Below are 72,089 nucleotides of genomic sequence, written 5' to 3'. Positions count from 1 at the left end.
TGACAGTTTAGGATATTGCTACTTTGTCTCCTTTTGAAATTTTCTGTGTGAAGTCTTTGATAAACCTTGTATCTTGTCTTACCTAACCGTCTACCTCCAATTAATAAATGTTATTGTGTATTTTCTTGGCATTTTCAATTATATGGAAATACTTGGTGTTTCTGTCCGCTTCTTTCGACCATATGGTTCTTCATATTTGTCTCCAAGCAATTTCTTTTTTTTTGATTAGATTCTCATATTCCATTAGTACCTCACCTTTCCTTTTGGATTTTTCTTCTGATAAAGGACTGGTTGTAACCACAGAATCAAATCTGCCAACTTCTCTATCAATTTCCTTCTTTGATAGCCTATTCTTGAACTTCTCAATTCCATTCCTTAAATTTATTCGTAAGGCTTTCATTTTGCAATCCAATACATAGTCAGGTCTCCCCCCAAAATGTAATTTGGTCCACTAGTCGTTTATTCTAACGGTGAGCCCCTCAATATCTAGACACTTCAAACTTGAAATACCTTTTATTTTTGTTCCAGGTCCCACTTTGTAGGGCTAACGGTACATGATCTGAAATAATCCTTTGAAGTGGGATTATTTTCAAGTAGTTGAAGCTTTGATCCCATTCTTTTGTCTATTCAGGAAGCTACTTCATCTGTTCCTTTGTACCTGATGAATGTTGCATTTTCCATGTGAAGATCAATTAGCCCCATATTTTCAATAAAGACTGAAAATTTCCTCATCCCTATTGTTCTTTTAACACAACTCCTTTTTCTAAGACAAACCTACTAACATGAAAATCACCACAAACAATCCAAGGCACTTGAAACAAACCTTTGACATTACAAATCTCTTCCCATACTGATCTTCTTTCAATGTTGCAGTTTGGTGCGTACACCCCAATCATATTACAAGAGAATCTTAGGGAGTTAATCTTCAAACTTCCAAGTTAGGTTATATGAAGTAATCTCGAGAACTTCTCCTTTCAATATTTTTCCATCCCACATCATCAATATACCCTTTCTTGTTCCACCGGCCTCCAAGTACTCATATTTGATCCATCTAATTCCCTAAATTTTGTTTACCAACTTTGTTATGTCCCCCTCCAACTTTGTTTTTTCGAAACAATAATTGTTTGCTTTCCAATCAAACACAATACTTTTAACAAGTCTCCTTTTATATCTAATATTCAACCCCCTCACATTCCATGAAATTAGATTGAATTGCATCAAGAACTAGTCTGGTTGTCTTTCCCATTGGCCATGTTTCCACCGCTTTAAAATTTTGCAACAAAGGCTACCAAATTTGTGAGTTCCCAGGCATCTTTGATTCTTGATTTCCTTAATATCGCATCATGCATCAGACTACTTTTCTTCTACTATCTTAATTCCATATCTCTTCGTGAACTTGAAAGTTTGGCCCCAAGAATTTCCCTAATTTCACCATGTTTTGTTTAACCCATAGTGAAGTCTCCTTCTCATGGTCTTGTATCATTAGCTATGTTTGAATGCAAAGAGGCTCGACATCCTCCTCTTCCCAATTTCCTATTTCTTCTATAGAATTTTTGACGATTAAATCGGTAGTCCCTTCTGTAATTTTGTTACCTTTTCTCGCTGAATGGTTAAGATGTTATGACCCCTTTGATAGCTGTGAAGTTTCCCCTTCAGTTTCCATTGTTGTTCTCATTACCTTATCCTTTGTTCTCATCTCTGCTATCTGTGTATCCAATGGGCAGTTTTCTCATGTTGGTGCTAAGAGAGACTTCATAGAAGTCATCTTTTGAAATGGACCCAAATTCATTTAAATTGTTGTAAATGTAGTGCGCTGCTGGGTCCGATACAATTAATTATTTATTTGCTGGGTCAAGAGTGAACTTTTTCTTGGACCTTTTCTCATCAAAACCCTGCACATGTTGTTCACATGGCTTTGACTCTTCTTTATCTCTTGCTGGCAACTCCAAACAACCCACATGCACTCTCTCAACAAAATCCCTAAAAGCATGGGATATTGGTACTTTATTATAGAGAAAACTCTTCTTGTCCGTTGGGTAATAGGATTTGCTGGACAATTCCATCCATCATCTTCCCCGGCTCTACCTCCGACGGACTTCAAAAAAAATTTTAATCAGGGTTTTGACCCCGACCAGATCAAGATGTAAAAATTGAACCCATTGTGTGAAATTTCTACTTCTTTAGGGATACTCTTCCCTTCATGCACGATCAGAATTTGGGACCACTTCATCTTGTTCCTGAGCTATGTTTCTTCCTCTCTAGCAAACCATCCCCCCCCTCCAATTTCCTAGAATACGTTGTGTGACCACAATTGTAGTGGTATCCCAAAAACTTTAATCCATGTTTCCTTTGGACTTCTAGAGATAGATGTACACCCCTCTTTAGAGATCCACCATTTGAGATTGAGATTTTTCTTCTTGCCAGTACCATTGATGTTTTACGATCTGGTCCGCCATGATTTTGGGGAATTCAAAAAGAAATATTCTATTGTTCGTCTCGTAGATATTTACCCCAAAGGTGTTTTTCCAGGTTGTTGAGGACCATCTCCTTATCTCAGTCAATGTAGGTCCCTCCTTGCTTTCATCTTCCAAGCCCCCAACAAGACATCTGTTTAGCATTCATATTTCTTCAACTTTTGGGTTAACAAAAATTTCTTTAACTACCTTAGCAAAAGGGTAGTTGACATCAGATAACCTGTGTCGCTTGCCACTTCCTATAAGTAATAGGCCTCAATAGTATTAAACAACTCAATCATGGAAGAAGATCTTTGACATATTCTTTTTTTCAGGGATAACCTACGCATAATAAAATCTCCACAAATTGCTCAAGGCCCCTCCTGTAATCCTCTGACCAATACTAATTCGTTCTGCACCTCCCTCCTTTTGACCTTACAATTTGTTGCAGAGACCCTGAGATGTTGCAATTGAAATTTTGATGTAAAGCCTCAAAACTGAATGTTAGATTATAAGCGCCAACTTGTAGTATCTCTCCCTTCCACACCCTACTATCCCGTAACATAATGATTCTCTCTATAGTTCCTTTTGCCTCAAGTCATGGAAATTTGTTCGATCTTCCTCCCCATATTTGTTTAATGTTGTCTTGTAAACCCCCTATGTAATTTTGTCTCATGTAGGCATATAATATCAGCCTTCCATTGGTCTATGTTGTTTCTCACCAGCCTTCTTTTCCTCACTATCATTAAATCCCCTTCCCTTTTAAATGAGAAAGAACTTTTATTGGACCAATTAATTTTTATATAACGTTTGAATAACAACTAGTATTTGATTTAACATTTTTAAAGTAATTTAAAGTGTATTTTTCTCAAATACTAGTGTGGAACTCTTCAACAATATTAAAACAATGTCGAAGATAACACATCAAATGTTTAAATTTAATTGTTAACGAATTCAAAAACTTTTGATTGTTAATTAGTGATATACTCTTTCTACTTCAATTTATTTGTCTAGTTTTGTGAACTTTAAAAATCTAAAAATAAAACATTTGAAGTTTGTAGGACTGTAATAAAAATATTTTTAGCGGCAATAAATATGTACATTTACAAGGAGTGTTAATGGTTTTACCAACATTAATTGTCATTAGATCCAATGTAGCTATAGACTTTATAAACATTACATAGAGTGCTACATGCCTCTAGATAGACATATTTAGCGATAATTAATCTATTGTCGTTAACTAATTGTTGCTAAAGATCTTTTTTGGTATAGTTTGGTCATAAACTTAATATATGTAGGAATGTACTAAATGTTCTTTAATCTTGTGGTCTTATACATGTCACACGAAAAGTTAGAATTACTGAAGTTCAAATAAAGAAAGGCATTCCCTATTAAACATACTGAAAATAAAAGTAAGACAAACAAATAGAAACAGATAGAGTAATATCAATTGATAATCACTAACCTAAATAAAAACTCCTACAAGCATTCTATATAAATATGTGAACAAAACACATTCTTAATATATAAATACAAAATTTAGCATCCAACCTTTGTAAAGACAATTTGAGATGCTGATACTTACAGAAAAATAGAGTGCTTTGGAAACCAAATTGAAAGAGACCGGAATCCCATGAGGTCTCATGAACTACTACTAAAAATCAAATGTTTTCTCCAACAGGCGAAGTGATGACCTATTCTAGAGGAGAAAGGTTAATAAAATTTCTTCAATGATTTTATTATGTTCGAAATGATACAAAATATGATGTGATATTTTTTTGATTTCACAGTTTTAAGGGTATCATGATCGTAATCAACCAGCCTGATGAACTGAATCCTCGGTATGTTTATTTTAATATGTAAAATTCCTGAATTAGACTTTGCTAATTTCATTCAACTGACTAACTCAAATGTTTTATTTTATTGTTGAAGATACACTCCAAATCTAAATGAAGAGGTTCTAAATTTTACACATCTTTTACTGATCTATGGAGTATCATCCGTCCTTAACATGAAACTTTTATATTGCAGCATTTGATGCAAAGTCGCTATGTATGACAATTTACTTTTCTTGAGTTCATTTCTTTTGAATTATTTTGTTGTTGTGTGGTACTTTTCTATGTAATTGAATAATTCTTGTTATTTTTGTTGGATATTTTTACGATACTGATGATTGGACAACGTGCTTTAGTGTTGAGGTAAGGTTTCTAGTGTTTATTGTGTATACTTAAACTCGTAATTATAAGACTATATTTATTATTACTAAAACATGTAACTTGATATGTTTTTAATGTATATTTCATAAAAGTCTCATAAGCAGATGCTTAATTATCTCCAAAAAACACTAATTGAAGAACAGGATAAAAGAAGGTTGAAGATTTCTTCATTGGTGTAAGCCACCTAGTCTCATTGTTGACAACAAACCTCCTCATGATTCAAAGTGGTTTCCTCAAATTTATGATTGGATCTACACTGGTATGTATCTTTCTGAATTTGAATATGTTTTTTCAGTTGTTTGGTTGATTGTGTTGAGTTGTGAAATTGTATTAGTTGTATGTATGTGATGTTACTAAAAGATGTTATATAGAATTTGGATTTAGTTGATAAGCTAAGGTAGCCAATTTGGTCAAGCTTTTAAAATCGATCATTTTGTAAAGTGTTACCTCAAAGAAGTACTTTTGGTGAGATATGGAAGCTAAGTTCCTGCTCACAGCTCATGTAATAAGCTACCATCCAAGTAATTAGAAATGTAGACCAATTAGTTTATAACCGAGTTTTACCCACGTGTAAAAGAGTGGGTGCACGTGTACCCGTTAACACATGCATATACTTAATTAAGGATCATATATTTATATTTGCACTATTAAACACATAAGTTGAGTTGATGCATTAGTCCAACCATGTTCATTGCACTTCTTTGCATTTCACAAGCAGAATGTGCCGAGTTCGATTTCGGTTGTTGCATTTTCTCTTTTTTTTTTGTCATTTGCGCTTCTTTGCATTTCACAAGCACAATGTGCTGAGTTCGATTCCGGTTGTTGCATTGTCTTTTTTTTGTCATTTCTTTTAAAAAAGACTTACTAAAAAACCTCAAGCGAGATTTGAACTAGCAACCTCAAAGTGTACACTGAGGTCAAGACAATACACCAGAAGGTGAATTGTGTTAGCTTCTAAAAAAATGACTTATGCTACTTTCAATAAGCACTTACTTTCTCCTAAAAGATTGACAAAATATAGTAATTGATTCTCTAAATATACATTTATGATATGAATGTATGATACTTTTTAAACGAATGAGTGAAATAAGAGAAAATTGGGGCACTTGGATGAAAGGACATAAAAGTTACTTTACTTAATGTGTTGGCAAGGGTATTTAGTTGATAAGAATTTATAGTCGGTTTGGTCAAGTTTTAAAATCTATTCATTTTGGAAACAAGCTTTCAGAAAGTGCTTTTGGTCAGATGGCAGAAGTAAAGTTCCCTCTAACGACCCATGTGAGGAGTTCTGCCAAGTAAAAATTTTTGAACAATTAGTTCATAAGGACTAATTGTATAGCAATTCATCAACAAAATTTGCTTCTCAGATTGGGTAAAAAAAGTTAACCTATAGCTGCAGAAGTAGGAATAATGGCATTGGAAATGACATTGTTGTTGTAAAGTACCAATTGTATTTGTACAATAAATTTAAAAAGCACTTTTCAATAGCTATTTTGTTTTAGTGAGTGCGCACCTACGGATAGAGATTGTGTGTTTCCTTTGTCATAAAAAAAATAATAACTATTTTGTTTGACCAAGCTCTTCAAAAGAGCTTCGACGTGTATTTATCTTATAAGTGTTTTTGAATAACTACCTCTAGGAAAAAATTGCTCTTTTTAGCTTTCGGAAAACAACTTATGTTATGCGCCATAAGCACTTATTTTCTTCCAAAGCTTCCCTACAATAAGAACTTCCTTGATTCTGTCCAATCTTTTATGACCCGTACTGGAATGGGAAATAAAGACATCATGTAAGTAGGCATAGCATCTAGGACTAAGTTAATTAGACTAACACTTCCTCCAAGAGACAAGTATTGCCTCTTCCATCTAGCCATTTTCTTTTGACACTTTTATATTACACTACTCCATATCTATTTAGACATTGATATAGGACCCAACAACATCCCAAGGTATGTAGTTGGGAGAACCCCAACTTGTCCACCTAGGATTATGTTTAGTGCCTCCATGTTATGTACTTCATCAATGGGATAGAGTAAAAACTTTCTCCAATTAATATGCAACTCAAATTCCTTCAAAAATGACCAATATTACTGTTACATATCTGAGTTGTTCTTTTTCTGCCCCACAAATTATAAGTGTGTCATCTGCATATTGCAAATGATTCAACTCTAAACTTTCCCTTTCATCGTTGGCACATCAAAACCTCTCAACCAGTAATTTATGATAGCTCTCTTGAGAATGTTGTTAAGTCCCTCCATCACTAGCAAAAACAAGAAATGGGATAGAGGATCCCCTTGCCTGAGGCCCCTGTTTCCTAGGGTTAGTAATTCAAAAACACTTATAAGATGAATATACATAGAAGCATATTTGAAGAGCTTGGTCAGACAAAGTAGCTATTTTTTTTATGACAAAGAGAACATGCAGCCGCTACCCTTCGGGTGCACACAAAGTAAAACAAATTAACTACTGAAAAGTGCTTTTTAAATTTATTGATCAAATACAATTGGTACTTTGCAAAAATAATATCATTTCCTATGCCATTATTCTTACTTCTGCACCTTACATTTTTTTACCCAATTTGAGCAACATCTGTTGATGAATAGTTATACAATTAGTCCTTATAAACTAATTGTTCAACATTTTTTATATTGTGTAGCTTGTTACATGTGTCATGAGAAGGAACTTAATTTCTGTCTTCTAACCAAAAGCACTTTCTAAAAACTTGTTTCCTAAATAAACAACTTTTAAACCTCGACCAAACTGACTACAAATGCTTATCAAACTTAATACCTTTGCCAACACATTAATTAAAGTAACTTTTACGTCCTTTCATCCAAGTAACACAATTTTCTCTTATTTCACTCCGTTTAAAAAGTATCATTTATTGATATCATAAATGTATTGTTAGAGAATTAATTACTGTATTTGGTTAAACTTTTGCGAGAAAGTGAGTGCTTATGGAGATTAGCATGTCTTTTTTTTAGAAGTTAACATAGTTCACCTTATGGTGGATGGTCTTCACCTTAGTGTACACATCGAGGTTTCTAGTTCAAATCTCGCTTGAGGTTTTTAATAAGTCTTTTTTGAAAAAAAAAAGAACAAAAAAAAAGAGAAAATGCAGCAGCCAGAATCGAACTCAGCAAACTGTGTTTGCGAGTTGTGAAGAAGCGCAATGAACATTGTTGGACCAATGCATCAACTCAGGTTATGTGATTAAGAGTGCACATTTAATTATGTGATCCTTAATTAAGTATATACTTGTGTTAACGGGTACACGTGCACCCACTCTTTAACACGTGGGTAAACCTTGGTTATAAACTAATTGGACTGCATTTCTAATTACTTGGCGGGTATCTTATTACATGAGCCGTGAGCAGGAACTTAGCTTCCTTTTGTCACCAAAAATACTTTTTTGAGGTAACACATTACTAATTGAACTGATTTTAAAAGTTTTACCAAATTGCTTAGTGAAGCTTATCAACTAAATCCAACTCCTACATCACCTCTATCAGAATCTATCAGTAAGTTCACATGCATACAACTAATGCAATTTTATAATTTAGCATAATCAATCAAAGAATTGAAAAAACAGATTCAAATTCATATAGATACATACGAGTGAATATCCAGCGGCCAATTCGAGGAAACCACATTGAATCATGAGGATTTTTGTTGTCAACGAGGAGACGAGGCTGCTTACACCTATTCTAGAAACATCTTAATGCATCATTCTTCTTACCGCAACTACTACACTCCCAATCTCCTGCTCGTCCCATTCCTCTCTCTTTGTGTATATTATATTCTTCGTATATTTGACGAGAGAGAGGGAGAATCTCACCGGCGAGTTTCAGCTCTTACAGTATAACAAAGATGGATTTACTGCCGTATTTTTTTTTGCTATTGATGGGATAGGGATTGGGGAATATCACGTGACTCAAGCCTTTGAAAAAATTACAATCTTACCTATAATAACAGAAGAACTTACTTACGTCTCTTAGATCAATCTGATCTGTATATATTTTAGAAAAAAAGGATCGAAACATAAGTCAACAATTAGAAGTATTACATTGTGATTGGTCAATGTTCCAAAAGTACTTCTAAGTATATAACCCTTATTTTTTAAGCCTCTAAAAGGATTAAGGAGTTAAAGGATGGCAATATATTGCACGGGGCGGAGCAATTTACGGCTAATGAAGTATTGATGGGAGCGAATCAATCTCTAAGAGGGTGCGGAAAATTATACAAATATGAGTCTCCTTCCATATTTGTTAATATGGTACTACAATCTACATTTAAGAAACTCTAGTAGATAACTAGCTTTAAAATACTTAACATTTAAATATATATCTACTTGAGATGTGTACCGACGCAAAATGAGTCGTGAGTGGCACCCACACTTAACCTCAAAGTGGGTGAATCAAGGAATCCAAACCCCAATTTATGCCAATAATGCAACTACGAATTAAAAAATAATGCGGAAGCTCCAAAACTTATTAACATAAGTTTTCCAAAACCTGAAAGTCATCAAATCAAGGACATCTAATCTCCATATGCTAAGTCTAAGAATATCAAATAGACCAAAATAAAAGAATAAAACGGCATGGTTCCGAAAATATAGGACATAATGTCATGATTGAGAGAATCCAACACGAGCTTGAATGAATAGCTTACCCTAGAACCTAATATGCTAGAGACTGGCTAGCACTGGGGACAATTCAATGTCATTGGTGCACTCTCTTCATGCCATAAAAAGAATATAAAGAAAAAGACAAGTAGGACTCTTTATGGGGCAACATGTATTGAGTAGCTATCATCTCACAACCCAAAATAGTAACTAATTTATAATGAATAATAGTTTGAACTCAACTATAGCACTTAACAGGTGATAAGCAACAAACAACATGAAGTAGTGTCAACAATACTAAAGTAAATAGGTAATAAGTCAACAATATTAAGATCATCCATGAAGACTCATGCCTCCAACCAAATCATTTGGGGAATTGAGTTCTTTGAGATTGAGTACATCTTGTTACTTCAATCTGTTTTTCCTTTGATATTATCATGTTGGAACGTGACACACTGATCCAACTATACCATGTCAAAACGTGACACCTCGATTCATGAATAACGTGTCGGAACGTGACACTCCGATCCAAAAATATCATGTTTGAATGTGACAGTCCAATCCAGTTATATTGGGTCAGAACGTGACCCCGATCCAATTATTCTATTAATTTATCATTTATTATAACCACTTCCAATTTATTGATAATATTTCAGCAAACCTTCTTTATTCAAGGTATCACTTTGATAAAGAAGGTTGAAGAATATAAATTCCACGGTCTCAAGATTTGAGACCAATCACAAACCACACAACCAAACCACACAACCACACAATCAAGTACATAGCAAACTTCACAATATCATTCAATCCATATCAATCACTATTAAAGATTTACTATCATATAGCATAACCAATAACCTACCTCTACCAAAGAACCGAAGTCAAGAAACTACTTCTCCAATGCTTTTCCTTTATCCTCAACGCCTCGAAACATTTAATTATTATTAAGTAATTATTATCCAGAAAAACTATTCCTCAAATCCGTAAGGGATCACACATCACTACAATTATTGGACTACACAATTTAATTAAGGAAATCATTTTTCCTTCAACCCATAGTACTGTTAACATAACCCAAATAAGTAGATGATTAAATTATAATAGTTTAAACCCATTTGATTTTCAACTCACATTTTATAATATGTTATGACGTGTCTTAGAAACTAAAATTTTGACAGATATGATTCATATATGTATAGATATATCTCTCGACCAACCAACATTAATCGCTCTAACTATTAATAAAACTTGATTCAAACTTCAAGAAGAAATATAAGTGAATTCAATTATAAGCCAAATTTACTTTTGTTAAAAACCAAAATCATTTCCTGAATTGGAAATTTTCCATTGCCGCTTGTGCTTAACCGTTGAGCCCCCCCTTTTTATTAATCACTCAATTATTAGTAAACCCTAATTATTTAAATACCAATTATAAAAGAGGTAAAAATGACCCCTTTACTTATTTTAATTTTACCTGCTTTATCCACCAACTAAATTAATATTAAAGTTACCCCACTAATTTCATAATTGCAGTTAGAAATAGTCCCAAAATATCCATTTAGAACCAATCGAATGAATGTTATGAAATAAAAGCCACTAGTAATCTAAATGACCAAATGTGTCATTATATTAGATATTTATTTACTCACCGTTTGTCCTCGAACGTTTAAAAAAGGCGAGAATAAGAAAGGACAGATGTCTCAATTATTATTAAAAAATATTAGTACCCACTGTCTCATCTCAAAAGTATCAAACCAACCAACTTGAGATCTACACCTCCCCTCATACCATGTCTCTAATGGGGCTATCACACTAATCTAATGATAATTTTTATTGTATGTAAGCTCAATTGGAAAAAAAACTATACCAAGTGGACTTTTCAACTGACAGGTTCATCCACTAGACCTTGACACATCCATCAAGATAAATATTTTCTAACATAACCATGATAAATTTCTTAATCAATATTGGTACAACCAACAGTGAACCTCCACCAACCACCACATTATCGTAATCATTAACTATCACAGACCTTATCAAGATTACATCCCCACAACATAATATTTCCTCAAACTTAGGCTATAAAAATATGATCTTCAAACATAAGAAGAATCAAACTCAACTGTTCGAAGATGGAAATGATCAAGTAACCACCAATAAGTGATACATTCAATCATACAAAAGCTCGAACAACATTATCAAAATTCGAGATTAGTAGCTATTATAGACAAACCTTAAGAATAACAAAATTAGACCAATGGTCCTTACATTATATCACGTAGCCAAAACATGATACCAATGATGTTATAAAACTTAAGTCTATTGAACAAGTGTATGTTTTTCATGGTAGCTCTCTTACAAATTCTCGTAAGAAAAGTTGTACGTGCAGAATCAAAAATTTACATCAACTATCCCAACCAACACAAAATTATTCACAACCGAAATGAAAAATTGTAACCAAGGATGCCACATTACTAGGAGGACAATCATAGAATCGATACACCCGATCCATAATCAGCCATAGAAGTGAAAACACACAGACGTAAAAAGGGAATCATGCTCTAAACCATGACCAAAACTAATTAGTTGGTCACATTAGAATTTGAATAACCAAGGTCAAATAATTCTAGGTACTCCTTCCATATTGCCCATATCAAACATTTCCATTCATTAGACTCTTTTTCTTTGATTTTGTAGCTACCCAAAATCACCAATTTAGTCACTATAATAATTTCACACATACTTAGTTTATCAAACCCCCACATCCACCAAAGCCAACACTATTAACACCAACAAAATATCATAGCCATACTGATCATGTATCTTACTCCCAACCATCATTTGTACTAAAGTATTCTCATCAATACATGTTCAAACCATGGCTATCTTTATTTATATTGAAGAATTTCATTACAAATATGAATCCCAGACAGGACTAATATAATGAAATTCAAATTTTGTAGTACCTTCCATCGAGATAAAACTATTAAATAACACCCAAGTCAATTTCACATGACATTCCTATACCATGCTTAAGTTGTCATTCTAAACCATCATATACCGCATGCCAACACTTAGGAAAATTCTTGATCACTCAAATTATTGTGTATACTATAAGATCATAATCTCTATTCACCAAGTAACACATCATAACCTTCTATGTAGTCAGATCAATAGAATAGTATTAATTCAACTCTAAATTTTTAGTAACCACGTAGAATTATCTCTCACATCGTGCATCATTCTTAACTCATCTATCTTTATTTAAACAATCTAAACCCATTAAAAATTCTAAATTGTCCATAGCTCACTTTTTGTCACCCAAATCAAAACTCAATCTTTATAAAAGTCAATTATAAGTTCCTAGTAAGTCTGTACAGAACTAGGTCACATCTCATAGTCATATCAAAACTAATAGAATATAAAAACATAAAAATATAATCAATAAAAACTTCAAATTTACCCCAAGGATTCATACGAGAGGTCTTCTTCCTTCACTTTTTTCAAATTCTTCTCATCGGGCAACATTCTAAATAGCTCAACCCTTCAACATATTAGATTCCCGCTCCTTTTTGCAGACACTCTTATCAATATTATTCTTTGGTAAAAAAATATCTTGACATTTTTACCTTAGAATTTAAATCAAAACATTAAAGGAAGCCCTTTAACATTGACATGTAACTAATTTTTTTACTGAAATTATGCACAATCCTTCCAAATGTTCCATACTAAACGTGATCTATCATTTCTTACTTTAACAATCCATACCGATATAAACATCCCATATAATGAAAAATTTAAATTGTAAATCTATAAATCAATCCACTTTTCTATCAACATAGGTCATACCTTGATGTTTTTTATGAAGTTATGTATCTTAACTTATCATCAATCACCTCTTCGTCAATCTTATAATATCCTTCCATAGAAATCTAAATATAGTCAATAACAAAATAAAAACCACAAGACAAATTATCACCACACTCGAGTTGAATGTATGCCCATTCCTTTCTTATGTCATAATCTATTATTTTTTGATAAACCTGTGACACTATTACCATAGCCCTCGTAAAATATATGACACCATACTTCTTTGAAATCAATTCTGAAACTACCGAAGATACCTCTTTAGACCTTGAAATAGAAGAAATATTATTGCCGTCACCTCTATTTGAGGGCTACACTCATAACACTTATTTTATTTTAATTATGACTCTAGTTCCTTTAAATTCTACTCGAGCGGTTCCCCCAACGTCTCCTAACCCTTGCCATATAACAACATTACTCACAAGAAATGTAGAAAATCACAACCTTAGACACTTGTTAGTCTTTATTATCTTACAAAATTTAGTTAACCAACACCTTTTTATTATATTGTTTCTTCCAAATCACAAACTCTCATAACTCATTTTACCATCATGATCAATTAGCCCTTTTCATCATCATGAAGTGAACCTTTTCCTCAACATGACACCTTAAACTCAGGTATAACAATCAAATATACTCATTGGGACTTTTTTTCTCTATAAGTTTGTCATTCTAGTATCAATATACCCGTTGAAGCTTAAGATAAAATTATCAGCCTTCACTTAAAATCCTAAAGATTAACTTTAAAACCTAAATTCACTAAGATTTATCCCTACTAAAATCATTCTTGAAAACAATGCTTAACCCAAGCGTACGTAGTAATAAACTAGCTGATTTCACAAATATGAAAGCAACACCCGAATCTTATTATCTAAGCATGACATACCCCTAATAAGTATTTAAGTAGTTATATTTCACACTAGACAATTGATATATTTGTTTCCACATAACACTAGTACTGTACAGAGAAAGGTCATTCAATCCATCCCTAGACCAAATTATACTTATAAAGAAGATCATACCAGATAGCCCACACATTTTTACCTATTGAATATCTGCAAAGCATTACACAATATGTTCTGTTTTTGGTCTAAACAAGTTTCATTCTTTCGTAGATTAGGTCGATAATAAATGTAATACACTTCACATATCTAATCAAGTGACCATTGGTACAATTGTAGTAGTCTTATCATGATTCTCTTTATTAAAAAATCAATCGATGAAATAATTTTAAATATTGTTACCTCAATTGACACAACCTAATTTCATCATTCATTAAACAGTCCATACACGTGAAAATTTTTACTAAGTATATTTTTCAAAGTAATGGTGTTTCTACTCTAGTACTAATCATATGCGAAATAGAGTAAAGAAGTCAAAATATTAATTTGTATCACATAGATACACATTAAATTCAAGTAGTAGCATGAAAGAAAGAAGGATTGAAGTTTTTCCAAAGTCTTATAGCCTCTCGAAGAAACGTAAAGGCGTCCCTATACAGTTCCGTAAGACTCTATAGACCTATCCTTGTATGATGGGATAATTGAACCTAACGCTCTGATACCAAGTTTTTCACGATCCAAAACGAGTCATGAGGGGCACCCACACTTAACAACCCAAATGAGCAAACAAAGGAACAAACCCCAATGTATGCCAACAAATCAATTACGAAAAAAAAAATAATGCGGAAACTCCAAAACTTATTAAAGTATAATTTCCCAAAACCATAAAATCATCACATCAAGGAAATCTAATCTCCATATACTAACTCTAAGAATATCAAATACGCAAAAATAAAATAATAAAACGACATGTGTCCGAAAACATAGGACATCATGTAATGATCGAGAGAATCCAACACAAGCTTGAACGAATAGCTCACCCTGGAACCTGATATGCTAGAGACTGGCAAGAGCTGAGGGAAATTCAAAGTCATTGGTTTACATGTTGCACTCCATAAAAGGAAAACAAAGTAAAACACAAGTAAGACTCATCACGTCAACATGTACTAATTAGGTACCAATCGGTGAACCCAAAATTGAAACTAATATGCAATGAATAATAGTATGAACTCAACTATAGCACTTAATAGGTGATAAGAAATAAACAACATGAACAGTGTCAACAACACTAAAGTAAGTATGTAATAAGTTAACAATATCAAGATCATTCATGAGGACTCATGCCTCCAACCCAACCTTTTAGGTAATTGAGTTCTTTCAGATTGAGTACATTCCGTTATTTCAATATGTTTTTCCTTTAATATTATTGTGTCAGAACATGACACTCCAATCCAATCATACCGTGTCAGAACGTGACACCACAATCTAACAATATCGTGTCAGACGTGACACTCTGATCCAAAAATATCATGTTCAAATGTGACACTCTGATCCAATTATACTGTGTCAGAACGTGACACTCTGATCCAATTATACTATTAATTTATCATTTACATTCTGATCTAATTATACTATTAATTTTTCATTTATAATCACCACTTTCAATTCGTTGATAATATTTTATCAAACCTTCTTTATTCAAGGTATCACTTTGATAAAGAGAGTTCAAGAATATAAATTCCTGGGTCTCATACCAATCACAAACCACAACCAAGACACATAACCACACAATAAAGTACATAGAAAACTTTAAAATATCATTCAATATATATCAATCACTATAAAGGGTTTAATATCAAATAGCATAACCAATAACCTATCTCCAGCGAAAAATTGAAGTACATCAACTACTTTTCCAATGTTTTTCCTATATCCTCAATGCCTCTGAACATTTAATTATTATAAAGTCATTATTATCCAAGAAAACTATTTCTCAAATCCGTAAGGGATCACACATCACTACAATTATTGGAACTGCACAATTCAAGGAAATCATTGTTCTTTTAACCCATAGTACTGTTAGCATAACCCAAATAAGTTTATAATTAAATTATAGTAATTTAAACTAAATTGCTTTCCAACTCACATTCAATAATAGTTATTATGTTGCTTATTAACTAAAAGTTTGACAGATATAAGTCATATGTGTAGTGATATATATATCTACCAACCAATCACATTTATCACTCTAACAATTAATAACAATTAATTCAAACTCCAAGAAGAAATATAAGAGTATTCAATTTTGTGCCAAATTTTCTTTTTTAAAAAACCAAAATTATTACCTAAATCGGCCAGTCTCCATTGTCGATTGTTCCTAACCTTTGATCCCCCCTCCCCATTATTTTAAATTAATCACTTAATTATTAGTAAACCCTAATCATTTAAATACCAATTCTAAAAGAGGTAAAAATGAACCCCTACTAATTTTAATTTCTCCTCCTTTATCCACAAACTAAATTAATCATAAAATTACCCTATTAGTGTCATTATTGTAGTCACAAATAGTCCCAAAATATCCATTTAGAATCAATGAGAAAGTATTTTATGATGTAAAAAGCTCTAGTACTATGAATGACCAAATGGGTCATTACAAGATGTCTCATGCAGAAGTACTATATTCACCAATAAAAGAAATTATTAAAAATCATGTAATATAAATTAAAGAGAGTTGAAACAAAATGAACCATCACTACAAGCGAAAGACTAACTTGAGCATATATAAACATCAAATTGAAAGAAATGTTTAAAATTGATTTACTGGATCTTAAACAATCTTCTGGCCCAACGTGTGTTGACAATTTTTTATTGATACTGCCACGTAGGCCAAAATTGGGTAGAAAAGTATTTATAACATAAATTCGGAAGGTAATAGGACTTTATTATAGTATAAGTGTGTCTCTGAGATTTTTGACATAGGTTGGAGTTACTTATGCATTTTCCCAATATAGTTAGTATGAAACATAAGCTTAAATAAAATATCTGAAAACTGAAAGACTCTCCAAAACTGTCTATTTTAGAAAGGATGTCAGGAAAAGACTTACGACACCTCTAAATGACTAAATAAAAAGTTATTGTGAAGTCCTCTTGAAAACAAGGTGGCTCACCAAAGCCAATCGGAGAGTAGAGTGATCTCAACGAAGTGTCAGTTTATAATCCTGAACACTTATATTTTAATTGTAAAAGGATGCAACTCAAATAACATCAGTACATTGAATGTATGAGTGTGTAATATAGTTGGATAACAAAAAAACGAATGAGGGACTGCAATAGATAACAATGTACTCAAGTTGAATGTAAAGAAATAAAACAGTTAAATAATTTAAATCTTAACAAAATACTTTCTCATCTTTGAACTCAAAATAATAAGTGATATATAATAATACGATTTAACTATAATGAAAGATTCTTTAACCAACAATCACCACAATGAGCTACGTGATGATACAACGCCTTGCCCACACTAACGAAATTATCCTATACGTTGTTGGGATATATATTACCTCAACTAAGTGGATCAACTAAACTATGCTTAAAAAGTAATAAGGAATCATATAAAAGTATGATCATTTTGTCACGACCTAGGTCGTCATTTGTTTGAACCCACAATGACTCTATGGGGGAAGAAACCTAATTAAGTAACTTAAACAAAAAAAAACAAAACATTTGAAGTATGGAAGCATGTTTAAATGATTGTATAACATGAAGTTTCCATAAAATCCGAATCTTAAAGGAATATCTCATAATAAATATTACGAAAATTCAACCACTAACCTGAAGGTCAATGTATCAGAATTCTGCTAACGACAAGTTTGAGACTGAGGGTTGTAACCTCGACACTAATACAAATATGTATAACTCTAAAGTATGAGTCCTAAAGTAATGAAAAAAACAATAGAGGACCTAAGGAAGCCTAGAAAAATCGGATCACCCTTGAATCCGGCATCGTTCAGTTATCTCCTAGACAAGGTATGTCAATAGTCGCTTGAAGATGCCCTGTACTCAACAAAAAAAAGCAGGTGCAATATCAGTACACAATCACAATGTACTGGTCGGATCATGTGGCCACTTTTGTAAGCACAATATACATATATAATTACAACATAGTCAATACACATAATTGAAATGCACAATTAAGTCATCATTTTAGAGAAACATAGGATCTATAATATCAATGAAAGATAGATATAAACATAACAATCACAAGTGGTTATTTTAATAAAATCCATATCAGAACTTTTAGTGTGTCGACACGTGATACCGAGTTCAATATATGTGTCAAAACGTGACATTGATTTAATGCATATGTCGTAACGTGACACCGGATTCAATCATCACAACCACAATAACAAACACAATATAATGCATAGTACATATATCCTCATATGGTAAAGTAGAAGGTTCATTGCATTTAGTAGTTCACACATAATCATTTTATTAGGTTCGATTCACATTTCACTGTTCACATACATGCATTCATAAAATGAAGAAATCAACCAGCGTATATCACACAAATAGAAAATTAAACCTTCACCTACCTCAAAATCAAGCTACAATCCTCTGAAGACACTTGAGTCATTCTTTTTTTTGGTCTAAATTAGTTATATAATGCATGGATTAATAAATAAGGATTAACTTATTTGGATAATAACTAAAATTATCAATCCGAGGCTAAACCCGGGTCCTAATGTTCAATTAGGGTTTTTGCACCATAAATTTCCAACCAAAACCCTTCCCCAATGATAATTACAATATTCTATGTTCTAATTAAAAACATGAATTAAGTGAGTAACCATCTTATCTTTAGCACTAGAAATCGTGGAAAACTGTCAAGAGTCACCTTGGGTCATCTCCTACCTCTCAAGAATGAAGTTTTGCAAAAAAAACACCTTTTTAGTTTTTCCCAACTTAAGTTCAAGATTGTCCCGCCACAATGTTATCTAACCCACCACACAGGCCCCGCCCCCACGGCTTGCACGGAGACAAGCTCAGAGTTTGAGTTTCAAGCTCTCATTTCACAACACACGTTCAACCCTTAACATTTAGAAACTAACTTTTCACTCCAAAATCAGTTTCGAGAGTTCTACTCGTCCAAATTCGATTTTGTAAAGTCGTACATGCTACCAAATGTCTTGGCTATCCACTCATATGATAAAATTCATAATTACAACCCCCCCATGCATTAAAAGATTTATCTCAACCTCCCATGACTGAAATTTCGTCCATGATTAGCCTAGGCTAGAATTTGCAAATTACTACAAAAATATTTTCGGCCCAAAATTCTTCCCCATCGGCTTTTCCATAATGATAAAAATAGGTAGTTACACCTTTACCCGTTTTGGTATACATAGTTTATGGGGCGTGAGTTGCCTAAACTCCTCTTTATCAGTGTTTTATATTACTCCCAATAATATATATATACTCATGCTCATATATTTAAAAACATAAATCTTCACGTGGTTTGTAATAATTACTCAAAATATCCTTTTAAAAGAGGTATCTGCTCTTGAAATGTCTTTTAAACTAATAACTAATTTAGAAATCTCAATTTCTGTTTTATCACTGTTAAAATTGATACCTCTGGATCACATAGTCCTAGTACACTCTTACTCAACTCATACTTGAAAATACTTTCACAAAACATATCAAAATCATATTATACTATGATCATAGATGACTCAGGAATTTATATTGCATAAATACTGATGATATATCTTGATACCATATTAATATACATTGATGACATACTCGATTGTCACGCTAATCATGTTTTAGAAAATAGTATTCTTAAAACTCATTTTTACTTCTTGAAAAAACTCAATTTAAACTGAATTATTTGTTTTAAAAAGTTTCTCAACATTTATAACTCAAAATAAGGTTCATGGTATGATATGAACATGTACAAATAAACTCAAGGATCTTAATAACAATATAGAGACTAAATAATTAGGAATGTTACTTTTAAAGTACCATGAACTAAAGAACTCAAATAAACTTATAGAAAAAATACTCACATCTAGGGGTAGAATTATAGATTTCCCTTTTACTGATTTGAAAGAAGATGTGGGACGTGAGGAAGAAATAGTCCAACACTATGATAGCCTTACTTACCTAATAGAACAAGGTTTTTAAAGAATATCTGGGAAGAACTTTATTAGAGGCCTTGAAACTATAACACGAAGGAGAGAAATCAAGAAAATATTTCTTTAAACTTCTTGAATTAGTTTCTTCAAATTCTATGGGCAAGAATTATGGTTTTCATTATTGTTCACAATTTTATGGAGGAATTTGAGTTGGAAAGAATGATTCTTGGAGAAGGACTTACCTTGAAGAAAAATCTTGAAAATGATCTGAAAAAGATTGAAAGATCTTGAATGGAGTTTTCTAATTTATTGTTTCCTTAGAGTTTTGCCCTAGGTTTTGAGATATAATAGAATAATAAATTTAAAGATGATTATTTGAATGGTGTGGGTCTTTAAATAGTCAAGAAATTCTTTTGGGATTCTTGAAAGTAAAAAGATAGAAAAGACCCTTTTCAATGTCTTCTCATCGACTAATTTGTCATTACACCGTATCAGTTGCAAAAATGATCATTAGATTTTACTTTGAAATGAAATTGACAAAAAATTAATGGCGTCGAAAAGAAGATACAAATACCTCTAATTTTATAGTTTATGGGTTACATAACTCCTTATATTCTAAGAGTTATGGTCGTTTGAAGTTAACCCAAGAAAAATCATACATCAAAACTTAAAAGAACTTAGGAATGATTTGAATGGACTGTCTACTAAAATCCTAAGGGGACGTTTGGTACAGAATGCTAAGGGGTCGTTTGGTACAAATATTAATAAAGTAGGGATTAGTAATGCAAGGATTAGTAGTGCATGAATTAGTAATTTAATACTTATTTTTATTATGTGTTTGGTTCATTGATTCCTACTTCATCTCGTGTTGGATTCAAATTCTATAAAAAAATCTTCTTTTAAATTATACTATTGAATTATTTTTTAAGTGGGCAAGGTATATAATTACCGGATAATATATACTTTTCTATGACCTTCTAACTAGCTATGAGAAATTTTTTTAGTTGTCATGTGTGCTTCACTTTTACTTGAATTATTTGAGGGGAAATAATTGTCATCTTCATAACGGTCAACAATCGTAAAATTGAATACAATTAATTAGAACCCCCCCTCCCATACACACAGAGTTAAGATCACAAACATCATATACAAATACACAACTCATATTTGAAATTTCTATTGGATTTTTTTATTAACAAACAACTCTCTCTATATAATTTGTAAGCTAATATGTGGCGATAGAAATTAATATTTTCCTATCGCTTGAGACTTCTCTTGTTGTTATTCAAATAAATTTAGTTTGCATAAAACTATAAATATATATTATATAATCAAGAAAATAAATAAATAAATAATTGAAGTGATTTGAGGGATATTATTGTCTTTACATAGACTTATACCATGTTATTATATCCTATGTATTACTAATACCTCAAAATGGAAGGTATTAGTAATAAATCATAATACCATGTAGGAGGTATAACTAATCCATGGATTAGTTATACATCGACCCAAGTTCCTACCAAACATAATATTAAATAATACATTACAAAATACATGAGCTTTTCTTATAATGTAGCATACATACTGACCTCTAAGCATATTTGAATTTATAAAAACTGAATAAAATTAGATTTGTCCCCAAAATATTACTAAAATTCTATTTAATCTGATTGAATAAGGAAAAATACCAAAATACACTTCATATTTTTCGGTAATTTTTCTTATTTAAAAATGCGACATCAAATGGGCATATCTCCCTCATACAATCTCAAAAATTAGAAAAGTCAACGGAGCTGGAAAGAGGATTCCAAGACCTTTCATTTGATACCTTATAGGTCTACCTAAATCATCATGTTCTAAAAGTTATGGTTGTTCAAGTTGACCAAAAACATAGAAGAACCTAGGAATGACTCCTCAAGTCCTCAAGAAATTTTACTCTCAACAAAGAAGGGTTCGACTCTTACCTCAAAAAATTTCTGGGGGGTTAGAAGGACAGAGTGAATTTATACGGGGTAGGGTCGATTGAGAATAGACAAAAATGTTATATGGGGTGAGATAGGGTGGATTATGAATTTTGCTTATTCGAGTTAACCCACCCTGCACATTGTCATCCCTAGAGGAGTTGTCAAAATGGAAAATGACTAGCAAATTACATTCTCTTCTTTCCTATCAACTCAAAGAACTAAGAACATTAAAAAAAAAGCATTTAAGCTACTCTCGTTTAAATTTATTTGTCTTATTTTAATTTTTAGTCTATTTAAAATAGATAAATCTTTTCTTTATTGAAGACTCTTTAATTTGAACTTTTGACGTGATGTATTTAAGACCACAAGATGGAAGAATATATTAGTATATTCTAAATATATTTAGTTTAAGACCACAAATTTCAAAAGTCTTCTTTATTTTTTTAAAGTTAGATCAAATCAGAATAAGATATACAAACAAATTAAAACAAAAGGAGTATTTCACTAATTAACAATTAGAAAAATTCAAGTTGATTAACAATTAAATTGCTTCAATAATATATTTACTATTGTTGAAGAGTCTCACATTAGTATTTGAAAAATATACATTTTAAATTACTTTAAAAAAGGTTTTGTCAAATATTAATTTTTGATATTCAAAAGTGTTTCTAAATTTATTGTTAAAATACAAATTATGTATCAAAAAAATATATTTTTCAACAAAATACTTTTCAACTAAACTAATTTAAAATAAGTATTTTTTAAAAGTGTATCCAAATAGCTATAAATTGGCTTTTAGTAATAGCAATTATATATCTCCTTGTTAATTTACTATAATATTGCGCATTTCTTAACTTGTCACATTATGCACTCAAGGGTGTGACATAATGGTCAATGAAGTGGTTGATAGTCCTGAAGTCTCAGATTCAATTTCAGCGGAGCCAAAAAGTTCGAAGGGCATGTTTGGAAGGACAAACCTAGTAACTCGATTTGGTGTAATTATGTGGAATTACATTCTCTATCTTATTTTGTTGGAAAAGTAATTACTTGGTTCGCAGGTAATTGGTGTAATTGACAAAAGGTATCACACTCTCCAATTCATAGCCAAAGGTTGTGAATTGCATATAATTACATGGTTTAATTACAAGCTAATTTCCTTTTCTTTTTTTTGGAATTTCTATTTTTATTTTTGTTTTATTTTTTTACTTCTATTATTTAAAGTTTTTTTTTAAAATTTCATTATTCTAAAAATTTCTAAAAGTTTATTTTCTTCTCGTTCTCAACCTTACTTCATGTGATTCTATGCATTTTTTTTCTTCGTATTATCTATCTTTTATGCCATGATTATTTCTCATTAGCACAATTCTAATAGTATTCTAATTTTTAAATTAAAATAGAATTTATTGTTAAGTAGAATTGAAACCATATTTATGTATCCTATGTTGAAATTAGGGATAAGAACATTATGTAAGATTTTTTTATTTGAATTTATAACTTATATTATATTTTAAGTTTTATTTAATACGTTTTAGTAATATTAATGTCACATTGCAATTTAATTTTTAAATTTAATATAATATTATGATTGCAGTTGTGCATCCAAACTGAATATGTGTAATTACACTGCGGCATCCAAACATGACATGTGTATTTACATCGTGGCAACAAAACAGACCACTGTAATTACTAGACTGTGCAATTACTTTGCTGGTAATTACCAAATTCCAATTACCAAAGGGCATTCCAAACAGACCCTATATAACACTTCAGAAGTTCCATGACATAGAGTAAAGTTTAGCCCATTTCATAATGATTTAAATGATCTTTCCAGACTATAATAACGTATTAAACTCAATTAGAAATTGTTAGAGCCATAACGACAAAGAAAGACCTTGACGTCTGGAAACTACCTAATTTGAACTAGTAGATGTCCCCATGTTTGGTGAAGGTTTGGGAGTGTCAAATAAAGTCCAAAACTTATAAAAAGACTTGAAAAAGGTAATATGTAGGTCAAATGGTTCAAAAATCTGGTAACGACTCCCCGAGGACTGCCTGAAGGGTCCTTGAGGATGACCCGAACATGGGCAAGCAGGCTGCCAAAGCAGCCAGCGCGCATCCATCACGTGGATGCCATAAAATTTCCTTGGGGCACGGGGCCTCCACGAGACTTACTGTCTCAACATATATTTCAAAAAACAAATATGAAATTGACTCTGCTTCGCGCAACCACTTCCAGAGTCGTCCGCGTCATTTTTAATTCAATTTAACTACACAAAAGACCCGTTTACTTGAGGGGTCTTTTGGCTATTTTAGGGGACGAGCTTATAATAATTTTAGGTAAGTGCAGTTCAATTCAGAATAAACAAATCCCTCTCAAATCTCTCAAAAACTCTTTTTTCAACCTCCATTGAAGCACAAGAAAAGCTTGAGGAAGAAGACGAAGACTTCAATATTTTCATTTAGAATTCGTGAAATATTCGTCAATAAGGTATGATCTTTTCACTCCTGGGATTCCTTTCCCTAAGAGGTCCTTTCAATATTGTTTCCTACGGATCAATCCTTACGATTTTTATTCTACAAATGGGTTCTCTTCCTAACTTGAGATTTATGACTAATAATGAAAAAACAATGATTTTCTATCGATAATTGAGTATGTATTGTTAAATAATTGATATAGTAATGTTCGTTTTCTTGTGAAACATGTTCCATATCTCAATAATGGTTTCGATTTTGTTGTATCTACTACTTAATGTCATTTAAATGTTGGGATTGGGACAATAGCTCGAATGAACTCCTAAATGACCCCTTTTCCATAATCACTAAACTATGAATATGTCTTGCGTATGACGAAAGTGATTGGGATTAGTCATGTTATTGAGTATTTCACTATGTTATGGAATGATTGCTATGAATTGAGTGTAAGTGCTTGATGAAGATTCTTGGAAGCAATAGGTAAGTCTTCTAAAGTCATGATTTCTCTATTATGTTGATGTTGGCCTATAATTGATGTAGCTATGAAATTGAAGTATGTATGATGTTTCTATGCATATATGGTTGCCTATGAATATGTTAAATGTGGGATCATGGTAAGGATATGATAATGCAAGTTTATGATGTTTATCTTGTATGCCTTACACACTATGATTATTATATGTTAATTCCACAGATGAAGGGTTATGATGGAAGGAAATTCTCATGTTTAACCTAAAAAGCTTATGATCCTGTTTATACAAGGAGTTAATCTCCTATGACCTATAATAAGATTTATGACTAAACGCTGACTTAAAGGTTATTAAAAAAATGGGCTTTAGCTTAGTCTCGATGAACTAGATAAGAGAGATCTCCCTTCCATAGTTGGAAGGTAGGCTTACAATGACTCTCATGAGAGAGAGGCTGCCATGTAATGTGAAACTATGGGTCTCTAATATATCTCCTAGTTCTTGAACTATGTCGCCACCATAGGAATACTAGCTTGTCGATCAAACTAGAATGCGATATTCATGTTTTGGTTCTACTTTAACCGGTAGGCCACCTTGTTTTTGTGTGGGATTTCGTGACACCAGATTCCATATTTAGTTGGCATGGTCTAATGTCAGTTAAGACGATTATTCCCTCAAGAAAACTGAAGAAAAGTAAATGGACATTGACTAGGGTAACTTGAGGAGTCTACTTAATTTAGGTAGGGGTATCAGACTCTACCTAGACAATGCACAAGTTGACTCTAAGGGAAGTCAAAGGAGAATGTTCGTATGTAATATGATATGATGAAATGTATAATGCTTATGATATAAGATGTTACTCTTATATGATGTTGGTTATGTTGATGAACATGTTATAGGTATACATTGCTATATGTGGTGATGGCTATCTATGATATAAGTTATATGAAGCAAAGTTTTAATTATGGTCTCCTATCTTGTTTACTTGATTATGTGGGGTTATGGGGATTCACATGATCATTGCACTTGTAGAATTGAGTTGAGATTATTGATAAGTGTTTTGTATGTTGAGTTGTATGCACTATTGAACATGAAATTTTAATATGATTTTATGATGTTATGTCTTTGGTTATGATTATGCTTTAGGTTGTTGTGATCATTATCTTGTATAGCTCTCTTGTATGTGCATTAAAGGCTTTCAATTGACTTAGCATGCTTTCTAAAGAAATGGTCATTTTCATGTCCTTAAACGTTTATGTTCATATACTCATACTTAGTAAATGTGGTGTACTAACTTTTTAATTTATATTACTAAAAATGTAGGGTTCGGCCTTTGAAGATTAAGAACGTCAATTGAAAAAGCTTGGAACTCTTTCTCCAAGTTTTGGTAGTTCGTAAAGTTCGGGGAGGCTATGTTTTAATTATTCTAGCTTATGAAGACTTTAGGAATTTTTATCAATACTCTTTATTCTGTTTTATGTTCTTTTGATTTCATTGTAATAAGGCCTATATGGTGTATTGACATTTTATTGGCTAATTCCAACTCATACTCTTTATATGGTTTTTTTATGAGACATGTTTTAGAATAGCGTATGTATGTTTCATGTTGCTATAACAAAAACCTAAGTAAGCTTCAATGTGAGAGGTTTAAGTATACCTCACTTAGTATATGCAAAACTTTTTATTTTTTTCGCATTTTTTCTTATGACATGTTATGAAGAACGCTAAGGGTTTTTCTGAGTCCTTTGGGAGGACGACGACACCGGTCGCATCTGGGGGTCCTTTCCGGATGTGACACCCAAAGTAATTGTTCTCATTTGTCCGAATCTTGATAGCCTAAAGTTTGTTCGAAAACCACATTAACAAAAAATAAGATGAATATATGTTTGTCTAAGAATATCCAGACGACGAACTATTTGAAATAAGACTAGGAAACATAAATTTTTCCTATATATAGCATGATAAAATTCCTCTGTTATAAAAAAACAACTCATTTCGTATTTGAGTTATTTTTATACTCATATATTGTTTGCACCTTTATTTTCACAAATAATTATTTCGACACGAGTTCTTTAAAATATATTCTACATACACAAAGAAATTAATGTTATAATCCATGTAATTTAAACTCATATTACAATATTCAAATGCCTAACACGTAGGGGACAGAAATACTAATACGCAAGATATCTTTATTAAATTTTTTTGCAAAGTACATGTAGTGCGCCATAATTGAAAAAATATAATAAAATAACAATAAAGCAAAACTACTAATATGAATTTAAAGTATTGCATATAGCTTTGATAAAAGATATTATCTGAAGATAAATTTATGAACCATAAATATCAATTATTTGCGTCCTTTGGTGAGGGAGGTAAGGAGGAGGAAGATCCATCTTCTAGTTGCTTAAATTGGGCATTTAAGAGTTCCTCGGCGGTATTCATGATACCTATAAACATGGTATATGTCCTCTGCATTGAATTGTTCCGTGGACTCCCACTAACATTTAACTCTAGCCTCATTCATTTGATTCATAAAACGTATTTTATCATTAACAACTCTTTCTCTTGCATCTAATTCATTTAGACTATCATTGTTTTAAATTACCTTGTTTAGATCCTCTACAACAACGAGTTGTGCACGTAGACCTAATTCTGTTGTGGTATTTATAAAATGTTCAATGACTAAATCAGTAGTCGGTTAAACAAATGAATAATGTTTACTAGATGGAGAAGAAAGAACAATTCCAAGATTGACATTAGATCCTCTTACGAGTTTATTTGCATTTTTATATAAGCATGAACAACATTTAGAAAATGAGGAATATTGAGCAACTTTGTTTTCTATTTTCTTTAATTTAATTTTATTGGCATCCTAATGCCTTCTTACGCTCCATGCTAGACTAAAATTAAATATCTTAATTAAATGTTTTCAACAATTGACTAAAAAAATTGAAATATCATAAGTATTTATATTTCAAAGATCACTTAAGTATAAGAAATTATATAGCCAAATCATTAAACTATATTTTATATCGGGAAAATGCACAAGTACCCCCCTTGACATGTTCGAAAAACTCTCGATGATGTTTTAATTTTTGTGGTGTTTAGGAACAGATGAAGTTTTAATTTGGTGGTGTTTAGTAACAAATTATCATGCAGTTGTTGCACTACTATTTTCCAAAATAAATGTGAGCATGTTCTGCTGCCTACACTAGAAAGTCTAAATAACCTAGAAATATAAGTAGATAATAAAATCTTACCCTCTACCAAGAAGTGTAGGTGCTTCTAGTACACGAGGAATCTGTATGTTTGCATGCAAAGGAAGCACCATTGATTTTTCTCTAGGGATAGCAATTAGTTTATTTCCCTGTGAATCCCCCATACATTCTGCTCCTTGATAGCCTTGTTGATCCCCAAATGTATAAAAGTTCAAATAAAAGAATGTAAAATAAAAAACACCAGATTTTGTTATCTCTTTTCCTTAGTTCTTCATGTAACATATATACACAAAAAACTCAAACTAAATAACAAACACCAGATTTCATCATCTTTTTTCCTGCATATTGAGTTCTGACTGAGTATAAAATGGAAAGAGAAGGGGGATTGGTGATGCCGGGACGTGTAGAGATCGATACCAGGAACCATTGGGTCAATGAAGGAGGCAATTATCTTATTTGGAGAAAAATTTTTGGCTAGAGAAATTAATACCAAGCAACTCAAAAAGGGTATTTTTATTCTCTTTTTGACTCACATTTTATTTTTAATTAACCATGTGAGAGTTGATGCAGTAAAGAAAAAATTCATATAGTCGACCCGAACTTACTAATGATTGGGGACGTAGTTATTGTATGATAGAAACTACACAAGCCAACGTAGATGAAAACAACAATGCTAATGAAATTTAAATAAGATAGAAATATATGTTTAGGGAACAACTAAAAGTGTCAAAAAGATGAATTGAGACTCATCAGAATAAGTAGTGTTAATAAATGGGCAGGTCATTACTTAGGTTCAAATAGGCTTAGGAACAGGCCATAAACCAACCCTCAGGGTTGAACTGGACATAACAAAATAAACTATGCTACTATATAATTGGGTCATTATTTTCATGAACTATTTTTGTCACTCTTAACACAACTATTTAAGCCCCAACCCTATTTTCTTCAGAGCAAGGCAAGTGGTGAACAAAACCAGTCTAAACTTGAATCACTAGTTACAGTTGAGCTTAAAGAGACGAAGAAAAACCTCCATAAAAGTAAAGAAGAAGATACATTCATGGAACATTGCTTTTGTTAGTTTGAAGATGAGTTGAGATGTTAGCTCAAACTTGATATGAAGTTTTGATGATTTAACAAATTTAATGATCTAACAAGGAACAACATCCTTGTTATTGGAACTGCTGACGGTGAGATGAATGATAAACTCTGTGTGAGGTATATTTGTGTGCTATCAACAAAATGTGAAAAATGATATATTCTAGGTGTTATGACAATCCTCACAAATAAAGGAACTTGTTCCCTGACAGAGTGCTGTCGTCCAGATACAAATGGGGTACAACCATAAAAGTTGCCCTGTCAGGTGGTAGGTGAAAAGTATAGTGTTGTACACCAATAAGAATAGATGATGAGATTGTATGACTCAGTATCTCACAAATTCAAGGACCTGGTCCAAAGCAGAGTTTCCTTCATCTGATACATAATTTCTTACAACTGTAAAGCTGTCACGTCATAGGTTGGTGAGGCCTCAGTGTACTACACCAACCAGAATGGAGGAGGGTGTTTGTCCAATGGATAATAACTCTTAATGCTTGATATTTTTAGCATCAGAAACACCACGTTATATTCATTCAACGAAATAAGAAAGACAACCAACAATCCTTTTCAAGAACTCACAAAGAAGTTTCCAAGGGACCGTGTCCTCGCAAGACTGCGACGTGAGAAGGTGAAAAGACAACTTTTAAAAACTACCACATCTTATGCGGTATGTGCACAACTTTTCCAACAGTAGGCTTTCAGCCAATGGGGTGGTCTAAACAAATTTGTGGTGATTGATATTATCTCTTTCCATCAAACACAAATTCATGATTTTAAAAAATAAAACAAAAAGACCTTAAAAGAGAAGGCCATCTTCAAGGAAGAACTCAAGCACAAGAATGCATATAGCAAGGACCTGCTCTAGAGAATAAATGATTTCCGTGCCTGTTGTTGTTGTTGAATGTTTGCATAATGCTTAACTTGGATTCATTTCATTCTTTGTTAGAAACATTTCAAACCTTCTTTGAGTATTATAAGAACTTAGTTAGGAGTAACTTTATGTTTTACTGTAAAAGTACATATTAATCAGTTGGGTTAGTATAGTGGGCGGTGTGGTATCCGCTTAGTTGAAGTCTAAGTTATCTAGGTGTGATAGTTTAGTGGGCATTGTTGTATTTGCTCGTCCTCATCTAAGTAATAGGTGGTACTGCTTAGTGTGGAGATTAGCAGGCTAACCTGATGCGGTAATCGTCTTTCACTTTTTCTTTTTTAAGATTAGTGAAAGTAGTTTGAAAAGTTCTGTTAAAAACAGGTTGTGGTTTTTCTCCCTTGAGCAAGGAGGTTTCCACGTAAAGTTGTTTATTCAGTCTTTACTTTAAACACTTAATTTAGTGTTCGGCATTGTAAATGTACTAAGGACCTAGTCCCATTAAAAAAAGGGGACACAACTTTCAATTATTATTTTTGCTAAGTCAAGGAACCTGGTTCCTGACAGATTGGTGAGTACATATATTCCAACAAGTGTTATTAGAGTGGGTGCTCTCTTACTGGTTAACACCAAGAGAGAAACCTGTGGAAAGATGGTTGCTCCACTGAAATAAAAAACAAGAAGCGTCAAAGAAGGAGTTGAAGAAATATAAATCTCTAGCTCTAAATAGGATATCTGGTAAAACTTTTGATGGAGATAAGGACATGATATACCTCACTAGAAGGTTTTTCAAAAATTTGTGAGGAAACATAGAGGTTTTTCGAAAGGCTGGGAAATCAAAGAGTTGCAAAGGAAGATTACCTATGCCACAAATGTTAAAAGACAGGACATTTTATCAAAGATTTTCTATTACTCAGGTTGAAGACAAAGATTATCAAAGATCTGGAGAAGAGAATATAGGAAAAGGGACTTTTTCCTCGATAAGAAAACAAGAAAAGTTGTAGTTGACTACATTGTGAATAAAGTTTTTGTTGTCTGGGGAGACTTCTCAAATAAATCTGAAGAATAAGAGTGCCCCAAAGATTTATCCATGCTTCTAGTCAAAGGTGATGAAGATGTGTTTGATGCCACATTTGCTTTGACGGCAAAATCTAATGATGAGGAAGATGAAGAAGGGGTAACCCATTCTGATCTTAAACAAAACTTGCATGTTTACTAAGTTAAGAAGTGTAGAAGTCTAGCTACTCTTTGGCTTGACTCTATCATTGAGTCAACAACTAACAAAGAGTTGATGAACAATAGCCTAGATATTTTTCATGAAGAAAAGGTATCCTTGGTTGAAAAATATATGTTGCACAAGAAAAAACAATAGTTCTAGAAGCTGAACATCTAGAACTCAATCTAAACACTACTGAAATAAACATACTATGACCTTGGTAAGAAATAATCAATTGGAAATGGACATGGTCCGCGTCAAAGAAGAACTAAAAATCTGTCAGATGGTCCACATCTTAAAAATTGGTTGCCAATCGTCCCAGTCAAGGTCAAAATGATAAGAAAGTGTTAGGAAATTCCAAAAAAGTCCTTGTTACAATCTCCATAACAAAAAGGTGTCTAGATCTGAAAATTTGTTGTATTTCATTGTGGTCATGATGGTCATTTGAAGAACGATATTCCATCTTGTAAAATGAGTCAAGATAACCTCGCAAAATCTTATAAATAGAGGAACAAGAAAAGAAAAGACATGGTCAACAGAGCAACAAGTAGAAGAAGAGACCTGGCCAATAGAAGAACCTGCAAAAGATTGGACCTGGTCGTGCTGATCAACAGAAGAATTTTCAGAAGAAGGGACATGGTCGTGCTTCTGTTCCTAAGTTGAACAAAATCAATTTGCCTCATTGGAAAAAGAATTCTCTTATCACTCATTTAATTGTTTACTGAGCACTCCAATTAAAGTGGGTTCCCAAAGCTAACAAGTGATATGGTATTCATGTGAGAAGAAGTTGCAGCAGTTAGTGTTGGTTCATGAATAGAGGATGCTCAAAGCACGTGACTGGGAAACTGAAAATTTCTTCTCTCTATAGGCACTTCAAGGTGGAAGTGTCTCATTTGTTAATGGCATAAGAGGTATATTTTTTTGTGAATTCATAATTGGAAAATCTATGAAACACACTATTGAGGATGTGTACCATTTCAATTGTGAAAGTACAATCTTTATGTGTTTCATTGATTTGTGATGAATGAAATAAATTTAAGTACTTGTCGAAAAATAGGTTGTCACAGTCTTGCTCTCACATGATCTTGTTCAAATAGAGATGCAAGAACATGTGCATTTCTTATTTGATTACTATTCATTGTGACACTCTCACTTGCCTTGGTGCTGCTGAGGTATAACAAGAAAGACATGCCTTGGTGAACATTTCTCTACTGCACAAACGTGTATCAAGGGACCTGGTACCCAGTTTGCACAGAATGAAATTTCCAAATGGCAAAGGTTGTGGTTTTGGTGTTAAAGAGAAGCATATCAGACCATCGTTCGGGTAGAATAGGCAGGCTTTTAGTCTTCCAAACAATTTTCGACTGGAGTGTTGAATACTACATGTTCTGTGACCAAAATGATGATATTGATAAGTTTTATCTCAATATGTATGAAAGAATAGTTGTGGTATACTCTTTCACCCTCAAGGCTATAAGAGGTATATTAAAAAAATCGGTCATGTGCCTGTTGATGAGTCTGGAAGAGTTTAGAAGTTGCAACAAAAGAAGTGTTTGAGATGGAAGGGCTGCTTCAAAATCAGAGAGATGTTCTTTATAGTGAGCTTGCTGATGAACATTGTCTTCATGAATCCAGAAATTTCAAGGAAGCTGATGCAAATGATGAACCTGATGAGGGACTTGGTCATGTAGACAATATTGTACAAAGATGATGCAGTTAAAATTGAGAATGTGAATGTTGAAGGTAAGAACGAAGAAACTTATCAAGCTCAGTTTTCAAGATGAAATGTATGATAACTGGATTTCCAGACAAGATGATAGGTTGTCTAAATTCCTTAGAAAAATGTATTAAAAAGAAGTAGTATTGACAAAATCCCTCTGTTTGAAATCATAAGGAAATGCATTGCTGATAATTCAAGTGTATATAGATTAATTCATCTTTGGTACTACCTTTTGAATCATTGTATGAATATTTTGTGGAATTCATGGGTAGTGGTTTATAAATAAGCATGATAATATATTTCTTCTTAGAGCTTCTAATCAAGAATACCTCAAAAGGTACCTTTTATTGTCAATAAAAGTACATTTGTGAGTTGCTCAAATGGCTTAACAAACTTTTAGTCAAGACAATGTTATCGATGGGCAATTTAATCATGATGTTTTGAAAACTGTAAGATCGAGTGTCTGACATCTTCACTAAAGTCCTAAGCTAGGACTAGTGTGTACTCAACGATTACTTAGATGAAGGGAAAAAGATAGCACAACATTTCATGGCAATTGATGTCTGATCAAAGTCGGGGACCTAGTACTAGTTCAGAGAAGCTGATGATGAATAGTTTCATGTTATGGCTGCCTAATATGATTGATACTCTTATGGGCAATAACATGAGGCTAGATGTTGATAAATCGGGTTCATAGACTCCATTCTTGTGCAAATCAATTACATCTGAAGGTTGCTGAGAAAATTTTAACTCATCTGAAAAAGACATGCGACCTGGTCCTATTTTGTCAATCCACAAACTTTTTGATTTTGAATACACAGTGATGTTGATTATGATGAAATAATCAAGTTGATGATGGAAATGCTAAAATCTTCCTTAATAGATCCTGCCAGAGATAATTAGCTATTTCATAACTATGCAAAGGGAGTAGGTATCCTTGCTTTTTGGTTATGTATGTGTTAGCAAGTTCAGTTTCATACCTTTTGTAGGTATACACATATGGAAAAGGGGATAAGGAAAACGGAGGTAGGACAAATCTAGCCAATGACATTCAAACTACAGAGAGGGACCTAGTCCTTTCTCGAAGGTTAGCACTTTAAACATTGCAGTTTGTATTATGCATGAGAACCATTACAATTGCCTCATGTCTCTCATTTAGGAATCTGACCGTTGTCTCATTGTTTGAGTACCAAAATGAGACTTCACTTCTCTTTCTTTCATATATCTTTCTATTTCCCCAGAAAAATCAATTTACCTTCCAAATATCACTGTGTTTGAAAATTTTAGTAACTTCTGTCAAAACACACTTTAATTTGTTAACCCTTTATTTTTATTGGAGAATTTTCTAATGAAGATGTTTTTAAGTTTGAAGCGCGACCTGGTCCTCTAAGAAAATTGAAGAAGTTGAAAATATGATGTTAAAAAAGGACGAAGTTCATATTTTCAGAACTTAATTCTGAAGAGGAAGCTATTTGATTTTAAAAAATAAAAAAGAATCTTCTTGGTTCCTCAATTTTTGATCTTTTCAAGGAGGCCTTCAGTTGTTTTTTTACCAATCTTTTTCTTATGAGAAATTAGGCTGGTGTTGGAAGTCATGACAATTTCTTGTTTTAACTGGAATGCCGAAATGGGTTGTCTAAAAATCCAGCTTCTGAAACAACACTATCAGAGGGACCAGGTGCCAAAATAAAAAAAAATTAAATTAATGAATAAAAGAGTTGGCAACCCTTAAGGTTCAACATATAGGTTGGGCTCCACATCATTCTAAACATTAAGAGAAGATTCTGAAAATCTTATGCTAAGGGATATGCTCTATTAATTCTATTCTTTTAATCCCTTGCCTCTAAGTCATCCTTTCTCTTCCTATCTCGCTATGTCACTGCTCATTACTCTTTTTGGGCATTGTTTTGGTTTTGTAATCATATTTGCAATGCTTTGAAGGCGGTTCTTATGTTTATGGATGACAAATGTCTTGTTTCTACTGACTTGTCTCATTACTTTATTCCTTTTATTCATTCTCAGTATTTCCCAAGTGGCCATGAATTTGCTTGAAATGCATTTCTGTCAACTTGGTTTATTCATTTAACCCATTTTTATGATGTCAAAAGGGGAAAAGTTTTTAAGGTAAGGTAAAGTATGAGATCGATGGTGTTATCACTGGAGGAAGAAGATATGGGCCATGCCGATGTGGGGAATCTCTACTAGCTACCTTAAGAAGACCTGGTCCTATTGACACGGGGAAGAAGTTGAACAAGTTTGTCATCACTAAAAAGGGGAAAAATACTATGTTGATATTTTGATAAATTAAAAAACTTCAGGATGATGAAAATCCAGTTACCCTAAGAGTTGTTGTTGATAAGGGGAACTGGTGAATGTGTTTGTCATTATCAAAAAGGGAAAATTGATGTTTTTGACAATCTTCGGGGTGATTAAACTCTAGTTACCCGAAGAATTTTTCTTGATTGGGGGAACTGGTGAACAAGTATGTTATCATCAAAAAGGGGGAAAATATTAGTTCAAAGATGAGTTAAGATGTTAGCTCGAACTTGATATGATGTTTTGATGATTTAACAATCATACTGATTTAACAAGGAACCGATCCTTGTTATTGGAACTGCTGAAAGTGACATGAATGACAAACTCATTGTGAGGTATATTTGTGTGCTATCATCAAAAAGGGGAAAATGATATATTCTAGGTGTTTTTATGATCCTCAGATATGCGGGGACCTGGTCCTTAACAGAGTGCTCTCATCTAGATAAAATAGGGTACAACCTTAAAATTTGTCATGTTAGGTGGTAGGTGAAAAGTGTAGTGTCCTACAATAATAAGAAGAGCGGACGAGATTGTATTCAATATCTCACAAATGCAGGGACCTGGTCCCAAGTAGAGTTTCCTCTATTATAAACATAATTGGTTACAACTGTAAAGTTGTCATGTCAGAGGTTGGTCAGGCATCAATGTACTACACAAATCAAAATGGAGGAGGGCGCTTCTCCAATGGAATATTAAATATTTAAGTTTGATATTTTTAGCATGATAAAAACCATATTATATTCATTCATTCAAATAAGGAAGTCAATCAGCAAGCCTTTTCACGAACTCACAAAGAATTTTACAAGGGACCTGTTCCCCGCAAGACTGCGACATGAAAAGATGAAAAGTTAGCTGATAGAAAACCTACCACATCTTATGCGGTAGGGGCACATCTTTTCCAACACCAGGCTTTCAGCCAATGTAGTGGTCTCAACGAATTTATGGTGATTGATATTATCTCTTTCTATAAAACACAAATTCAAGATTTAAGATATTAAAACCTAAATATCTTAAAAGAGAAGGTCATCTTCAAGGAAGAACTCAAGCACAAGAATGCATACAACGAAGACCTGATCAAGAGAAGAAGTGCTTTATGTTCCTACTATTGTTCTTCAATTTCTGTACTCATTATAACTTGGAATCGTTTCATTCTTTGTTAAAAATGTTTCAAACATGCTTTGAGTCTTGTAAGAACTTATTTAGGAGTAACTTTGTGTCTTACTGAAAAAATATATATTGATCAGTAGGGTTAGTATAGTGGGCGGTGTGGTATCCGCTTAGTTGAAGTCTAAGTTATCTAGCTGTGATAGCTTAGTGGAAATAGTTGTATTTACTCCGGCTCTTCTAAGTAATAGGTGGTACTGCTTAGTGTGGAGATTAGCAGGCCAATCTGGTGCTATAATCGTCTTTTACTTTTGCTTGTTGAAGATTAGTGAAAGAAGTTTGAAAATTCCTGTTGAGAACATGTAGTGATTTTCCTCCCTTGGGCAGGTAGGTTTCAACGAAAAGTTGTTTGTTAAATCTTTACTTTCAGTACTTATTTTACTGTTCTTCATTGTAACTGTACTAAGAACCTAGTCAAATGGAAAACAAGGGGATGCAACTTTCAGTTACTGTTCTTCCTAAGTGAAGGAACCTGGTTCTTGACATATTGTTGGGTACATACATTCCATCAACCTTCAATCTCCAAAAGAAGAGCTAGAACTAACAAAAAGAGAGATACAACAATTGAAGACAAAAGAATAGAAGCAGAAAGTACCATTACCGCTGGCTAATCTTAAGATCGATGAAGAGCATACATTCATCGAGAATCTGTCATCCAAAGTTGAAGCCATAACACAATTTCAAGAGGAAGATGACAATGACACATAGTTCAAGACAAAGAGGTCTTTTAAATTTGCTAGTATACCTTTACTCACTAGGATCATTGTCATCAAAGGTCATGTAAATAAATAAATGGAGACTAATCCTTCACAAAGTAAGAAGAAAATTAAAAGGAAAATGAGTCTTTTAATCTCTTTGATTAGTGTATTGTTTTCCAAGATGAAGGAAATCAAAAACACTGATATTCTTAAAAACAAATCGAGCCCTGAATATGGAGTCATCTTTCTAAAGGAAAGCTTTACTCGCATTGTGGGGCTTCCCATCACAAATTCAAATATAGCCCGATCTCAATACAAATACCAGGCACAAAATCGAAAATAAAAAAACCCACTAAAGCCATGTTAAGTTTGAATTTAGTATGAGGATAACCATAGAGGTCTCGAGAAAAGATATTTATCATTGAATTATTGGTTGTTACTCTATGTTTTCTGTTTATTAAGGAGTATGTTGGTTCATATTTTAAATAATCAATACAAAGTGTGCCAGTAAGTTTAATATTCTATAAATATGCAAAATTGTACACATTTAAGATATATACAACAACAACGTATCAAGTGCAATTACACAAGTGGGGTGTAATGTCCCAAAAATGACTTAGGTGAAGCTATATCCAAATGTTATTTTCATGATTATATAAGGTCCTAAAATGGTTAATAATGTGGTTTTGAGGTAGTGTCTAAGGGATTAGGTTCATTAGAAGTCAAACGTGGAGGGACAATAAAGAGGTTGGACGACTAAGTCACCCATGTGCCTCATTTGTAGTTTTATTAATTTATGTGTGATTAATCAGGTTATGGCATCCTTAATGAGGTATATTGTGTATATCGACAGTGTTTCATGTTTGTTGAAGTTTGGAGGTCAAACGCCAAAAAAAAAGTCCATGACGTTCAAAAGATGTGCTTGAGATTACCTTGTATGCCTAAGCATGTTTCGTAGAGTTCTACAAGTTCGTTTTTGATGAAACTCATGTGTGAGGTCCTAGACTTGTATAAGAAAATGTTTGGGTTGGAAACTTTCGGGTACAAATCCTTGTAGGACCCACAAGGGTCCTAAAAGAGGACCCCAACTTGGTGCTAAACACTGCCAGGCAGTGGCAATTGACTGACCCAAACGACGGCAAGTTGACCAGCATGGGCCCGTCGATGGGTCTCTTCGATGGATCCATGTGTACTGCACGATGAAGAGTTGGTGAACAAAACCACGAGACCCCATAGACCGGGTGAGTTCTCACACACGCAGCGTAGATGGTGAGGCGCCGATGGTGCTATAAAATTGCGCTGCTTCACTGTAATGTTAGGGATAAGATTTAGGATTCTACCCGAGCCTTTTAAAAATAACAGGACGGTTCTTTTAGGTGTTTAGGGTTATATTAAGAGTATATAAGTGATTAAACTTTCATTTAATCCCTAAAACTAAGATCAAAACCCTTTCCTTCCTAATGTTTATCCAAAAACCTCCATGAGAGTTTAAAATGAAGATGGAGCATGAAGATGGGTGTTAAATGAAGTTTGTTCTTCAATTATCATTGGGTTCTTCTAATAAGGTATGGGAGTTATTCATCTAAGGTTTGCAATTACCTTAGACCAATTCCAAAGATGATTTACAAAGATTTCAAGAAGATGAAAAGTCCAATTTCTACTGTAACTCTTGGGTTCTTGCATAAAAACTTTTCAAACATTAGTATATGTTGTTAGTGATGTTTAATTCATGTTTTCTAATGAAATTCGGCATGAGGAGTTGACCTTCTCAAATGTTTTAATTCGGACACAAATAAGCGCTATGCAATCATTATTTGATATTAATTAATTCATGTATAGATTGTTATGGACATTTGATTCACGTATAGATTATTATTGTATGGTTTATAGGTTATTTCACTTTAATCAATTGAGTATTGTACATTCTTAGATATATTGACTAATAAGATTATTGAATTGATATTGACTTAATGCTTACGGATTGTAGTGTAGTTTTCAATTGGTTATTGAATGATGTAAGAATTATATTCAATTGATGTTTAGGTTGTATTACATTAATAAATCTATATAGAATTGACCTAGAATCACTGAGTATTATGGTTATTGTATTGAATTGATGTTCATGGACATGGGTAAGAGCCTTTTGGTGTTGAATCACATGATCTAGCTTAGAATTAAAGTGGTGAGTTGAAGTGTCTGGTATGCTTCCCTAACATTTTTAATATTTTTGATAGCTATTTTAATTTATCTCTTGAATTATGTGTGATTGGTACGGTCCACTTATGGTGACGGTATTATGTGAATAGATGTGGCCTAGTCGGAGTTACTTAATCTATTATGATGATCATGTCCTTGTCGGAACTACTTAAGTATTATGATGATTTGTGTAGTAGATTATTTGAAGTATGATGATATCTACCTATATGTGAAGTAATGTTAAAGTATGTGTTCTTTTTTTTATGTTAGGTGATCAAGATGGACTATGACTATGTCTTTGTGTGTGTGGTCTTAGAGTTGAAACATGATTATTCCTACTTGACTATGTGAGTCTATGATGGTTATATTGATTATTTGTAGTAGTGCATAGGGTTACTTAAAAATGGTAATGGTTTTTCCTATGTGCTTCTACTATGACTTGTAATATGTGTTAAAGTGAAGTATGTTGTGTCTTTTCTTGGTTGACTTGTGTCCCTTACTTGATGTAGTATGAAAGTGAATATGTGATGTGTTGAGTTAGGATGCTAAAGATCTTAGTCTTATATGTATGAATGATTTGAGACCTTGAATGATGATAAGAGGTTCCTTTATGTGAAACCTTGAACCCATTTGTAAGGTAATGAAACTTGTAGTCAAATGTTGTAATAGTATATCCTTCATTTAATGAATGATGCACTGAATGTTGATTGTAAGGCAGCCCCTAGAGGACTTCCTTGGTAGGGTAAATGTAATTAAGTTATGAACTTGTTATTGAACCCCTTTGTATGAACATTTATGTGAATTAATCTATGAGAACAAAGGCTAACACGGAATGATTATGGTAAGGGAAGTAGCTCTAGTGAAGAACGAGACTAGAGTACAAAGTAAGCCTTTTATATTACTTAAGCATGCGCCTACATGGTATGTGTCCACGTTATACCATTGGCAAGCAGAACAACCTCATCGGAGTAGGATAGAACTCCGGATTCAATGCTTTGGTACCATGGTCTATGTAGGTTATTGCCTATTCTCATAATTTTGGATGCCCATTAACATTAGAGAAATTGTATAAAGTTTAAGTAGTGGTATGGGATGCTCTCTAGACATTGCACAATAGTCTCTGAAAATGTTAGTGAGAGTCTATAGGTCTTCTCTAAGGACATTACTTGAATGTCCTTATGTGATGAATGTCTATCAAATGAACTAAGAAATGTAATGAATTAATATAAGAAAGTATTTTAAATAAATAAATACTTATCTAGAGTAGTTAAGGGTTGTTTAGTTAAGGTAAGAAGGGGGCAAATGAATAGTCATTTCATCTCTTACTTGGATAAGTCTTAATAATGATTCTAGTTATGGAAATTGATTGGTTATGTAGAAATAATCCAACTTAGATAACTGTTAAGGAGTACTTAGGTAATATTGAATAGGTCAATAATGGACATTCTCTTCTTGAGTTACTTGAGTAGGTCTTTTGATAACCTCTGAAAGGAGAATGTCATATTCTATGAGTTCTATGGTATTAAGTGAGAATGATTCTATCTTAGGTAATATATTTGATCCCCTGCGTGTGTGTGAAAGGGATTGTATGTGCGGTAACTCCACACTCACTCAAATGAACCTTGGAATAAACTTTGGTACGATAATCTCATGTTGATGTTCTTGATGTATTGTAAGTGAATGTATCTCATTCTAAGCAATCTTGAGGATCATTTAGGCAAGCTTTGAGAGGGTGTATGGGCGGTCTCTCTTTGTGTCTATTAAGTGAGTCTTAGGATAGCTTTTTATGAGGGAACTATATGTTAAATAATGTTTAAGATGACATTGATGGACTTTACTGTAACAGTGAAGGAGTTCATTGAAAAATTATGTCGTTCACTTGAAAGTGGTTTTAAAAATGTGGTAATTGCTTAAATAATTTCTTATTTGATTATAAGTTGTTAAACTTTGTTCTTATGCTTAACGTATGATGTTTAATCAAAATTTATGAAAAGCATGTTATTTACTAAATGTCCCTTTTCATTGTGTTTGCATGGCTTCCATACTTACTGCATCTAATGTGCTAACTCCTTCTTTTCCCTTTGTGACTAAAGTGTATGGAATTGAAAGTCTTGACGTTCCATGAAGGATGGATAGGTTTCTTAGGGTTGAAGATGAAGTATAGGTGAGTCCTAATAGATTCGAGGATAATATCAAAATGTTCGTTAATGTCTTAAGTCTTTACTTTATGTCTTGCATGGGATTAGTCCCAAGTGTTGTAAAATCCAATGTTTAGATGGTTCAATGGGATGTTGTAAAGGTTTAATGTTTTTATGAAAGTCTTCCATTTGTGTATTGATTATAAAAAGAGTTCTTCGTAAGAAGAAATGTTTCAAATACTTATTCATTTTAGAATATTTTATATATGCAATGAATGATACGAGTGGATTAGATGAGACTTTTCGAAGTCTCATTTATTGTGTGGCAAAACAAGGATGCTCTAACTTCTAGCGTGTTCTTGAGGGTAGTAACAAACATTGAATAAGAGCTAGGTCTAGTAGTGTCTTAGTTGTCTCATGAACCACAACTAGTAGAGTCTTGTTTATAAGTTGAAGAGTGCCACATTATGAATAGGAGGCTATTGAGTGGTAGGAAAAGTTTCACTTCTTCATTCATCTAATCGTGCCAAAGATCTTGGTATATGGTGTCTTTCCCTTGTCTCCCTTATATGTTTGGTCAATGGAGTGCGACTTTATGAAGATTGAATTGAGGAAGAGAAAAGATGAGATTTGACTAGATAAGATGAGGTATGAATGATGGTGTTGATGACCTTAGGTTGGTTTAGCTACTTTTTGAAAGATATTATAGTTGGGAAGAATTGTAAGGTATATAGTTAGAAATGTTAAGGAGTGGTTTGTTGAGATGGGTTGAAGTTGCTTAAGACCTAACATAGAAAGGATATTTAATAGATTAGAAAGAGTAAAGTTAAGTTTCTCCTAGTAAGGGTGATGTAGTGGTTATATGGTTGAACATTGAGAGTCATTTTTTTTTCATGAGCTAGACTTTAGGTGAGAAAGTATTAGAAAGGTTTGATTTTCCTTGAGGAAGTTCCTTGTTGTAGGTGATATGTTTAAATTATAATGGGTTTATCCTAATTGGGGAAGCATGGTGAAGAATATGGTTATGAGTTTTTAAATTGAGTCTCTACTCTTGGAAGTGTTCGGAGAGTGGAAAGTGTCATTCGAGTACGAATGTTGTCAAAGTGAGGGAGATTGTAAGGTACCTAAAATGACTTAGGTTAATATAGATCCTAACATGGTTGCCTAATGATAGTATAAGGTCTTAAAATTTTTTATAATGTTGGTTTGAAGAAGTGTCTAAGTGTTTAGGTGCATTTGAAGTGAAATGTCAACGGACGACCAAGACGTTCATTGACAAAGAAATTCCTTTTGTGTATGCGCGCCTCAAAAAAGTAAAGTACTCGATTCCGTTACATGCATCGGGGGCAATCGAAAAAGCCAGCATTTCTTGGAATACTGACTATAATGCTACAAATAATTGTACATGTGCCACATGTTTGGTTTTATGTGTTTATGTGTGATTCATGAGGTTATGAAGTCCTTAAATGATATATTATTGTAGTATGTCATGTTTCGTAAAGTTTGGAGGTCAAACGCTCAAGAACGTCCGTGACGTTCGAAAGATGTCCCTTGAGATGACCTTGTATATCAAAGCATGTTTCGTAGAGTTTTACATGTTTATTTTTTATGAAAAATTTGTGGGAGGTCGTAAACTCGTATATGAACTTACTTGAGTTAGAAATGTTCGGGTACGAATCCTTGTAGGACCCACAAGGGTCCATAAATGAGGACCCTAACTTGGAGCTAAACACTGCCAGGCAGTGGCAATCGACTGACCCAAGCGACGGCTAGTCGACCAGGCGAAGGCCAATTGATGGGTCTCGTCGATGGAGCCATGTGGACTGCATGTTCAAGGGCTGCTGAAGCAAACCACGATACCCCATTGATGGAGTGTGGTCTTACACAGGGACCGTCGATGGTGGGGCGTTGATGGTGCTGTGAAACTGCTCTGCTCCACTGTAATGTTAGAGGTGAAGTTGAGAATTCACCCCAAGACTTTTAAAAATAGTAGGACGGTTGTTTTACTTGTTTAGGGGTATTTTAAGAGTATATAAGTAATTAAACTTTCATTAAATCCCTACCACTAAGATCAAATCCCTTTCCTTCCTAATGTTTATCCAAAAACCTCCATGAGAGTTCAAAGTGAAAATTAAGCTTGAATATGTGCCTTCAATGGAGTTTATTCTTCAAATATCATTGGTTTATTCTAATAAGGTATGGGATTTCTTCATCTAAGGTTTGCTATCACCTTAGAGCCAATTTCAAAGATGATTTTCAAAGATTTCAAAAAGATGAAAAGTCCAATTTCTATTCTAAGTCTTTAGATCTTGAATGAAAAATTTTAAAACATTAAATATGATGTTATTGATATTTAATTTATGTTTTAAAATGAAATTCACCATGAACCCTTGACCTTCTCAAATCCCTTAATTGGATAAAAATATGGGCTATGCAATCATTCTTTGATATTAATTAATTCATCTATAGATTATTACTGACTTTTGATTCATGTTTAGATTATTATTGTATGTTTTATAGGATGTTTCAATTTTATCAATTGAGTATTGTATTTTCATGGATCTATTGACTATTAAGCTTATTGAATCAATATTGAGTTAATGCGTATGGATTATAGTGTAGTTTTCTATGGGTTATTAAATGATGTAAGAATTATATTCAATTGATGGTTAGGTTGTATTACATTAATACATCTATATTGGATTGACCTAGATTCACTAAGTATTATGTTTATTGTATTGTATTTATGTTCATGACTATGGGTAAGTGCCTTATGGTATTAAATCGGATGATTTAGCGTTTAATTGAAATGGTGAGTTCAAGTGGGTGGTATGCTGCCCTAACTCTTTGAATATTTTGTATAGCTATTGTAATTTTTCTCTTGAATTATGTGTGATTGGTATGGTCCACTTATGGTGGTGGTGTTATGTGAATTGATGTGGCCTTGTGGGTGTTACTTTATGGATATGATGATCATGGCCTTGTCGGCACAACTTGAAGTATTTTGATGATTTGTGTAGATTTATTATGTGAAGTATGCTCATATGTACCTATATGTGAGGTGATCATGATGGACTATGACTATGTCTTTATGTGTGTAGTCTTAGAGTTGATACATTATTATTCCTACTTTACTATGTGAGTCTATGAGTGTTATATTGACGATGTATAGTAGTGTATAGGGTGACTTAATGATGATAATGGTTGTTCATATGGGCTTCTAGTATGACTTGTAATATGTGTTACAGTGAAGTATGTTGTGTCGTGTCTTGGTTGACTTGTGTCCCTTACTAGATGCATGTATGAAAGTGAATATGTGATGTGTTGACTTAGGATTCTAAAGCTCTTACTCTTATATGTATGAATGATGTGATACCTTGAATGTTAATAAGAGGGTCCTTAATGTGAATCCTTGAACCTAGTCATAAAGTTATTAATCTTGAAGTCGAAAGCCGTTTGTTATCCCTCATAATGAGCTTCTTGTCGCCATTGTAAGGCAGCCCCTAGATGACTTCTTTTGTAGGGTAAATGTAATTGGGTGATAAACTTGATATGGAACCCCATTGTATGAACCATAATGTGAATTACTCTATGAGAATAATGTCTAGCATAGAGTGAGTATGTCAAGGGAAGTAGCTCTAGTGAAGAACGAGACTAGGGTACAATGTAATTCCTTCATATTCCTTAACCATGTGCCTACATGGGATGCGTCCACATTCTACCATGTGCACGTAGAACCACCTCATCGGAGTAGGATAGAACACTAGATTCCATGCTTTTCTACAATGGTATTTGTCAATTATTGCCTATTCTCATCATGTGGGATACCCATTTGCATCAGAGAGGTTCTATGAAGTTTAGGTGGTGGTATGGGACGCTATCTAGACATTGTACAAAACGCTTTGAAGATGTTAGTGAGAGTCCCTAGGCCTTCTCCAAGACCATTACTTGAATGTCCTTATGTGATGAATTTCTCTCAAATGAACTAAGGAATATTATGACTTAACCTAAGCAAGTACGTAAAATAAATAAGTTTCACATCTGGGTTTATCCCTAGACGTAACCGACGTCGTCACCCTCTTTAAGGACTAAAACTAGCCTCTTAGTATCATGTCATTACATTCATAGGTTGAAAATGCGGAAAGAATTTAAATTTTTCATTACATCTACTTGGAGGGGTAAATAGACTTTTACATAAACATAATATAGTCGTATCGAGTATACATAGACCCTTCGTATAGGAAGATTACATAGCCTTCTACTTTTATTGCACACACACACACAAATATATATATATATATATATATATATATATATATATATATAAAAGATAGTATCAAAGATTTTCTCATCTCATACCAACTAAACGATTATAACAATTTGGGCATAGCCTTACATCAAATGTAAAGAAGCCACATATAGGCGTATACAAGTCGTACACAAATGAAAGTGGGATGAACATAAAAGTCTTAGAAAAAAAGAAACTTCCTAAGAAAGATATTGACATCACCCTCGGAAAGTGAGGACCTACCCAATTGGATGATAGAGAATATCCAAGCCTTCTTCAAGTTTCAACGACCGGAACCTAAAATGTTTGCGAAAAAGGAAGAAAATGGGGTTAGTATTCCACATATACTAAGTATAAGATCATATGCACATATAAGAGCAAAACATGCTAAAAAGGAACATTTAGTCAAAACATGCCATTTACCCTTTCAAAAGTCTATTGCATAATCAAGAAAATTATACCAAGCAATCAAACATCCTTACTAACTCAAACAAGTAATATGTATCCCAACATACATGAACCCATGATTTAATACAACCCTACTATTAAGAAATAACATCACAAGTATGGCTAAGAGTTAATCATATCATAATAAGAGAGACAACTACTCATGAATGCTTATCAAGTCAACAAGTGTAATGACCGAGGAAAGACCCACAACCTTACTCCATCAAGTAGCCTCAACAAGAAACCATAACTAATGTCCAACTCCACATAGTATAACATTTAGATATACATTTTATCTTATTTTAACAATATAACCGAACACAAAATCATATGTGAACTAATCGACATATAGTATCAACCGTGTTCAACTTCATTATGTACATATCATATATATTATAGCATAACATATATAAGAACATCCTCCTAGGACTCCCCTCAAGGCTAACTAATGCAATGCTTAGGTAGTCTCATACTCCTACCTTGACTAAGCTAGACCCTTTAGGTTATCAAAGTTAGAGTTCAAGTCCTTTAATATATTTTACCTTTTGGGAACATCTTTTCCTACTGACATAGACCACATGATCTAGTGTGGAATCCGGTGTCATAAGACCCTACACCGAAAGAAGGTGGACTACTTGCCAAAGTAGTACCAAAATATAAAACATAGCAACTACGTGGATCAAACTAGCTAGTATTTGTATGGTTTGCAACATAGTTCAAGAACTACGAGATATAGTTTGGACCCTCTTTATGCTCCATGCATTGTAGTCCCCAATCTCAAGAGTACCTTAGTGCTCATACCTTCCCTATGTGGGAAGGGACACTGGTCAATCTAGTTCACTCGGTGCTAAGCTAGAGACCTTTTTTGAAATGTTTTTAAGCCTTTGATAATCAATCATAGATTAGTTAGAGATGATAGGGTCTCACCTTGTATATCATCATCAATCCTCAATAAGAATATCATGAGAATAGTCTTTTCATCACAATTCATATAAATGAGGTTAACACATTTATCATCTCAAAGCATAATAAGGCACATTAATAATCATCAACATACTTATATCACATAAACCATAATCAACCTCACAACATAGTCATTACATTTCAATTAAAAATCATACCATCCTATTAATCCTAATACAAGGCTTAAAGATTATAAGACTTACCAAGTATCGATAGCGATTCAAAGACTTACCAAGTCTTTCTCCTAATTAATCATCAAAGTCTTACCATAAACCCTAAACTAAATCCAATTTAGATTTTCAACATCATAATTTAATATTAAACATGAAAACAAGACTATAATTAACACGATAGCACAATTCAATAATAGATCATACCTTAAAATAAGATGCCTAGGTCAATTCACCTTCTAACCTAGATCATCTTCTCAAGACTAGAATGAAAGACTACAATTCACTCCAATTTGTTAATTATTTTTGTTACGACATCATCTAATAGTGATTTAACCCATAAGCAAGACAATTGTATCAGTCCCAACCCAATTGACATCAAGATCAAACGTAAGGTTAAGGATTAAGGATCATGCTCAATAATTTAGGTCAAACCATTACAAATTACCATTAAAAAGTTAAAAGACATGTTAATATATCCATTATATCCTAAATATACCATAAAAAACTAAGTTCACAACATCAATATCGTAATTGGATGAAACCCACATGAAAACTCAACTTTTGAAGTTCATTTTGAAGAAACCCTTTGAGGGAAGAGTCTCTAACGTGAATTAGATCTCATAACTTAACGTTTGATGAAGATTTGATAGTGTATTTTTCCATTTACATCCCCCAAAACCCCTGTCCTTTCTAGTCTTCAATGGTTCTTTCCAATAGAGAGAGAGAGAAGAGAGAAGGAAGATAGTTTGTTTTTGTGAGATGTAGTTAGATTAATTGGGCCTGGAGTCTTTATATAGGAGTTAAATTTGTTATTTAGTATTCCCTTATTCCCAAACTAACCACTAAACCCCTTAATAATTTGTTTTGATGTAAGTTAAAATGCAGCAAAAACATGCCACTCACAGACGGTACCCCGTCGATGCCTCGTGGCTCAATCAATGGACCATTTCCCCTATACGTGTTGCACGTACGTCGATGAGTTCAGAGAGTTAAATATGAGGGCCTACACCATGTTGGATAAGTTTTTTATGACGATGGACATTTACACCCCGTCGATACACACACGAGTCGTTGATGGTTCTTATGGTTGCACATTGCCTCGGCAGTGCTGCCTCCTAAGTGCTAGGGTCCTCCTCAAGGACCCTTGTTTGGTCATTGGGATGTCGTACCTGGAAGTTTTGAGAATAAATCATCTGTATTACTTGTTATGCACCCTTTCAGTTATTTCATGGATTTTTGACTCCTAAAAGCTTGTCAAATAGGCTAAGGCACACTAGTACTCCTAAGAACTTGTATCCGAACGGCATGGACATTCTTGGGCGTTTTGGTTTCTAATGTTCCTAATTGACCTATTTAAATTTAATTATGTCTTAAAACAATGTTTAGACGACATATCACCTATGTTAGGATTTAATACTCATCTTGGATTTTCGAAGTGCTACATTATCCCCCTAGTAACATTTCTCCCCGAATGACACTATGCGTGTGTTTGGTATGAAGGAAAATTTTTTCCTAGAAAATGTTTTCTTGGAAAACAAGTAGATTTTGGACTTATTTTCTCATGTTTTGTTGGTTAGTAGAAGATATTTTTCGGAAATGATTTTTAGTGTTTAATTTATGAATGAAAAATGGTTTCGAGGAACATCTTTTACTTTTACTAAAGGAGAAAATAATTTATGAAATTCAAAATATTTTTTAAAAATAATTTTTTTTGGGGTGGTGGTGGTGGGTGGTGTAGGAGTGAAAAAATAAAAATTTTGAGTTTATTGTATTTTTAAAATGCAAAATTAATTTTTTTGGGGTTGGGGTGGGGGTGGGGGGCGGGGGCTGGTAGGGGTGGGTAGGGGGCTGTGCGGGGGGGAGGTAGGAGTTCAAAATTTAAAATTTGAAGTTGAAAATATATTTTAAAAGCAAAATTAACTTTTTGGGAAGGGGGTTGGGGGGGGGGGGGGAGGATGGTCAGGGATCGGGTGAAGAAAATAAAATTTGAAATTGAAAATATTTTTTAAAAAATTTGATGTTTTTACAAAAAGAAATGTAATTTGAAATTGGAAGAGAGCTTTGGAAAATGTTTTCTTTAATTTTTGAAGGTAGCTCATTTTCCTTAATTTGGTGGAAAAAGAGTTAATTTAGAAACATTTTCCAAAAATTTTGCCCCAACAAAACATGATAATATTTGAAAATAGTTTCCAAAAAATGTTTTCCTTCATACCACACACACTATAAAACTCTTTTGAAGAAAGCAATAGACTCAAAACTAGTAGTTGTAACTCCGTAAAACAAACTAAGGTAAACTAGATCCTAATGACTGTTTCTTGAGTTAATTTTATTTTAAAATAACTTACTTTAGAGTAACTACGCATTGTGTGAAATTTGTTCCATGAAGTTCGGAAGTTGTGCCTTAGATAGTACTCATGTGTGTGGAGGTGTTTAAGTGAGTTTTACCTGTTCGTTTTGTTTGAAACTGCTGTGGTATGTTCCTAAGACCAATACAACTTAATCTAGGGGTTTTACGTCATGGAACGACCCCACCTAGGATCCACAAGAGGCTGTAGATGAAGGGCCCAAGGCTTGGAAAAAAATGCCAAGACAACTGCTCAATCGACGAGGCAGTCAACTGGGCATAGGCCCATCGACGCCCTGTCAAATGGGGGGCGTCGTCCAATACTTAGATGGAAGTCTATACTCCCATGAAACCATTCTCTGAAGCCATCGACGCCCAATAACACGAGTCGTCGATCAAACGACGCCCAGTAGCTTGGGTCGTTGATAGGAACCTACTAAAGCTATTGCACGTTTGGTGCGCACATGGGGTGTATTGTGTAAATTCACTCCAATTCTTTTAGGACCCTAGGCAGATATTTTTTGTTCTATACCTAGAGAAGACCCCTCAATTCAAATATTCAAACTCTCCCACTAGAGAAAAAACTCTCAAAGTCACCATTAGAGCTTAGCCTCAAAGAAGGAAACAAGGGATGGTTTGGACGTGTATCTTCACAAAAACTAGAGGGTTTCCTTCACTTTGATTTATGGTATCGATCCTAGAACTCTCTTCCATTAAAGGAGTCATTCCCAAAAGATTTCAAAAAGGGTTTCCAAACTCTATTTCCTTCTCTCTTTGGTTTTAAGCATCAGTCTTCTTGTAAAAGTGTTCTAATGATTCAACTATGTTTATTATTGTATGAATTGATGAATTTCATGTTAAAACCTAGTGAACTCATGTATATGCATATTTCAAACATTTATCTTAAGAAATGGGTTAAATGAGCATGTTTGGGTATTGTATGAACTTTTGTTTTCTGATGTTGCTGTGTTGGTTTATCTACTGACCTTATGGCCTGATTATGATGAAATATTGAGAAATTTATTTGGATGATGGCTTGGTTAAATGGTGAGTTGCTTATTTTTCATAGTTCTTATTGTAAATTGCTCTTGAGTGGAATGGTTCACTTTGTTGGTGATGGTGTTTATTTTATGAACTTGATATTAATTAGTATGTTTTATGAGTGTGGCTTTGAAGGCCTTGTAGGTGAAATGAAGTGATATTAAAAATGTGTCTTTTCTTATGTTTTGTGAAGTTCAATAGCACATTTGGCTTATATTATTCCTAAGTAAAGTATATGATTATGGGAAGTATGTAAAGTGTGTGTTTTCATTAATGAAGGTTAAAAACATGTATAGATGTTTATATAATAAAATGGGGCTTATATGAAAGTTGTTCTCTGATCTACACACACACACTTAATTGAATGTGTGAAGTCAAGTTTAGTAAAGAGGGGAGTCTTGGGGTGAACAATCTTCGTGAGTTGAGATGAAATGTTTAGAAGCAACCCTATTATTTGTAATGAGCTATAAAAGATAGGTTGGAGGATGAATTCCCTTCGTGAGTTGAGATGTGGTATTCACTAGGTATCTTTGATCTATAAGCTTGAATATTAAGATTTCCGTGGGGAGTTATACCTAGCACCGAGAGGATATGAAAGGGAGGTGGATTACACTTTGTGAGTTTATATGATGTATTTCCAATGTACCTCTTTAGATGAGTACTCCTCGTTAGTAGAAAATGAGTTACTTAGTAGGAATCTCCTTATCACTTAGCTATGTGCCCGCATAGGTGTAGCTATTCGAAAATCCATGTAAAATCTAAGAAGCATCACCTTACTCTAGGAAAGTGAGGATCCCTAATTTGATAGGGGTTAATATAGGGATTCTATGTCTAGCTCTCATGGTCTTTGTCAGTTAAGCTACTCCCACAAAAGAATAGATTGAACTAGGTTATCATGTTTACTAGTGATATTTTGAATGACTATCAAGAAGTGCTCAATCCACTAGAAACCATTAGGAACACTAAGTGGGAGCAGAAGTATGGGATGCTATTGTCTCATTACACTTAGTGTGACCTATACCTTCTATAGGAGAAGAGCATTTTCATGGAATCCATGCGAATGAGTGTTATGGTGTGATGTTGTGGATGATTATTATGAAGTTCTTGAGTTAATGGAAATCCATTAGGATCACTAAGTGGTAGTGGTATTATGGGATGCTAATCTCAAATTTCACTTAGTGTGACCTATATTTTCTATGAGTGTGTGGCACATGCTAGCCAATAGCGTGGATTTGAATTCCAAATGAGGTAAGTCTAGGATTTGGTGATTTTAAGGGTCGGTTTGGTGTTCCCTTAAAGGAGTGTACATATCATCACTTTATTGCCTCACCTAAGGGAATCTTAGGATAGCCTTGGGTTAGGGAATCTTCAAAGGAAAACGGGTTCATATGACTTGGTTCACTGGAAGGCCTTCATTATAACTGTTCAAGCGTTCACTTTAATTTTCATTTGAGTTTACTGTTAAGTTTGGTAAGTTCACTGTAAAGGGTCTTTTGGTTTAAAATTATGGAAATTATCCTCTAAGTGTTAAATGATGATTCTTATGATGTTTTGCTTTATATCATTGAAAGTTTTACTTAAATTGCGTGAAATATTATTTTACTAAAATGTCCCTTTTTCTTGTTTTTGCATATGCCATACTTAGTACATTATTTGTACCAACCCCATACGTTTCTATACTCTATAAGTATAGGTGAAATACTTTTTTTGAAGATTCAACGACGAAGCATGGGAGATTCACACTCTCAAGAATCGGTATGTCCTCATACTTTTGAGGACATAGTCTTTTGTTTCCTAGTTTTACCATTAAGACTTAATATGTTTTTGATTTCAATGTAAATGTACGTTTCCCTGAGACATAATATGTCATGTCTTAAGTTTTGCTTGTGACGATGAAATTTCTTATGCATTTTTGAAAGATTCCTTTTTATTAATTCATTCATGAAAAGTTTTAATTCTACACTATTTTTCATGTATTATGTAATGACTGCTAGTTAAAAGGCTTGTACAAGACTACAAAGGGTCAAGTACGCCTTGACATGAATCGAGGGTTTTCCAGAACTTCTAGGGGATGCTTTCAGGTCGTCAATGACTTGGTATCAGAGCATAAGGTTATGAGAGATAGTTTAAGTTCTTAAAGACTTACAAGACACATCTAGTGTCCCAATCTCCTTTTGTTTAAGGAGATATTACTAATGTGGAGTTGAGGGCAGCCCTACTAAACTTGACCCAACTCTTGATGGCTCAAGCTCATGTCGTCAATAATCACTTTGTTGGCCAAGCTAATCGAGGAGATAGGCCACAACCAAATGCTAGTACTCCCGCCTCTAGAATTTAGGATTTCATGAGGAAGAACCCTCCTTCTTTTCATGTCACTAAGGTGGATGAAGATCCACAAGGTTTCATAGATGAGATTTTCAAGCTGGTAGATGCTATGGGTGTGACCCGTAAGGAGAAAGTGGAGTAAGCCGCTTACCAAGTTAAGGAGGTGGCTTAAGTGAATTGTTTGAGCAATGGAGGACTGAGAGACTCTTAGAGAGAGGTCCGGTTGATTGGGAGGAATTCAAAGAGGCTATCCTAGATAGGCTCTTTCCTTTAGAGTGTAGGGGGAAGAAGATTGTTGAATTCATGAACCTTCGTCAAGGGGGAATGAGTGTGAAAGATTACTCTATCAAATTCACCCCACTCTCTAATTATGCTCCAAACATGGTAGCCAACCCTAGGGCTAGATTGAAAAAGTTTGTGATGGGTGTGTCTAGCTCTGTGGAAAAAGAGTGTCATATGATAATGCTTCATAATGACATGGATATCTCTAGGCTCATGGTCTATGCACAACAAATTGAGGAGTCCAAAAATTAGGGAGATAAGGTAAGAGGATAAGAGGCCTAGGTCAGATTATTCTAGTCAAGAAAATCCGAAGAAGAGGTTCTATAACCAAGATTCTTCCACGGGAATCAAGGAGAGTGCTCCAAAAAAATTTCCCAAGGTAGTAGCCATTCTTTTTAGAGGACTAGGTGCCCTAATTGTGGGAAGCAACATTTGGGTGGACGTCTTGCAAGAACGGATGGTTATTTTGTATGTGGTAATAAGGGCCACAAGATGAATGATTTCCCTAACATCAAAGCAAGAGGTAAATAGGTAATTCAATCTTCCCTATATCCTAATCTCCAAAGAAGAACCCTTCCTATGAGATGGGAGCTAGGATTGATAAGTAGTCCGAAATTGATGATCTTGGTAAGTCTTAAGTGTTTATGATTGTTATTTCATGTTATAAAATGAATTTATGTGGTTTTATAGTTCATATTATCATGTAACCTTGGTGAATTTTTCAAAGAATGGATTTTTGAAAATTATGAGTATGGTGGCAGTGACACAGTAAATGTTCACTCTAAGTTTTGTTAATTCTGAGAAAAATTGTTTGTCTTACATTAAAGTTTCAAAGTGTGCCAAAGTGTTGATATGTGCATGTTTAATGTTGGAGAAGGTAGTTTTTCCATTAAAGAAGGCTAAGAATGAATGTTGACTTCTTGAAGTTTTTGTAAAAGTGCGTGTGTTGCTAATGGTTTGAATGTATGAAATGATGTTCCTTGATAGTTAATGCTTTGATTTTGAGTGTCTGAGCCTTGCTTGTAATGTGTTATGTGATGCTAAGTGATTCCTTGTTCATCTTGCAGTTTAAGTATAATTTGAGGACGAATGTTATTCCAAGTGGGCGAGAATGTAACGCCCTAAAACAAACTAAGGTGAACTAGAGACTTATGAGTGTTTATTGAATTAAATTTGTTTTAAAAATAAGTTAATTTAGTTTTCTTAGAAATTTTTGTTAGGTTTGGAGGTCAAACGACTAAGAATATCCATAACATTCGGAAGGTGTACCTTAGATAGTACTCGTGTGTGTTGAGGTGTTTGGGTGAGTTTTTAGTGTCGTTTTGTTTGAAGCTGATGTGGGGTGTTTATAAGACCTATAGGACTTAGTTTAGGGGTTTGAAGTCCAGGAACATCCCATCCTAGGACCTACAAGGGGCCCTAGATGACGGGCCAATGACATGGCCAAAACTTCCAAGACCACTACTCAATCGACGAGGCAGTCTACTTCTCATAGGTCCATTGACGCCCCGTCGACTAGGGGGAGTAATCCAATACATAATGGGAAGTCTAGTCCCCCATGAAACCAGTCTCTTAAGACATCGAAGCCCAGTAGAACGGGTCGTCGATCAAATGATGCCCAGTAGCTCGAGTCGTTGATTCGCACCTTCTAAAGTTGCTGCACGTTTCCTGCCTACATGGGGTGGATTGTGTAAATTCACCTTAAATATTTTAGGACCCTAGGATGATATTTTTAGGGTTTGTAATTTGTATTAAGTTAGTTTTAAGTCCTAGACCTAGAAAAGACTTCTCACTTCAAATATCCAAACATCCTCTCTAAAGAAAACTCTCTCAAAGACACCACTGGAGCTAAGACTCAAGGAGGAAAAGAAGGTCTTGTTTGTACATGTATATTCACCAAAATTAGTGGGTGTCCTTTTCTTTGAGGTATGGTATCTATCGTTGAACCCTCTTCCATTCAAGGAGTCATTCACAAAAGATTTGAAAAAGGGTTCTCAAACCCTATGTGCTTCTATCTTTTATTTTAAGCATGGGTCTTCTTGTCAAAGTTTTCTAATGATTCAACTATGTTTATTCTTGTATGATATGATTATTTTCATGTTAAAAACCCAAAGAACTCATGCATATTCATATTTCAAACTTTTAGCTTAAGAAATGTCTTAAATGAGCATGTTTGGGTAAGGTCTGAACTTTGGTTTTCTCATTTTGCTATGTTTGTTTAGGTACTTCCCTAATGGCCTTAATATGATGAAATATTCAGAAATTTATTATAGTGGATGATGGATTATTAAATGGTGAGTTGCTTATGTTGCATAGTTCTTATTGTAAATTGCTCTTGAGTGGTATGGTCCACCTTCTTGGTGGCGGTGTTTATTTGATGAACATGATATTACTTAGTATATTTTGTGAGTGTGGCTTTGATGTACTAGTAGGTGATATGAAGTGATATTTAATATATTTCTTGCCTTGTGCTTTGTGAATTTGAATAGCATGTTTGGCTTATATTATGCCTAAGTAAAGTATATTATTATGTGAAATATGTAGAGTGGGTGTTTTGAAGAAAGAAGATTAAAAACATGTATAGAAGTTGATAAAATGAAATGGTGCTTATATTAAAGGTGTTCTGACATCTACACACACACACACAAAATTGAATGTATGAAGTCAAGTTGAGTAAAGAGGGGAGGCTCAGGGTGACAACTTTTCGTCAGTTTAGATGAAGGGGTTAGTAGCAACCCCATTATTCATAATGCTCTATCTAAGATACGTTGGAGGATTATTCCCCTTCGTTAGTTCAGATGTGTTATTCACTAGTTATCCTTGACCTACAGTCCAGAATGTTAAGATTTTCTTGGGGAGTTATGCCTAGCACTGAGAGGAAATGAAAGGGAGGTGGATTACACTTCGTGAGTTAAGATGTTGTATTTCCAATGTACCTCTTGAGATGAGTACTCCTCTTGCGTAGAGAATAAGTTACTAAGTAGGATTCTACTTGTCGCTTAACTATGTTCCCACAGGTGTAGATATTGGAAAAGCCATGTAAAAGCAAAGAAACATGACCTTACTCTAGGACAGTGAGGATTACTCATTCGATAGGGATTAATGGTCTTTATCGATTAAGCTAAGTCATACAAAAGAATTATTTGAACTTTGTTATAATGTGTACTAGTGATGTTTTGAATTACTATCATGATGTTCTGAATAAAGTAGAAACTATTAGGAGCACTAAGTGGGAGTAGAACTACGGGATGCTATTCCCACATTGCACTAAGTGTGACCTATACCTCTTATGGGAGAGGATAATTTTCATGAAATCCGTGCGAATGAGTGTTACGGTTAGATGTTATGGATGATTATAATGAAGTTCTTGAGTTAATTGTAATCTATTAGGATCACTAGTAAGAGTGGTAATATGGATACTACTCTCACATGTCATTTAGTGTGACCTATATTTTCCATGAGTGTGTGGCACATGCTATCCAAGGGTGTGTATTTGAATTCAAAATGAGGTAAGCCTAAGATTTGGTAGTCTTAAAGGTCACTTTGGTGTTCCTTGAAGGGGGTGTATAGATGATCCTGAGCCATCTCACCTTAGAGAATCTTAGGATAGCCTTGGGTTAGGGAAGATTCCAAGGAAAACGGGTTCATATGACTTGTATGGTGCCATTCACTAGAAGGCCTTCATTATAATTGTTCAAACGTTCACTGTGATGTTCATTTGAGTTTACTGTTAAGTTTGGTAAGTTCACTATAAAGTGTCTTTTGGTTTAAAATTATAGAAATTCTCCTCTAAGTGTTAAATGATGATTCATATGATATTTTGCTTTATATCGTTGAACGTTTTACTAAATTGAATGATATGTTATATTACTAAAATGTCCCTTTTTGAATGTTTTTGGATATGTTGTGCTTTGTACACTATTTGTACTAACCCCAATCTTTTTTATACTCTATAAGTATAGGTTGAAGACTTTTTAAAAGATTCGAAAGCGAACTTGGGAAATTCATTCTCTCCAGAATTGGTAAGTCCTTAAGATATTATATGTAGTGTCTTAAGTTTTGTTTGCGACGATGTAATTTCTTAAGTATTTATGAAAGATTTCCTTTTTACTAATCTATTCGTGAAAATTTTTAATTCCGCTCTACTTTTATGTATTATGTAATGAATGCTAATTAAATGGCTTGTAAAAGACCCCAAAGGGTCAAGTATGCGTTGCCACAAACCTAGGGTTCTCCCTCACTTCTAGTGGGTGATTTCGGGTAATGACAGAAGCCCAAGCAATCAACAATACAAAAATAACTTTAATCATACCATTTCAACAAGGCAATTCCAAAAACTCAAATTATCACACATAAGGCTTAAACACTTCATCATGAGCTTTCCCTTCTCATAACACACATAATCTCAACATACATAACATGAGTCAATTAGCACCAAGTTCAACTTATCAACATGTCACATAACTTTTCACTAAGACGCACTATATCTAAATGCACAACATAACTCAAACAAACCAAAAGGCAAAATTTCCAGTTTTAAGAACCAATTTTACTGTACTTTTAGGTAATGCGAATTTCAAAATACACATTTTTGCATAACTTAACCAAAAATCATGAAAGATCAATTTGTAGTCATATTTACACCATTATAAAGAATGGATAACCTTCATTATCAAAAAGGTGAGGGTAACGGGATTTTATGTCGGCCTCAGCCTCCTATGTTGTACTCCCAACTAGGTGATTCTTCCATAACACCTTTACGGAAACCACCTCTTTATTCCTTAACTACCTGACTTTCCAATAAAAAATTTGCTAATGGAACTTCCTAATAAGAGAGGTTATCTTTGACACCAAGACCCTCAATAGGAAGAATAGACTCACGATCACCAATACACTTCTTCAACATAAAAACATGGAAAACCGGATGAACCGAAGCCAAGTCACTAGGGAGTTCAAATTCATAGGCAATCTTACTAACTCTTTGAAATATTTCATAAGGACCTACATAACGAGGACTCAATTTCCCCTCCTTTCCAAATCTAACCACCCCTTTCATTGGTGAAATTTTTAAATACACCTTATAACCTTTTTCAAATTGTTAATCCCTTGTTCTGTTATCGGCATAAGACTTTTGCCGACTATAGGCCTTTTGCAACCGGTTCCTTATGATATGAACTTTCTCTAACGTCTTGTAAATAAAATAACGACCAAAAAGAGAAGGCTCACCCACTTAAAATCACCCTATAGGAGAGCTACACCTCCTATAATACATAGCTTCATAGGAAGCCACGGAAATGGATGAAGGAAAGCTATTATTTTAAGTAAACTCCACCAAAGCAAAATATGTATCCCAATTCCCTTAAAAATCGATAATGCAAGTCCTAAGCATATCCTTAAGGGTTTGAATAGTGTATTCCGCTTGACCATCCATTTGGGGATGAAAAGCGGTACTCAACTTCACCTTAGTACCCAACCATTTTTCGCACAACCTCAAAAATCTAGATGTGAATTATGCACCCAATCTGATATGATGGATAACCGAATACCATAGCGAAACACAATCTCATCTATGAAGATCCTAGCATAATTTTCCGCCGAATAAGTAGACTTGACAGGAATAAAGCGAGCGGACTTAGTCAACCTATCCACAACCACCCATATAGAATCATATGGCCTTTGTGTTCGAGGTAAACCCAGTACAAAGTCCATATTGATGTCTTCCCACTTCCAAGTAGGAATTTTGATATCTTGTAGTAAGACACTCGACTTTTGATATTCGGCTTTTACTTGTTAGCAATTTGGAAACTTAGCGGCAAACTCCTTTACGTCCTTCTTCAAACTTTCCCACCAATATATCTTCCTTAGGTCATGTACCTTTTGATCGAACCCGGACAGATGGAGTAGCGGGACCCATGGGATTCCTCAAGGATCTGGTCCCTCAACCCATCTACATCAAGAACACACAATCTCCCTTGGTACCTTAACACACCATCCCCCTACAGAGAATGACTCATTTAACTTGTTGAGAACCAATTCTTTCATCTCCATTAATGGTTGATCAAGGTGTTGTTTGGACTTCACCTCAACCACTAGATATGACTCGGAGTTATGATGGACTATAGAACCCCCATTCGGAAAGCCTTCCAACCTCACCTCTATACTCGCCAACTTATGAACTTCCTTCACTAGGTCCTTCTTGGCTTCGTCAATTTGGGATACACCACCAATATTAATACGACTTAGGGCATTCGCAACCATATTATCCTTGTCGGGGTGATAGAGGACACTCATATCATAATCTTTCAACAACTCTAACAACCTCCATTATTGGAGGTTCAACTCTTTTTCATGTAAACTTATATTAGAGACTCTTTTGGTCGGTAAAGACATCAACATGAACCCCATACAAGTAATGCCTCCATATTTTCAAAGAAAACACTACAACCACTAACTCAAGGTCATGAGTGGGGTAGTTTCTCTCTTGTACCTTAGGTTGCCTAAAAGCATATGACATCACCTTCCCATGTTGCTTAATCACACACCCTAAACCCACACGGGATGCATCATAATAAACAACAAACACTATCGTACCCTTCGATAAGGTCAACACCAAAGCAGAAGTAAGCCTATCATTCAACAGTTGAAAGCTTTTCTCACATTCCTTCGACCACTCGAATTTCTTACACTTTTGGGTCAAAGTAGCCATGTAAGATGCCATGTACACAAAACCATCCACGAACCTTCGATAAAAACCTACTATACCGATGAAACTCCTAATGTCGGTTTGAGTCAAAGGTATCAGCCAATTCATCAATGCCTCCATTTTCCTTGGGTCTACCTCAACTCCCTCACTAGAGATGATGTGCCCAAGAAATGCCACCGACCTCAACCAAAACTCACACTTGCTAAATTTGGAAAAAAAATGATGTTCGTTAAGGGTTTTCAAGACTACTCTCAAATGAGCCATATGATCGGTCTCATTTTTCGAATATACTAAGATATTGTCAATGAAGACAATGTCAAATGAATCTAGGTAATTTTGAAACACCCTATTCATTAGGTGTAGAAACGCTGCCGGAGCATTAGTGAGACCGAAAGACATTACCAAGAACTTATAGTACCCATACCTAGTCCGAAAGTCCATCTTTGGTACATCCTGACCTCTTACCCTATGTTGGTGATACCCCTTTCTCAAGTCAATTTTTAAGAAGTAGCTCACCCATTTGAGTTGATCAAAAAAGTCATCAGTCCGAGAGAGAGGTTAATTATTCGTAATAGTGATCTTGTTGAGTTGGTGGTAATCAATACACATTCTCAAGGACCCATCCTTCTTTTTAACAAACAAAATCGGAGTACCCCACGGACAAATACTAGGCCTTATAAAACCCTTATCTAGTAAATCCTTGAGTTGAGCCTTCAACTCCTTGAATTTGGCTAGATCCATCTGATATGGAGGAATTGAAACGGGATTTGTATCTGGTAGAAAATCGCCAAAGTCAATTTCTCATTCAGGAGGAATGCCGGGAAGGTCATTAGGAAAGACCTTTGGAAACTCAGTCACTACGGGTACTAAATCAATAGGAGGAAATTTTTAGTCTAAATCTTGGACTTACTATGTGATATAGACAAGACTTTGAAATCATTTTGCATTCTTTTAGATAAGAGATGATACTACCTCTAGTAATTGAATTTTCCATCTTTCACTCACAAATCATTTGGAAAATTAAACCTCACTATTCTTGTCTACAATCAATAAAGGCACAACATTCATGCAACCAATTCGTACCCAATATAATGTAAAAGTCAAGCATATCAAGCTCTACTAGGTTTACAAAAGAAACTCTATTGGGCAACATTATAGGAAAATTTTTGTACACTCTTTTTGCATCAACCGACTTACTGGAGTAGACAATATAAAAGGTTCATGATAAATGTTGTGAAAAATTTAATAAATTTAAACTACAAGAGGTGTAAGAAATTATAAGGTAGCACCGGGATCATGTAAGGCATATGCATCAATAGAGAAGACTTACAACATACCGATCACCATTGGGAGAAGTCTCTTGCTCACCCCTAGAGTGGAGAGCGTAGAAGTGTTTCTTCTTTGGAGCATCACTATAACTACTTTCTTAACATTGTTCACCACCCTTGTCTTGACACCTCACAATTGGGAAATCTTTAACTTTGTTCCCACTTTTACCACAACCAAAGAAATTTTCCATCCCTTTAGGGCAATCCCCATAGTGATTCTTGCCACACTTTCCACAAGTCGGCTTCTCGGTTTGTGAACTAGTACATCCTTCCTTCTTGAACTTAGGGTTAGACACCCTATCACACTAGCATTTGGGTATTTGGAAGGAACTTGACTTGAAAAGTTCTTCTTAAACCTAGGCTTGTCTTGTATCTCAAGCCTATTCTTTGAAGAGCTTCCATAAAAACATCTTGCCGTCTTAGCATGTATATTTTTACTCCTAGACCTGGTCTCTTCCACATGTTTGGAAAGCACCATAAGACGAGATATGTTCATATGTCATGCAACATAGCCGAATGACACTCCTCTTGAAAGTCTTTTGACACTCCTGTCACAAAGCAGGTCATTTCATCTCTAGGATCGGAGATCAACGAAGAAGCATATTTGGACAATGAAATGAACATCAAATAATAGTCATGCACACTCATACCTCCTTGGCAGAGGTTGGTGAACTCCACCACCTTGGCCTTTCTCAGCTCTCTAGGGAAGAACCGATCAAGAAATGCCTTCTTGAAGATCTCCCAAGTCGTTGGCCCACCCTAAAGAGGCTAATTATCCCTCCAATGCACATATAAAGTTTGAGCCACATCATTGAGTTGGTATGTGGCCAACTCAAACTTCTCACTTGTCGACAAGCCCATAGCAAAAAGTATCTTATAGACTTCATCGATGAGTTCTTGGGAGTCTTCCTCACCCTTTGACCGATAAAAGGTAAGAGGGTTCATTCGAGTGATATTCCTTAGATGGGAAGCCATAGTAGTTACTTGTTGATGAGGACGCAGCACAACATCCCGGTTTTCTTGGGCTGTCATAGCATGGGCTTGGGTCGTGGTTGCTTGTGCTTGAGTGGTGATTGTTTGGGCCATTTAAAGAAAGTGGTCCTTATATTCTCATTCATTAAAGGAGGAGGATTGACCGTTGCTTGCTCCATGTTAGAATCTTCTTTAAGTGGAGGAACTTGATCACCATGGGGAGGGCTCCCATATTGGCAATCTCCTTCTCAACCTTCCGAGCCATATTTCTTTGAGAGCTTATTCTTCCTATAAGCACAACAACAGGATTAAATGAAAAAGCACACCATAAGTATACCCTAATGGCACGATATAAGATTTCCAAGAAGGAGAGCGATTTCCTAGACATCACATAGATTCCTATTCATAAGTATGGCGCGCTTCACAATTATGAATACAAACCTACATAGGCATCGCCCTCGGAAAGTGAGGACCTACCCATTTTGATGACAGAGAATATCCAAGATTTTTTCGAGTCATCTCAAATGAACATTAAATGACCGGAACCTAAAATGTTTGGGAAAAAAGGAAGAAAATGGGGTTAGTACTGCACATGTACTATGTATGAGACCATATGCACATATAAGAGCGAACATGATAAAAAGGGACATTTAGTCAAAACATGTCATTTTACCCTTTTAAAAGTCTAATGCATAATCAAGCAAATTGTACCAGTAAATAAAACATGCTTACTAACTCAAACAAGTAATATGTACCTCAACATACTTGAACCCATGATTTACTGCAACCCTACCATCTCGGATAAACATCACATGTATGGCTAAGAGTTAATCATATCATAATAAGCAAGAAAACTACTCATGAATCATTATCAAGTCAACAAGTGCATTGACCAAGCGAAGTCCCATAACCTTATTATATAAAGAAGCCTCAACAAGAAACCATAACCAATGTCCAACTCCACATAGTATAACATCTTGATATATATTTCATCTTATTTTAACAATATAACTCAACACAAACTCATAAGTGAACTAATCAACATGTAGTATCAACAATGTGCAAGTTCTAACATAAAATATATAAGAACAAACTCCTAAGACTCCCCTCAAGGCTAACTAGTGCAATGCTTAGTAGAGTCCCTTACCCCTAACTAGACTAAACTAGACCCCTTAGGCTATCCAAGTTAGAGTTCAAATCCTTTAATTCATTTTACCTTTTGGGAAAATCTTACCCTAACCGACATAGACCACATGAGCTAGTGTGGAATACGGTGTCATAAAACCCTACACTGAAAAAAGGTGGAATATTTGCGAAAGTAGTACAAAAACATAAAACATACCAACTAAGTGGATCCACTAGCTAGTATTCCTATGGTGGTAGCATAGTTCAAGAACTAAAAGATATAGTTGGGACCCTCTTTATGTTCCATGCATTGTAGTCTCCAATCTCAAGAGTACTTTAGTGCTCCTACCTTACCTATATAGGAAGGAACACTCCTCAATGTAGTTCACTCGGTGCTAAGCTAGAGTCCCTTTTTCAAATGTCTTTAAGGCTTTAATTATCAATCATAGCTTCGCTTAGATCATAGATTCTACCCCTTGTATATTCATCATTATCAATAGCACGATAAGAATTGCATGAGTATAGTCTTTTCATCACAATTCGTATAAATGAGGTTAACATATTTATAATCTCATAGAATAATAAGGCACATTGATAATCATCACCATCCTTATATAACATACACCTTTATCAACCTCACAACATCTTAAATACATTTCAAATCAACATCATACCATCATATAAATAATAATAAAAAGCATACTCCAAAATAACATCATGACTTAACCCCAATTAGTCAAAATTATAAGTAAACATAGAGATTCTATGACTTACCAAGTCTTCCTCCTAAATCATCATGAAGGCCTTACCATAAACCCTCAAATTCAATCCAATTTAGATGTTCAACATCATTATTCAACATTAAACATGATATAAAGACTAGAATAAACACTATACCACAATTCAATACTAGATCATAACTTAAAATAAGATGCCTAGGTCAATTCACATTCCAACCTAAATCATTTTCTCAAGACTAGCATGAAAGACTACAATTCATTCCAATTTGATAACGATTATTGTAACAACATCATGTAATAGTGATTTAAACCATAAGCAACACAATTGAATAAATCACAACAAAATTTACATCAAGATCAAACTTAGGGTTAAGGGTTAAGTATTAAGGATTATGCTTTTCAATTTAGGTCAAACTATCACAAATTACAGTAATTAAATACAAGTTAATGTATCCATTATATCCTAAATAAACCATAAAAACTCCGTTCAGAATATCAATTTCATAATTGGATGAAACCCACATGAAAACTTAACTTTTTGAATTCATTTTGAAGGAACCTTTTGAGGGAAGAGTCTCAAAGGTGAATTAGATCCCATACCTTAACTTTTGATGAAAATTATATGGTGAATTTTTCCCTTTAAATCCCCCAAAATCTCTTCCCTTTCTAGACCTTTTGAGGGAAGAGTCTCAAAGGTGAATTAGATCCCATACCTTAACTTTTGATGAAAATTATATGGTGAATTTTTCCCTTTAAATCCCCCAAAATCTCTTCCCTTTCTAGTCTTCAATGGTTGTTTCCAATATACACAAAGAAGAGAGAAGAAATAGACTTTCTTTGTGTGAGATGTAGTTAGATTAATTGAGGTTGGAGACATTATATGGGAATTAAATTAGTTATTTAGTCTTACATTAATCCCCAAGAAAGCACTAAACCCCTTAATTAATTGTTTTGAACTAAGTTAAAACGTGCAGCAAAAACATGCCACTCACAAACGGAACCCCGTCGACGCCTCATGGCTCAGTCGATGGACCAGCCTCCCTTCCGTGATGCACGTACGTCTATGAATTCAGAGTGTGTGAATCTGAGGGCCTCCTCCATTTTGTCTATGTGTTGACGAAATTTGGCATCGACACCCCGTCGATCAACATACGAGCCGTTGATGGTTCTTGTGGTTGGACACTAACTAGGAAGTGTTGCTTCCTCCGTGCTAGGGTCCTCCTCAAGACCCTTGGTTGGTCCTTGGGAAGTCGTGCACAGAATTTTTCAACACTAATAATCATTAACACTTGTTATACACCCTTCCACTTAATTTCATGGATTTCTAACTCCTAAAAGCTAGTCAATTAGGCAAAGGCACACTAGTAACCCTCAGAACTAGTTTAGGAAAGTCATGGACGTTCTTGGGAATTTTGGTTTTGAAACGTTCTAAATGACATATATTAATTAAATTAGGTATTAAAATAGTGTTTAGACGCATGTCACCTATGTTAGGATTTAAGACTCGCCTTTGATTTTCGATGTGTTACAAAAAGTACTTGTCTAGAGTAGTTAAGGGTTGTCTAGTTAAGTTATTAAAGGGGCAAAGGAACGATCATATCTTATTGGATAATCTTAATAATGATTCTAGTTAAGGAAATTGATTGGTTATGTAGACATAATACAACTTAGGTATGTTTTAAGGAGTACTTGGGCATTCTTGAAGAGGACTTAAGGAGTACTTAGGTAATCTTGAAGAGGTCAATCATGGACATTCTCTTCTTGATTTACTTGTGTACGTCTTTTGATAAACTTTGAAAGGAAAATGTCATATTGTATGAGTTCTATTTTATGAAGTGAGACTGATTCTATCATAGGTAATCTATAGGATCCCTTGCGTGTGTGTGAAAGGGATTGTATGGGCGGTCGCTCAACACTCACTCAAGTTAACCTTGGAATCACCTCTGGTAGGAGAATCTCATGTTTATGTAGTTGATTTATTGTAAGTGAATGTATGTCATTTTATGTAGTTTTGATGATCATTTAGGCGTGCTTTGAGAGATGTATAGGCAATTTCTCTTTGTGTTTCATAAGATTCTTAGGATAGCTTTTAGTGAGGGAATTATATGTTAAATAATGTTTAATATTACATTGAGGGACTTCACTTGTGAGAGAGTTCACTGTACAGTGAAGTAGGTCACTGGAAAGTGGGTTTAAAAACGTGGTAATTGCTTAAATAATTTCTTATGTGATTCTAAGTTGTTAAATGTTATTCTAATGCTAAAAGTACGATGTTTTAATCAAAATTCATGAAAATCATGTTATTTACTAAATGTCTTTTTTCGTGTTTTTTGGATGGCCTCCATACTTAATACATATAATGTGCTAACCCTTTTTTCCCCCTTTTGACTAAATTGTAGGGAATTGGAAGTCTTGATGTGCCACAAAGGATGGATGGGTTTCTAAGGGTTGAAGATGAAGTATTGGTGAGTCCTCATCGATTCGAGGACAATATCCACATGTTCCTTTATGTCTAAATTGCTTACATTATTTCTTGTGTGGGCTTACTCCCAAGTGTTGAGAGCTCCAAAGTTTAGATTGTTCAATGGGATGTTGTAAAGGATTAGTGTTTTAATGGAAGTCTTCTGTTTGCGTATAGATTATAAAAAGAGTTCTTTGTGTGTGAAAATAGTTTTAAATTCTTACTCATTTTAGAATATTTTATTTATTCAATGAATGATACGAGTGACTTAGATGAGACTTCTTGAAGTCTCATTTGCCGTGTGACGACACAAGGACACTCTAAATTCTAGGTTGTATATGATTGTCGTGACATGGGGTATGTTATTGACATATATATATGTGTGAATCAAGAAGATGATCAACATATTCCTGTTCAATTGTTGTGTATATAATTTGATGATTTCCTCATGAAAATACTTGAATAGACTATCATTTTCAGATACATTATACTTGAGAGACAGAGAGAGGAAAATATGGCATCCCATGTTCGTTTTAACAGGAAAATAGACGATTCAATATAAATATATTAGATGACTCAAGTTGATATAGACTACAATATCACTGTAAGAGTATTTGAAGAAACATTTTAACAAGAAAATAGAGAACATACTAATACTATTCTCTTGAGTACCTCGGTCACCCAAAGCAGAACTGGTAAAACAATAAATTTACACCATATCTACTAATATACCTCATTCGATGTTCACCAAATCAACTAAAACTACATAGACTATGATAAAAAGTATAAAGGAGGATACCAATGTATCCTCTAAATCAACAACAAATTCAACTTGGTTATAACTCAAATTCTATGGAAAAATAAAAGGTTGAGTTCGTACGTCTCTCTAACTTCTACGCCAGTACAAGTAAAAGTTCTAAATGTCAAGACACAATAATATGTTTTGACAACCAAGTAACTAAGTTGAAAAAAATAAGTATTTGTTCTGAAAATGGATTGTTAGAGATCAAGATTGAAAGAAAAATATATATTCCTCATCATGTTTTCTCAGTTGCATATTTTTCTTTCAACCAACATATCTCGGGTGATGTAGTTAAGCCAACACCGCTTCCCTCCCTCTGTTTTCCGAAGGGTCAATATTTTTGAACATTAAATACTTTACATTTGATTGAAAAACCTTTCATTTTTTATTAAAAAAATTTTCTTGAGAAGACCATCTTAAATATGAGAATACAAGGCACTATTAAATGTCGAAATGCAATTTTAAAAATAATTGCTAGTACCTCCCTAAAAAACAGAAACTACTTAGCACACAATTTTTTTGGTGATCAAGAGCTCGACATCAAAAATGCTAAAATTCTTCGCTGAAGTTTGTCAAGACCTTGGATTTTATGAAGGTTGTCCCTCACGCAATGTTCGACTCATTTTCAAGGTCAAACCAGCCTCGAAGTGCACATGCGCCCCTTTTTTGATATTATTTGTCTACTATAGAAACCATGTTTTTGATGATCCAGATTTAAACATCAAGAATGCCGAAATTTTTTGTCTACAACCGTCAAGACCTTGGATTTGAATCTGGTTGTCCTCCACCGCCAGTTCGACCCCTTTTAAGGCCAAACAAGTAGCAAAATGAGCATACCCTCATTTCGACGATTTTCGTGTGCCATAGCACACCATTTTATTGGTGATCCACATTCTTACGTAAAAAATTCCGAACATTTTTATGTATGTCCGTAAAGACCTTGTCTATGAAGTAATTTTGCACTCAGGGTCATTCCGACTATTTTAAAAGGTCAAATGAGTCCTGAAGCGTGCATACCCTCTATTTCGATGATTTTTGTGTGCTATAGCACATCATTTTTTGGTGATCCGGATTCCGATGTCAAAAATGCAAAAATGTTTTGTAGTCATTCGTCAAGACGTTGGCCACACAACTTGTTCGCTCTCATTGCACTTCAAACCCATTTTAAAGGTACAAGGATCCCTGAAGCGTCATGCCCCCCATTTCGATTATTTTCGTGTGCCATAGCGCGCCATTTTTTTGGTGATCTAGATTTTAGTGTAAAAATGCTGAATTTTTTTCTTGACGTTCATAAAGACCTTGGTTTGGCAACCACTTAGCTCTTAAGACCAGTCCCACCCATTATCAAGGTCAAACGAGTGCCGAAGCACGCATACACCCATTTTCAAGGTCAGACGTCAAAAAGGCTGAAATATTTTCTTGACGTCCATCAATACCTATGAGAATGGTTGGCCCTTACGGCATGTTTAATCCATTTTCAAGGTGAAATTAGCCCCAAAGCGTGCATACCCCCCTTTTTGACAATATTTGTGTGCTATAGTACACCAGTTATTTGATTATCCGGTTTAGACGTCAAAAATACCAAAAAGTTTTGTCGACGTCCATCAACACCTTGGATATGTAGTCTTTTTGTGCTCACAGCCATTCCGACCAAATTTCAAGGTCAAAGGATCCCCAAAGCGTGCATATCCCCCATTTCAACGATTTTCATGTTCTGTAGCGCACCATTTTTTTGGTGATCCGGATTTCGCCATTAAAAATGCTGATTTTTTTGTTGATGTGTGTCAGGACCTTGGCTTTGCATCTTGTTAGACCACATAGGCAGTCCAATCGATTTTCAAGGTCAAGATGAGCGCCTATCACGCATGTGCCCTATTTCGATAATTTTTTAGTGCATAGCACACCATTTTTTTGTGAACTGGATTCCGATGCAAAAAATGCGGAATTTTTTCATGGACGTCCATAAATACCTTAGCTATGTAGCCGGTTGGTGCTCACGGCCAGTACGACCCATTTTCAAGGTCAAACTAGCCTCGAAGCACGTATGCACCCGTATTCAATGTCTTTCGTGTGCATAACACACCATTTTATTCGTGAATCGGATTTCAGCGTCAAAAATGTCGAAAATTTTTGTGGACATCCATCATGACTTTGTCTATGCAACTGGTTGGTCCTCACAGCCAGTATGACACATTTTAAAGGTCAAACGAGCCCCAAAGAATTCATGCCCCATTCTAAACGACTTTCGTGTGTATAGCACACCATTTTTTTGGAATTCAGATATCGACGTCAAAAATGCCAAAAAAATTTCTGGACATACGTCAAGACTTTTGCTATGCAGTTGGTTGTCACTCACGCCCAGTCTGATCGATTTTCAAGGTAAAACGAGCCTAAAAGTGTGCATGCCCCCTTTTCGATGATACTCGTTTGCAATAGAACACTATATTTTTGGTGATCCGGATTTCGACATCAAAAATGCTGAAATTCTTTGTTGACGTTTTTCAAGACCATGGCTTTGCAGCTGGTTGTCTCTCACGGCTAGAATAACCCATTTTCAAGGTTAAACGAACCCCAAGCCGCATGCCTCCCGTTTTGATGATTTTCGTGTGCATAGAACACCCTTTTTGTGAGACGGATTATGACGTCAAAAATATCAAAAATTTTATTGACGTCAATCAAGACTTAGACTATGGAGGCGGTTTTCTCTCCAGGCCAGTCCGACCCATTTTCAAGGTCAAACAAGCCTCGAAGCGGGCATGCTCCCTTTTCGACAACTTTGGGTGCATCGCACACCATTTTTTTCGTGATCCATATTCCAACGTCAAAAAGGTCGAATATTATTTTGGACGTCCGTCACAACTTTTTTTATGAAGCCGGTTGTCTCTCACGTCACGTCCGACTCATTTTCAAAGTCAAACGAGCCCCAAAGCGTGGATGCCTCCATTTTCCAACGACTTTCGTGTGCATATCACACCATTTTTTTCGTGGTTCGGATTTAGAAGTCAAAAGTGCCAAATGAGTGCCCCACGTCTAGTTCGACCCATTTTCAAGGTCAAACGAGTCCAGAAGTGCGCATGCCCCCCTTCCCGATGATATTCCTGTACTACAACACACCTTTTTTTTGTGCAATTTCGACGTCAAAAATGCCAAAAAATTTTGTGGACGTTTATCAGGTCTATTGCAATGCTTTCCGTTGGCCCTCACGGATAGTTAGGTCCACTTTTAAGTTCAACGAGCAATGATTTTCATATGCTATGGCACCATTTTTTTTGGTGATCTGGATTTCGACCTTTTAAATGCGAATTTTTTTTTGACGTTTATAAAGACCATTGATATGCATACGGTTGGCCGTCACGGCCAGTTTGACACATTTTCAAGGTCCAAAAAGACTCAAAGCGCGTATACCCTTCCCACTTTGATAATTTTCGTGTGCTATAGAAAACAATTTTTGGAAATATAGATTCCGACGTTAAAAATTCTGCAATTTTTTGTATACGTCCTTCAATACCTTGGATATGCAGCTGGTTGGACATCACGGCTAGTCCAACATATTTTCAAGGTCAAACGAGCTCCGAAATGGTTATACCTTCAATTTCGACGTATTGCGTGTGCTATAACATACCAATTTTTTGGTGATCCAGATTTTTACGTCCTAAAAGCCAAAATTTTTGTGGACATCTGTCATGATATTGGCTATGCATATTGGTTGTTGGCACTCTAATTGCGACCCATTTTCAAAGTCAAATAGGCCCTAAAGTTTGCATTCCCCCCTTTTTAACGATTTTCGTTTGAAATAGCACACCATTTTTTGGTGTCCGGGTTTCAAAATCAAAATGCCAATTTTTTTTATGAATTTTGTTCAAGACCTTGGCTTTGCAGCTGGTTATCCCTCATGGAAGATCCGACCCATTTTTATGATCAAACGAGCCCCGAAGCGAGAATGCTCCCAATTTCGATGATTTTCGTGTGCTGTAACACATTATTTTTTAGGTGATCCAGATCCCAAAGTCAAAAATGCCGAAATCTTTTGTGGACATTTTTCAAGACCTTGGATATGCATCCTGTATTCTCTCCCGGCCAGTTCGACAAATTTTAAAGGTAAAACAAGACCTGAAGCATTCATAACCCCCATTTCTACGATTCTTGTATGGTATAACACACCATATTTTTTGTGATCTGGATTTCGAGGTCAAAAATGCCAAACTTTTTGTTACGTCCATCAAGAACTTTTCTAAGTAGTCAGTTCTCTCTCACGACCAGTCCAACCCATTTTCAAGGTAAAATGAGCCATGAAATTCCTAAAACCCCATTTTGACAATTCTCGTATGCAATAGAACACCATTTTTTTGGTGATCTAGATTCTAACATACAAAATGCAAAATTTTGTGTGGACGTCCGTCAAGGTCTTGTCTA

This window comes from Solanum lycopersicum, chromosome 10, assembly GCF_036512215.1.
Source record: "Solanum lycopersicum chromosome 10, SLM_r2.1".
NCBI classification, from domain to species: domain Eukaryota; kingdom Viridiplantae; phylum Streptophyta; class Magnoliopsida; order Solanales; family Solanaceae; genus Solanum; species Solanum lycopersicum.
The sequence above is the reverse complement of the archived record's forward strand: the minus strand, read 5'-3'. Positions refer to the sequence as shown.